Below are 51,176 nucleotides of genomic sequence, written 5' to 3' on the forward strand. Positions count from 1 at the left end.
ATAGTTGACTGGTGTATCAGGTTGCCATGGTGGAACACAGACAGACACAGACAGGTTCATTAGAGAGACAGACAGGTTAATTCTAGACAGAGAGACAGACAGATTCATTCTAAACAGACAAAGACAGACCGGTTAATTAGAGAGAGAGACAGTTTAATTCTAGACAGATAGTAAATTTTATTTTATTTTTTTAACCAGGAAGGGCTCATTAAGATTTGAAATCTCTTTTTCAAGAGCGTCTTGGCCAAGATAGTCCACACCAAGTCATTATACAATTACAGACAGACAACATGAAAAACTACAAGTAATCTAGTAAAAACCATAGAAATCACAAGAGTATAACGAAATCATAAAACAGCAAATGAAAAAACATTGACAGGTCAAGGAATCAGCCTCAAAATCCTTCCATCAATGATTTAAAAACACCAATCGGGGCATGTTCTTCCAGTTTAAAACTATTTTGTAAGGCGTTCCAAGCCGACGGCGCAGCATACATAAAAGCCCTTTTACCAAATTCAGTTCGGACATTTTGAACAGTTAGCAGGATAAAGTACTGTGAACAAAGGGAGCACCCTCCACATTTCTGAAGAATAAAAATACCCAGATAAAATGGTAGTAAACCCAAAATGTAAATAAAAGTATACCAGTGACTGAGCCTACGAGTGGCTAGAGAAGGCCAACCCTGGTATATAAAGGACAGTGGTGCGTAATGGGTTTTGCAGTTTAAAATTGGGCGGCACGTAGCTTAGTGGTTAAGAACGTTGTGCCAGTAACCGAAAGGTCGCTGGTTCTAATCCCTGAGCCGACTAGGTGAAAAATCTGTCGATGTGCCCTTGAGCAAGGCACTTAACCCTAATTGCTCCTGTAAGTCGGTCTGGATAACAGTGTCTGCTAAATGACTTAAATGTAAAATAAATCTCAATGCTCCAGAAAATCACATTGTATGATTTTTAAGTAATTAATTTGCATTTTATTGCATGACATAAGTATTTGATCACCTACCAACCAGTAAGAATTCCGGCTCTCACAGACCTTTTAGTTTTTCTTTAAGAAGCCCTCCTGTTCTCCACTCATTACCTGTATTAACTGCACCTGTTTGAACTCGTTACCTGTATAAAAGACACCTGTCCACACACTCAATCAAACAGACTCCAACCTCTCCACAATGGCCAAGACCAGAGAGCTGTGTAAGGACATCAGGGATAAAATTGTAGACCTGCACAAGGCTGGGATGGGCTACAGGACAATAGGCAAGCAGCTTGGTGAGAAGGCAACAACTGTTGGCGCAATTATTAGAAAATGGAAGAAGTTCAAGATGACGGTCAATCACCCTCGGTCTGGGGCTCCATGCAAAATCTCACCTCGTGGGGCATCAATGATCATGAGGAAGGTGAGGGATCAGCCCAGAACTACACGGCAGGACCTGGTCAATGACCTGAAGAGAGCTGGGACCACAGTCTCAAAGAAAACCATTAGTAACACACTACGCCGTCATAGATTCAAATCCTGCAGCGCACGCAAGGTCCCCCTGCTCAAGCCAGCGCATGTCCAGGCCCGTCTGAAGTTTGCCAATGACCATCTGGATGATCCAGAGGAGGAATGGGAGAAGGTCATGTGGTCTGATGAGACAAAAATAGAGCTTTTTGGTCTAAACTCCACTCGCCGTGTTTGGAGGAAGAAGAAGTATGCGTACAACCCCAAGAACACCATCCCAACCGTGAAGCATGGAGGTGGAAACATCATTCTTTGGGGATGCTTTTCTGCAAAGGGGACAGGACGACTGCACCGTATTGAGGGGAGGATGGATGGGGTCATGTATCGCGAGATCTTGGCCAACAACCTCCTTCCTTCAGTAAGAGCATTGAAGATGGGTCGTGGCTGGGTCTTCCAGCATGACAACGACCCGAAACACACAGCCAGGGCAACTAAGGAGTGGCTCCGTAAGAAGCATCTCAAGGTCCTGGAGTGGCCTAGCCAGTCTCCAGACCTGAACCCAATAGAAAATCTTTGGAGGGAGCTGAAAGTCCGTATTGCCCAGCGACAGCCCCGAAACCTGAAGGATCTGGAGAAGGTCTGTATGGAGGAGTGGGCCAAAATCCCTGCTGCAGTGTGTGCAAACCTGGTCAAGACCTACAGGAAACATATGATCTCTGTAATTGCAAACAAAGGTTTCTGTACCAAATATAAAGTTCTGCTTTTCTGATGTATCAAATACTTATGTCATGCAATAAAATGCAAATTAATTACTTAGAAATCATACAATGTGATTTTCTGGATTTTTGTTTTAGATTCCGTCTCTCAGTTGAAATGTACCTATGATAAAAATTACAGACCTCTACATGCTTTGTAAGTAGGAAAACCTGCAAAATTGGCAGTGTATCAAATACTTGTTCTCCCCAATGTGTGTGTGTATATATATATATATATATATATAAATAATATATATATACTTATTTTATTTATATAAATATTTTATTTTTTTACCCCTTTTTCTCCCCAATTTCGTGGTATCCAATTGGTTGTTACAGTCTTGTCCCATCGCTACAACTCCAGTACGGACACGGGAGAGGCGAAGGTCGAAAGTCGTGCGTCCTCTGAAACACAACCCAACTGAGCCGCACTGCTTCTTGACACAGTGCCCGCTTAACCCGGAAGCCTGCCACACCAATGTGCCGGAGGAAACACTATACACCTGGCGACTGAGTCAGCGTACACTGCGCCCGGCCCGCCACAGGAGTCGCCAGTTTCATTGGGGGGTTTGGAGATGAAAACACCCGCTCTTCTTGGAGATATAAAACCAAAGAGCCATTTCATGCTGATCAAGGATTCTGCTGCTTGCTTGATTTTTCACCCCGCTTCCATGCAGGTCATTTCTTTCTGATGTTTCAGATATTCTGTGCTTCATAATTTTTAACTTGAATAAAATGAATTGGAGTGAGTCACAGAGCTCGTGCATCTCTCTCTGTCTAATGGGGAGACTGCCGAGATTATGGGCCAGATAGCTCTACACATCATTGACCTGACAGGTAGTAATAGGTGAAAGGTTTGTTTTCTTGCTTTAAAAAACATTGTTCGCTTTTCAGCATTGAAGAAAAGCTTCAATTGACAAAGCAATAAAAACAATCAAGCATCCCAGAAAAGTGCTAAAAATAGCCCACATTAACATATGTAGCTTAAGAAACATGGTTCATGAAATGAATAACTTGCTAGTAACAGATGACATTCATATTCTGACAATCTCTGAAACTCACTTAGACAATACCTTTGATGATACAGTGGTAGCAATACAAGGTTATAACATTTACAGAAAAGACAGAAATGCCAACGAGGGCGGTGTTGCGGTCTATATTCAGAACCACATTCCTGTAAAGCTTAGAGATGATCTCATGTTAAATACTGTTGAAGTAATATGGCTACAGGTTCATCTGCCTCACCTAAAGCCCATTCTGGTGGGAAGCTGCTATAGACCACCAAGTGCTAACAGTCAGTATCTGGATAACATGTGTGAAATGCTTGATAACATACACTACCGTTCAAAAGTTTGTGGTCACTTAGAAATGTCCTTCTTTTCGAAAGAAAAGCAATTTTGTTGTCCATTAAAATAACACCAAATTGATCAGAAATAAAGTGTAGACATTGTTAATGTTGTAAATGGCTATTGTAGCTGGAAATGGCTGATTTTTTATGGAATATCTACATAGGCGTACAGAGGCCCATTATCAGCAACCATCAGTCCTGTGTTCCAATGGCACGTTGTGTTTGCTAATCCAAGGTTATCATTTTAAAAGGCTAATTGATCATTAGAAAACCATTTTGCAATTATGTTAGCACAGCTGAAAACTGTTGTGCTGATTAAAGAAGCAATAAAACTGGCCTTCTTGAGACTAGTTGAGTATCTGGAGCATCAGCAATTGTGGGTTCGATTACAGGCTCAAAATGGCAAGAAACAAATAACTTTCTTCTGAAACTCATCAGTCTATTCTTGTTCTGAGAAATGAAGGCTATTCCAATGCGAGAAATTGCCAAGAAACTGAACATCTCGTACAATGCTGTGTACTACTCCCTTCACAGAACAGCGCAAACTGGCTCTAACCAGAATAGAAAGAGGAGTGGGAGGCCCCGGTGCACAACTGAGCAAGAGGACAAATACATTAGTGTCTAGTTTGAGAAACAGACGCCTCACAGGTCCTCAACTGGCAGCTTCATGAAATAGTACCCGCAAAACACCAGTCTCAACGTCAACAGTGAAGATTGGGATGCTGGGATGCTGACCTTCTAGGCAGAGTTGCAAAGAAAAAGGTTAATTCGAGACAGAAAGACAGACAGGTTAATTTGAGACAGAAAGACAGACAGGTTAATTTGAGAGAGACAGGTTAATTCGAGACAAAGAGACAGACAGGTTAATTCGAGACAGAGAGACAGACAGGTTAATTTGAGAGAGAGAGACAGACAGGTTAATTTGAGAGAGAGAGACAGACAGTTTAATTCTAGACAGAGAGACAGACAGGTTATATATAGGAAGAGACAGACAGGCAGACAGACAGACAGACAGGTTAATTCTAGAGAGACAGACAGATTCATTCGAGAGAGAAAGAGAGACAGGTTAATTTGAGAGAGAAAGAGAGACAGGTTAATTCGAGACAGACAGGTTAATTCGAGACAAAGAGACAGACAGGTTAATTCGAGACAGAGAGACATACAGGTTAATTTGAGAGAGAGAGACAGACAGGTTAATTTGAGAGAGAGAGACAGACAGGTTAATTTGAGAGAGAAAGAGAGACAGGTTAATTCGAGACAGACAGGTTAATTCGAGACAAAGAGACATACAGGTTAATTTGAGAGAGAGAGACAGACAGGTTACATCTAGGAAGCGACAGACAGGCAGACAGACAGACAGATAGACAGGTTAATTCCAGACAGAGAGACAGACATTCTAGACAGAGAGACAGGTTAATTCTAGACAGACGGGTTCATTCTAGAGAGACAGACAGGTTAATTATAGGTAGTCTTACTCTCTCTTAGTAAGTCCTGTACATCTCAGAGCTGTGACCCGACAACGCTTGTCTTTTTTAATTTTAATTTTTAATTTTATTTCACCTTTATTTAACCAGGTAAGCCAGTTGAGAACAAGTTCTCATTTACAACTGCGACCTGGCCAAGATAAAGCAAAGCAGTGCGATAAAAACAACAACACAGAGTTACATATGGGGTAAACAAAACATAAAGTCAAAAATACAATAGAAAATATATATACAGTGTGTGCAAATGTAGTAAGTTATGGAGGTAAGGCAATAAATAGGCTATAGTGCAAAATAATTACAATTTGGTATTAACACTGGAGTGATAGATGTGCAGAAGATGATGTGCAGAAGATATTAGAGATACTTGGGTGCAAATTAGCAAAATAAATAACAATATAGGGATGAGGTAGTTGGGTGGGCTAATTACAGATGGGCTGTGTACAGGTGCAGTGATCGGTAAGGTGCTCTGACAACTGATGCTTAAAGTTAGTGAGGGAGATAAGAGTCTCCAGCTTCAGAGATTTTTGCAGTTCGTTCCAGTCATTTGCAGCAGAGAACTGGAAGGAATGGCGGCCAAAGGAGGTGTTGGCTTTGGGGATGACCAGTGAGATATACCTGCTGGAGCGCATACTACGGGTGGGTGTTGCTATGGTGACCAATGAGCTAAGATAAGGCAGGGATTTGCCTAGCAGTGATTTATAGATGACCTGGAGCCAGTGGGTTTGGCAACTAATATGTAGTGAGGGCCAGCCAACGAGAGCGTACAGGTCCCAATGGTGGGTAGTATATGGGGCTTTGGTGACAAAACGGATGGCACTGTGATAGACTACATCCAATTTGCTGAGTAGAGTGTTGGAGGCTATTTTGTAAATGACATCGCCGAAGTCAAGGATCGGTAGGATAGTCAGTTTTACGAGGGCATGTTTGGCAGCATGAGTGAAGGAGGCTTTGTTACGAAATAGGAAGCTGATTCTAGATTTAACTTTGGATTGGAGATGCTTAATGTGAGTCTGGAAGGAGAGTTTACGTTCTAACCAGACACTTAGGTATTTGTAGTTGTCCACATATTCTAAGTCAGACCCGCCGAGAGTAGTGATTCTAGTCAGGCAGGCGGGTGCAAGCAGCGTTCGATTGAAAAGCATGCATTTAGTTTTACTAGTGTTTAAGAGAAGTTGGAGGCTACGGAAGGAGTGCTGTATGGCATTGAAGCTCGTTTGGAGGTTTGTTAACACAGTGTCCAATGAAGGGCCAGATGTATACAAAATGGTGTCGTCTGCGTAGAGGTGGATCTGAGAGTCACCAGCAGCAAGAGCGACATCATTAATATACACAGAGAAAAGAGTCGGCCCAAGAATTGAACCCTGTGGCACCCCCATAGAGACTGCCATAGGTCCAGACAACAGGCCCTCCGATTTGACACATTGAACTCTATCTGAGAAGTAGTTGGTGAACCAGGCGAGGCAGTCATTTGAGAAACCAAGGCTATTTAGTCTGCCAATAAGAATGCGGTGATTGACAGAGTCGAAAGCCTTGGCCAGGTCGATGAAGACGGCTGCGCAGTACTGTCTTTTATCGATCGCGGTTATAATATCGTTTAGGACCTTGAGCGTGGCTGAGGTGCACCCATGACCAGCTCGGAAACCGGATTGCATAGCGGAGAAGGTATGGTGGGATTCGAAATGGTCGGTTATCTGTTTGTTAACTTGGCTTTCAAATACTTTCGAAAGGCAGGGGAGGATGGATATAGGTCTGTAACAGTTTGGATCTAGAGTGTCACCCCCTTTGAAGAGGGGGATGACCGCAGCAGCTTTCCAATCTCTGGGGATCTCAGACGATACGAAAGAGAGGTTGAACAGGCTAGTAATAGGGGTTGCGACAATTTCGGTGGCTAATTTTAGAAAGAAAGGGTCCAGATTGTCTAGCCCAGCTGATTGTTAGGGGTCCAGATTTTTTAGCTGTTTCAGAACAGCAGCTGTCTGAATTTGGGTGAAGGAGAAGCGGGGGGGGCATGGGCAAGTTGCAGCGGAGGGTGCAGAGCTGGTGGCCGGGGTAGGGGTAGGGGTAGCCAGGTGGAAAACATGGTTTAGGGTAGGGGTCTCAATAGTAGATATCACTGCTGGTGGCTGGGGTAGGGGTCTCAATAGTAGATATCACTGCTGGTGGCTGGGGTAGGGGTCTCAATAGTAGATATCACTGCTGGTGGCTGGGGTAGGGGTCTCAATAGTAGATATCACTGCTGGTGGCTGGGGTAGGGGTCTCAATAGTAGATATCACTGCTGGTGGCTGGGGTAGGGGTCTCAATAGTAGATATCACTGCTGGTGGCTGGGGTAGGGGTCTCAATAGTAGATATCACTGCTGCTCTTTTCTAACTACCTTTTATGGGAAAAGTTACATCCCTGCTACACTCTTAAGCTGCCTTTTAACTTCTATTCCTCCAGAATGTATGGGTATGTAACTATAATTGAGTGAATCACAAACAGATGAGTAAATTACGGATTGTGGCTTTAAGGTTTTTCTGAACATCAATGTACATATGTAAATTGATTATATAAAATGTGAAGTACTGAGATCAGTTGAAAATACAAATTGTTTTTCTTTTTTTTTTAACAGTGCATTAAGAGGTGTCTAAAGTAATGAGCATTACATCACATCTCTACTGGTAATGAACAATGTCCGCTCCTGTTGTCTGTCTGTCTGTCACATACAGTTTAATTTACTGAAACGCGTTACTTTCAACATTCTAAACTTGACCCACACTGAAACATCACCGTTTTAGTTGCGTCATGTGACTTAACCCTTTACACTCTGAGGAATTGACCTATATGAAGTAGCCTTCAACTATTAGGTGCTTTTCCTAATCTTTCCTAGCTGTGCCATTTAGGAACTGTGGCCAGCACAAAGCCCTCCATCAACCACAGAGGATGTGCCAGTGTCCAGGATGACGAGCCCTATGAATAATACACAAGGTCGTTGAAGAGAAATGAGGCGCCTGATGAAACCCGGGGTTTATTTGATGTTCACAACAGGTACACTAGAGGTAAGAAGACATTCTCATCTGGCAATATGTATTAAAACCAACAATTTGTTTTTGAATTTGCAGTCAACTATTTGTACTCGTGTATGTTTTGTAAAACTTACAGCACTCTCATAAGAGAACAGTATGTATCTGTAATCTGCAGGCAACAGGTAGCATACATACAGAAAATATTATCTTACAGAAACATATGATGAAGCCCAGCGTATGGTCATCATCATCATCCTCTGTCTTATGGCTGTGGTCCATTATAATCTTCAGACAGAGGAGGATGATGATGACCTCAGCATAGAGGAAGATAAGAGACAGAGGAGGATGATGATGACCTCAGCATAGAGGAAGAGAAAAGGAAGGGAGAACTACCAGTTGTCGAATATGATTTTGAGATCCTTTATGTTCTCAAAACCACATGATAGCCTAAATATCAATCTGCATGAGTTGCTAGATATGTTTGCCAACTGCCTGACTACAATAGCATTTGTTTTGCGTGTAAAAAGCCTGATGTATGTTCAACACCAAAGACACTAATAGCAGATAACCAGTGAGGTTGAAAGTGAGGTTGAAAGTGAGCCAATGGAGAAACCACCAAGGAAGGTCCAAGCCCACAAAGGGACAGAGTTGACCTCCTGCACCAGCCATTAGACCTCCACAGTGTAGCAGAGACACCAGCGAGGGTTGAGCCACTACAGACCATTCAACAGCAGCCTTCGCTGATCGTTAGTGTTACATGAGAGGGAGAAAAATAAATAAAGTTTCCACACTCAAAATATGCTTCTAACAATTCAACTAACGTTTCGGTTGTACCCATTAAATTGTTAGGAGCTTTAGATATTTTAGCAACTTTCTTTATTTGTATATAGTTTACTTTCCGTTAGTTGGCACCTCTACCAACATTTGTGGGTGTGCCCAAGCCTATGCTTTTTACTAGTCATGTGAGGGATAAACCACAACTGGTTGGACATTTAGGGGATTAGGAGAAATGATAACGTGGGGTTAAATGGGTGTTTTTTGCAGCAGCCCTTCATGAGATTTTAACATCATTAGACACACTACAACAACAACAGCTCTTTTATTATTATTATTATTATTATTATTATTTAATTATATATTATTATAATTTTTTACGTATCTATTATTTACTTAACACTTTTTTTTTCTTTCTTAAAACGGCATTGTTGGTTAAGGGCTTGTAAGTAAGCATTTCACTGTAAGGTCTACACCTGTTGTATTCGGCGCATGTGGCCAATACAATTAGATTTGATTTTGCTGCAACTGCAAAGGCTGCAGTTGAATGGTTCAACCCCGTCAGAGGTTCCGGACGTTTCCGGTGACCTTGGGTTTCCGGTGACCTTGCTGGAACACTTGAAGAGAGTGGAGGGAAGGATTGCTGGGCAACCAGACCTAAAATATAACCTGGTATGGGAAGATTTTAAATAATTAAATGCAAATTGTAAAGTAAATCACCCGAAACAAGCCCAGTTCAATCTGACCTGGAACGCCGTTACACCTAAACATGTCCAGCCCCAGGTTCACCATCACCTTGGTGCTTTACCCGTTCTGATGAATAACCCTGTTCTCTAATCAGTATTATCTTCATGACGTACCAGTTTGTTGTCTTTCAGATCACATCTTTTGGACTGGCTGGAGGACTGACCACGAAGGACACTGTGTGGAGAATACTAACAAAACTCCTGACTAATGCCATGAAGAAGAACTGGAAAGGGGCCAATGGGAAGCAGGCTTGCCCTGAAAGGCATAGTTCTCAGTAAGGTTGCTTCAGGGCTACTGCATTGGGAAGACAGGCATAATGTCACAATTTATATGTCTCAATTTATGTCTCTGTCTCTCTGTGTCTCTCTCTGTCTCTGTCTCTCTCTCTCTCTCTCTCTCTCTCTCTCTCTCTCTCTCTCTCTCTCTCTCATTTTTCAAAGGTGCTGTCCGGCAAAACCACCATAGTACTAAAGCTTCTGATGGTGAAATTGAGAAATACATCAAGAGGTGGATGCAGCTCCCCTCTGACCGAGACGGAGGGAGGAAGAAGAGAGGAGAGCAGAAGACCAGAAGACCAGAGGAGAGCAGAAGACCAGAGGAGAGCAGACGACCAATAGAGATGTGATATAATGCTCATTACGTTAGACACCTCTTATTGTTAAAAATGAAGACCAATTGAATTTTTCAACTGTTCTCAGTACTTTACATTTTATATAGCAAATTTTCCCCCAACATCGGACACCCCCTAAATCTAGCTCACCACTGATTTTCAGTGCAATTTATGTAAGTTAAGTTAGGTTTTGAGAGTTTTCAAAAAAGTTATATATGTACACATTTTGTGGGACACGCTGCATATTGTAAAATTAGACTGCGCGACAGACCACACATCATTTAATATCCATCTTTTTACCTCTGAAATATAGCTAACAGATTTTCTAATGTTGCTAGCTTAGTTGCTAAATGTTGATAGAACTGCTAAGACAGCAAAAAGGAAAGAAATTGTAAGCGTTAGATAATACATATCACGAAAACAGCTGCATGTTGTCAAGCTTTACCGTATCAAAATTGGGAGTCCTCTGACGGAGGCGTTTTGCACAATCTGCAAAAATGTATTTGGAACTTTGAACCATGAACTTTTTGACACCTATCACTGTTGGCTATGTTTCATCTTACAACAGCTACATAGAGGCAGTATTTCGTCAAACGTTACAATGTATGCATCAATATTAAACTAATCGGGACACTAATTTTCATTATAGATAACGTCAAACAAAAAACGTGGGTACACTTTCAGTTATTGTGAAAACTTTCATCACCTTTCAATGCCTTAGCTTTGAAATGTAAATGTTTATACATATTCAGGTTGAGTTATCTTTCTAAAATGTGTATAGTATGCCAAGTTATTTAGCTACATGTATTAACACCACAGCATGGAGAAAGTCAAGAGGAAGCAGTGGAGTGAGGTGGACATGTTCCATGCCATGGAGGACTGCGGGGCAGGGATGGCTATCCGCCAGGCTGCCAAGGTTAGGCATCTTTTGTTTTTAGGAGATTACGTGAATGTGAATTTTATCTGCTAGTAACAGTTTTCTTTTCTTATCGACCAAGGTGCATGGTGTACCTCGGCAGACCCTGGCGGACAGGCTGAGCGGCCGGGTGACCCATGGTTGTCGCAGTGGACCGCCCACGTTGCTTGCACCAGAGGATGAAAATTATCTGGTGCAGTACTGTATCTACTGCGCCAGCCATGGGTTCCCCTTCACCAGACAGAGGCTGATGAAATACGCAGACAAAATACGCAGGTATTTGGTGTTCTATGTGTTTATTTATGTAGATTGGTGGACTGACTGTTCGCAATGTGTGTGATGTAAATGTGGATGTGTATGGTGATGCCAAAACAAACATTTTCATCCTGGATGGACAATTATATGTATTCTATTCTATTGTAGGTTTCGGCACCCAGGGGAAACAATCCCGCCACTGGGGAAGCGGTGGGGGGAAATGTACAGGAGGAGCCACAAGAACCTGAGCGTGAGGAGGCCGGACACCCTGGACAGGGGGAGAGCTGAGTGTGCCACACGTCCGACGATGGACACCTTCTTCACTTCTTATGAGAAGCACTTGGAGGAGAGTGGGTTGAGGGAGAAACCAAGACAAATCTATAACTGCGATGAGTCTGGGTTTCGTAGCGACCAGAGCAGGCACAAAGTGCTGGCTCCCCGGGGCGCAAAACACGTGTACCAGCAGGCTCTGGGGACCAAGGAGCACATCACAGTGCTGGCCTGCTTCAACGCAGCTGGGGAGGACGTCCCTCTGTTTATCATCTACCCCAAGTGTTTCCCCGGTGGCCACTACACACTGGGAGGCCCCCCCCCCCCAAGCCTTGGCTAGCGGTGGCTACATTGACGGGGACCTGTTCAGGAAGTGGTTTCTGCACTTCTTTAAGCATGCAGTGAAGGAGCGCCCTCTCCTTCTCCTCTTCGATGGGCACAAGAGCCACATGGACCCGCAGGTGCTCGCGGAGGCACTAAGGGAAGGGGTTATACTTCTTTGTCTTCCACCACACTGCACCCATGTCCTGCAGCCGCTGGACGTGGCATACTTTGGCCCTTTAAAGGCTGAGTTCTCCGAGGTAGCTGGAGACCTTAGCCATTCTGACCACTCCTACATGGTAAACAAATCAGAATTTGCCAGAGTATTCCGCTACCCGTATCAGCGATGCAAGGACATGCGCTATGTGGTGGAAGGGTTTAAGAAGTGTGCCCTCTTCCCTTCTTGACCCTTCAGCCATTGAAGGGTCCTGTTTAATGTTGTCTCGGTCCCTACTGAGTCTCACCACCGCCTCTCCTGGAACCAGCAGCACTGTGCCATCCGTCAGCGCCTCCTCCCCAGTGACCACCTGCTCCAGTCCCAGTCCCTGCTCCAGTCCCAGTCCCTGCTCCAGTCCCTGCTCCAGTCCCAGCCCCTGCTCCAGTCCCTGCTCCAGTCCCAGCCCCTGCTCCAGTCTCAGCCCCTGCTCCAGTCCCAGTCCCTGCTCCAGTCCCAGCCCCTGCTCCAGTCCCAGCCCCTGCTCCAGTCCCTGCTCCAGTCCCAGTCCCTGCTCCAGTCCCAGTCCCTGCTCCAGTCCCAGCCCCTGCTCCAGTCCCAGTCCCTGCTCCAGTCCCAGCCCCTGCTCCAGTCCCTGCTCCAGTCCCTGCTCCAGCCCCAGCCCCTGCTCCAGTCCCAGCCCCTGCTCCAGTCCCAGTCCCTGCTCCAGTCCCAGCCCCTGCTCCAGTCCCAGTCCCTGCTCCAGTCCCAGTCCCTGCTCCAGTCCCAGTCCCTGCTCCAGTCCCAGTCCCTGCTCCAGTCCCAGCCCCTGCTCCAGTCCCAGCCCCTGCTCCAGTCCCTGCTCCAGTCTCAGTCCCTGCTCCAGTCCCTGCTCCAGTCTCAGCCCCTGCTCCAGTCCCAGCCCCTGCTCCAGTCCCAGTCCCTGCTCCAGTCCCAGTCCCTGCTCCAGTCCCAGCCCCTGCTCCAGTCCCTGCTCCAGTCCCAGCCCCTGCTCCAGTCCCAGCCCCTGCTCCAGTCCCTGCTCCAGTCTCAGTCCCTGCTCCAGTCCCAGCCCCTGCTCCAGTCTCAGTCCCTGCTCCAGTCCCAGTCCCTGCTCCAGTCCCAGTCCCTGCTCCAGTCTCAGTCCCTGCTCCAGTCCCTGCTCCAGTCCCAGCCCCTGCTCCAGTCTCAGTCCCTGCTCCAGTCTCAGTCCCTGCTCCAGTCCCATCCCCTGCTCCAGTCCCAGCCTGCTCCAGTCTCAGCCCCTGCTCCAGTCCCAGCCCCTGCTCCAGTCCCAGCCCCTGCTCCAGTCCCAGTCCCTGCTCCAGTCCCAGCCCCTGCTCCAGTCCCAGTCCCTGCTCCAGTCCCAGTCCCTGCTCCAGTCCCTGCTCCAGTCCCAGCCCCTGCTCCAGTCTCAGTCCCTGCTCCAGTCCCAGCCCCTGCTCCAGTCTCAGTCCCTGCTCCAGTCCCAGTCCCTGCTCCAGTCCCAGTCCCTGCTCCAGTCCCAGCCCCTGCTCCAGTCCCTGCTCCAGTCCCAGCCCCTGCTCCAGTCCCAGCCCCTGCTCCAGTCCCTGCTCCAGTCTCAGTCCCTGCTCCAGTCCCAGCCCCTGCTCCAGTCTCAGTCCCTGCTCCAGTCCCAGTCCCTGCTCCAGTCCCAGTCCCTGCTCCAGTCTCAGTCCCTGCTCCAGTCCCTGCTCCAGTCCCAGCCCCTGCTCCAGTCTCAGTCCCTGCTCCAGTCTCAGTCCCTGCTCCAGTCCCATCCCCTGCTCCAGTCCCATCCCCTGCTCCAGTCTCAGCCCCTGCTCCAGTCCCAGCCCCTGCTCCAGTCCCAGCCCCTGCTCCAGTCCCATCCCCTGCTCCAGTCCCAGCCCCTGCTCCAGTCCCATCCCCTGCTCCAGTCCCAGCCCCTGCTCCAGTCCCAGCCCCTGCTCCAGTCCCAGCCCTAGCTCCAGTCCCAGTCCCTGCTCCAGTCCCAGTCCCTGCTCCAGTCCCAGCCCCTGCTCCAGTCCCAGCCCCTGCTCCAGTCCCTGCTCCAGTCCCAGCCCCTGCTCCAGTCCCAGCCCCTGCTCCAGTCCCAGCCCCTGCTCCAGTCCCAGCCCCTGCTCCAGTCCCAGCCCCTGCTCCAGTCCCTGCTCCAGTCCCAGCCCCTGCTCCAGTCCCAGCCCCTGCTCCAGTCCCAGCCCCTGCTCCAGTCCCAGCCCCTGCTCCAGTCCCAGCCCCTGCTCCAGTCCCTGCTCCAGTCCCAGCCCCTGCTCCAGTCCCAGCCCCTGCTCCAGTCCCAGTCCCTGCTCCAGTCCCAGCCCCTGCTCCAGTCCCAGTCCCTGCTCCAGTCCCAGCCCCTGCTCCAGTCCCAGCCCCTGCTCCAGTCCCAGCCCCTGCTCCAGTCCCTGCTCCAGTCCCAGTCCCTGCTCCAGCCCCTGCTCCAGTCCCAGCCCCTGCTCCAGTCCCAGCCCCTGCTCCAGTCCCAGTCCCTGCTCCAGTCCCAGTCCCAGCGCCAGCCCCTGCTCCAGTCCCAGCCCCTGCTCCAGTCCCTGCTCCAGTCCCAGCCCCTGCTCCAGTCCCAGCCCTAGCTCTAGAAAAGTTTACCTCCACAGGTAAACACGTTAAATTACGAAAAAATGACTGTTATCTGTTTTATAAAACAGCAATGTCAAAAAACTAAAATAACTCTCTTTCCATATCTACAGTCCATTGCACCAGCCCTCAAGTCATCTCCACCTCCTCCAAAACCTCTGCAGCTTCCTCCAGAGGTATTGATGTAAACAAGTTGAAAAGGGTTTTCATGCAACATGCTCAGTCTAACACTACTTTTTCTCAAACTGCAGCACAGAAAAGGAAGAGAAAAGCTCCACCGGTCACGTCGGTCACGCCACCCATGGCATTATTTGGTTACAACACTGAATATGTTGGTAAGAACCATTTCTTAAGAGTCCACAGGAGGGCGCACCGGGCTACGCAATGAAAAGTTGACAGGCAAGTCATTATCGGATGGCTGTCGGAAGGCTAGCCAACTAGTCAGTGGTGTCTCTTTTTTCAACAAAAAATTAAACGGATATATCTTGTAATTTAACAAAATAGTAAGGTGGCCAATAACTGGGGACCATATGCCGATAATACGGGATGTATTTATTTGCTAAACCGCTTATCAAAAAGCTGATAATAGTAGTATTTCCACTGAAATGTCAAATAATCGCATAACATTGAAGGCTTGATCACAAGATAACACTGTTGAAGGTAATATATTTCTTAAACGCTGTTGAATATGCCGATAATACGGGGTTCCACGCTACACCACTGGTCAAACGTTTGGACACCCCTTCTCATTCAAGGGTTTTTCTTTATTTTTACTATTTTCTTACATTGTAGAATAATAGTGAAGACATCAAAACACAGATATTACTGCACTGTCGGAGCTAGAAGCACAAGGATTTCGCTACACCCGCAATAACATCTGCTAAACACGTGTATGTGACAAATACAATTTGATTTGATTTGAAAACTATGAAATAACGCATATGGAATCATGTAGTAACCAACAAAGTGTTAAATCTAAATATATTTTATATTTGAGATTCTTCAAATAGCCACCCTTTGAGATTCTTCAAATAGCCACCCTTTGCCTTGATGACAGCTTTGCACACTCTTGGCATTCTCTCAACCAGCTTCACCTGGAATGCTTTTCCAACAGTCTTGAAGGAGTTCCCACATATGCTGAGCACTTGTTGGCTGCTTTTCCTTCACTCTGCGGTCCGACTCATCCCAAACCATCTTAATTTGGTTAGGGTCGGGGGATTGTGGAGGCCAGGTCATCTGATGCAGCACTCCATCACTCTCCTTCTTGGTAAAATAGCCCTTACACAGCCTGGAGGTGTGTTGGGTAATTGTCCTGTTGAAAAACAAATGATAGTCCCATTAAGCCCAAACCAGATGGGATGGCGTATCGCTGCAGAATGCTGTGGTAGCCATGCTGGTTAAGTGTGCCTTGAATTCTAAAGAAATCACAGACAGTGTCACCAGCAAAGCACCCCCACACCAAAACACCTCCTCCTCCATGTTTTACGGTGGGAAATGCACATGCGGAGATCATCCATTCACCCACACTGCGTCTCACAAAGACACGGCGGTTGGAACCAAAAATCTCCAATTTGGACTCCAGGATTGTCGTTTCTCTTTGCTTATTTGAGCTGTTCTTGCCATAATATGGACTTGGTCTTTTACCAAATAGGGCTATCTTCTGTATACCCCCTACCTTGTTACAACACAACTGTTTGGCTCAAACGCATTAAGAAGGAAAGAAATTCCACAAAATTAACTTTTAAGAAAGCACACCTGTTAATTGAAATGCATTCCAGGTGACTACCTCATGAAGCTGGTTGAGAGAATGCCAAGAGTGTGCAAAGCTGTCATCAAGGCAAATATATATATTTGTTTAACACTTTTTTGGTTACTAGATGATTCCATATGTGTTATTTCATAGTTTTGACGTCTGGACATCTGAGCTGTTGTGGAATAGGACCATCATTGTGAGATATTTCCACATGGTCCTTCACCACAGCCATCAGAGGGTCAAACTCTGACATCTGTCTTATAACTTGAAACCATTTTTTAAACCTAAGAAGTTTTGAAAAAGAAACCCTGAGATAATATTCATCACTTAGATGTATAAGGCCATGCACATAATGTCTGTCTTATAACTTGAAACCATTTTTCTCTTTACTATAAAACTGGCCAAAATGCGCTTCAAAAGACATTAGTAAAGTATATATTATTAGTATATTGGCACTAGTAAAGTATATATTATTAGTATATTGGCACTAGTAAAGTATATATTATTAGTATATTGACACTAGTAAAGTATATATTATTAGTATATTGACACTAGTAAAGTATATATTATTAGTATATTGACACTAGTAAAGTATATATTATTAGTATATTGACACTAGTAAAGTATATATTATTAGTATATTGACACTAGTAAAGTATATATTAATAGTATATTGGCACTAGTAAAGTATATATTATTAGTATATTGACACTAGTAAAGTATATATTATTAGTATATTGACACTAGTAAAGTATATACTATTAGTATATTGACACTAGTAAAGTATATACTATTAGTATATTGACACTAGTAAAGTATATACTATTAGTATATTGACACTAGTAAAGTATATACTATTAGTATATTGACACTAGTAAAGTATATACTATTAGTATATTGACACTAGTAAAGTATATATTATTAGTATATTATTGTTATTCTCAGACCATGTTACAATTATATTTCAAAATGGCCCCATGGCAAAGTTGATACTGCAGTGAGATTTCAAAACTTGTAAAACCATGACCAGAGAGAGATTGATGTCAATGGTATTGGTTGTAGTGAAAGGCTAGTTTTTAGTTACAGGCCAGTTTGAGTCACAGGCCATGCTGCAGCTGGTCTGATGTGGGCTCTGATGTCGTGGACGTGGGCTCTGATGTCGTGGATGTGGGCTCTGCTCCCTACTCCCTATGTGATTTTTTGAATGAATTGTAATATCTTTCCTGTTAAAATAATAAAATACAATTCTGAGTAATGAGTATATGTCTACTTGTTCATTATTTAAGGTTGTTATAGCTGTTTGTATTTTGATATAGTGTAATGCAACTGAATTGAAAACTATCTGGGGTGGATGGGTAATATTAATATGAATTTCATCGGCAGTGTCGGTTTAGTTCTGGCAGAAGAAGAAATCAACCCGATGTACTCTGGTCGATTCTGGGCAGTCTTTCAATATGACGTATAATGTCGCACCGAAATATGGTTGGATTGGGCCAAAACCTCTTTGCTAGCTGGGATTTGACCTAACCCAAACTTAATGCAAATGTCACTTAAACATGAATGTTGAGACAATTATTTTTCGTATATCATCAATAAATACACATAATAACACTTTTATACTGTTGTGTATAGGACTTTTATTTTGAACAATACCGAAATTCCGTGACCCGGAAGTCATTTTATAGTGCTGCTGACGAGACGCTGTTGGAGATGCGGAAGTAGACAGTTGTAGCAATTAGCCACCTAATTATTTACTAAACTGAACATTTACTTGATAAAGACAACGATAAATAGGCCCTGAATTTCATGATATACTCGTTGATACATATTTGTTGGTGAAAACTACAGATTTCCTCGCGCAACCAGCTGAGAATTTGAAAACAACCGAACGTAAGTTAGTTTTGCTAAGCTAGCTACTGTTAGAACAGCTGGTAAATCAATCTTGACCCTGCAATTCATGTTTTTCAGTATGGGATGATGGTGAAACATGTCTAGTTAGCATACATCAAGTGTATGGGTAACTTCAAATCGGTCATGTCTAGCTAGCAAGTCGCCCATTGAGGTTAACTTCACATCGGTCACGGCTAGCTAACTAGCTAGTTAGCAGCCCAAACATGATATGGAGAAATCAGGGCCAACTAAACTTGGCTAGCGACAGATTCAGCATGCTCAGACGTTTCTGTTGACTAGCTAGTCCAAAATTGTGGGGGGAAAAAAAGCACTAATGTTTATGCACATAATACTTAATATACATAAGAATACTTAATTGTGGACACTTTATAACAGTGTGTGTCATCAGGGAGAGGCTGTTGTCCGTATGTCGCGCAGGGAGAGTCGAGTGGTGACGAACTGGTTCCTACTGAGCCCTTCCCAGCAGGAGCGTCACCCCAGAAATCTGTGGAGCAACGGATGGCTGGGGGTCGGTCCGGAGGGGTTGGAGAATTTTTCAAACACCTAAAACAACTTTTTCATGAAATCTACCCATACGGAAATATAATATATTTCAATATAAACTGAACAAAAATATAAACACAAAATGCAACAATTTCAAAGATTTTACTGCGTTACAGTTCATATAAAGAAATCAGTCAATTGAGCTCCTGCCCAAGTCAAGCACTGCCAATACATACATCTATCCACATTTGGCGGGTGTTAATTAATAATATATAATTATATAAAATTATTATTATTATTATTAAAATTAACCACCCGCCAAATGTGGATAGATTTAGGTATTGGCAGTGCTTGACTTGGGCAGTTCACTGGAGCGGAGTACCAGCACCTCAAATGTTCTACTGCTTGAGCTCCTGTTCCTCTTATAGAATATTAGCTCAAAAGTATTGTGGAGCTCCTGCACCTAAATATAAAGAGGACCGGCACCCAATATGATTACCTGCGTCTATTTCAGTCAAAATCAAGCACTGGGTATTGGTGGGTAAGAATGTCTATTTTACCAGCCACGTTGGCGGGTGGTCAAATTGCAGTGCTCTACAGTGTGAGCATTACATTTGCGAATGAAAATGGTCAAAAGTCAAGTATGAGCACGTGTGAGTTGAGATTTATTGTAGAAAAATGCAGCAGTAGCTGTTTTTCAATGTATTTCTGCTGTTTTATTTCATAGCTGATAATCACACAAAGAAATACGAATCCTACATCCCACCTCAGGCAACAACATTGACTGGCAGGAGAGCTGTGTGCTCTGAGTGAAGTGCTAATAGATTCATTTTTGAAAGCGGTGAGCACAGGCATAAAGGCTGGTTGAAGCATTTTTACATTTTAGTCATTTAGCAGACGCTCTTATCCAGAGCGACTTACAGGAGCAATTAGGGTTAAGTGCCTTGCTCAAGGGCACATCGACAGATCTTTCACCTAGTCGGCTCGGGGATTAGAACCAGCGACCTTTCGGTTACTGGCACAACGCTCTTACCCACTAAGCTACCTGAGCGGTGTGCACAGGCATAAAGGCTGGTCGAAGCGGTGAATCAGCTCAATATGTAGTGTGATTAGTGACATTTACCATTAAACCAAACAACATTACCACCGCAAAACACAATACAGTGTGTGTTTGGGACTTTTACCATTGAAGACCATTAGATACCATAACATTGAAACCATTTAGAACTGCTGTAACCTAATGGTTTGCTTGTTCACCAGGAATGGTCAGGAACAGTAATGAATCCAGACCTTTTTTGAAGGGAATAAACCACACACAAAGGTGCCGTTTCCTGGACACAGATTAAGCATAAAAGAAGGACAAACGGATTTGCTTTCATGGAGGACTGGCTTGAATAGTGAGGATGACCACACCATGTATTTTCATCATGAACCAAATCTATTGGTTTTCTACCCAAAGTTGCAAAGGAAATGTGATCTATTTGATAAACACAAGAGACCAGCAAAATAGATAAAATAGTAGAGCAGGAACAGCAGCATCTAGTGGTCAAAACCTGGTACTGTCACACTACTTTATGGTAAATAATGCAAGCAACTTCAATTAATATTTCCTCTCAACAGGGGAAAATACATCACCAGATTCACAGGGAATACATTTGATCGTATAGAAGCAAAACTCCAAGCCACAGCTTCATAGAGAACTCATACCACAGCTTCATAGAGAACTCATACCACAGCTTCATAGAGAACTCATACCACAGCTTCATAGAGAACTCATACCACAGCTTCATAGAGAACTCCTACCACAGCTTCATAGAGAACTCCTACCACAGCTTCATAGAGAACTCCTACCACAGCTTCATAGAGAACTCATACCACAGCTTCATAGAGAACTCATACCACAGCTTCATAGAGAACTCATACCACAGCTTCATAGAGAACTCATACCACAGCTTCATAGAGAACTCATACCACAGCTTCATAGAGAACTCATACCACAGCTTCATAGAGAACTCATACCACAGCTTCATAGAGAACTCCAAGCCACAGCTTCATAGAGAACTCATGCCACAGCTTCATAGAGAACTCATACCACAGCTTCATAGAGAACTCATACCACAGCTTCATAGAGAACTCATACCACAGCTTCATAGAGAACTCATACCACAGCTTCATAGAGAACTCCAAGCCACAGCTTCATAGAGAACTCATACCACAGCTTCATAGAGAACTCATACCACAGCTTCATAGAGAACTCATACCACAGCTTCATAGAGAACTCATACCACAGCTTCATAGAGAACTCATACCACAGCTTCATAGAGAACTCATACCACAGCTTCATAGAGAACTCATACCACAGCTTCATAGAGAACTCATACCACAGCTTCATAGAGAACTCCTACCACAGCTTCATAGAGAACTCCTACCACAGCTTCATAGAGAACTCCTACCACAGCTTCATAGAGAACTCCTACCACAGCTTCATAGAGAACTCATACCACAGCTTCATAGAGAACTCATGCCACAGCTTCATAGAGAACTCATACCACAGCTTCATAGAGAACTCATACCACAGCTTCATAGAGAACTCATACCACAGCTTCATAGAGAACTCATACCACAGCTTCATAGAGAACTCCAAGCCACAGCTTCATAGAGAACTCCAAGCCACAGCTTCATAGAGAACTCATACCACAGCTTCATAGAGAACTCATACCACAGCTTCATAGATAACTCATACCACAGCTTCATAGAGAACTCATACCACAGCTTCATAGAGAACTCATACCACAGCTTCATAGAGAACTCATACCACAGCTTCATAGAGAACTCATACCACAGCTTCATAGAGAACTCATACCACAGCTTCATAGAGAACTCATACCACAGCTTCATAGAGAACTCATACCACAGCTTCATAGAGAACTCATACCACAGCTTCATAGAGAACTCATACCACAGCTTCATAGAGAACTCCAAGCCACAGCTTCATAGAGAACTCCAAGCCACAGCTTCATAGAGAACTCATACCACAGCTTCATAGAGAACTCATACCACAGCTTCATAGAGAACTCATACCACAGCTTCATAGAGAACTCATACCACAGCTTCATAGAGAACTCATACCACAGCTTCATAGAGAACTCATACCACAGCTTCATAGAGAACTCCATACCACAGCTTCATAGAGAACTCATACCACAGCTTCATAGAGAACTCATACCACAGCTTCATAGAGAACTCATACCACAGCTTCATAGAGAACTCATACCACAGCTTCATAGAGAACTCATACCACAGCTTCATAGAGAACTCATACCACAGCTTCATAGAGAACTCATACCACAGCTTCATAGAGAACTCATACCACAGCTTCATAGAGAACTCATACCACAGCTTCATAGAGAACTCATACCACAGCTTCATAGAGAACTCATACCACAGCTTCATAGAGAACTCATACCACAGCTTCATAGAGAACTCATACTCTATGCTGATTGTTGGGGTGGGAGTGGGGTGGCTTTAGACATTTTCTGGGGATTCTTCATGTCTTCCTCATTGGTAGGAACAAGTTTGGTCCAAATCGAATGTTTGGTACTATATTGAATATAATCTGAATCCAATCAATTACAATTTGGCAATTTGGGTGCAATCAATTAGCTTATGTTCTCAGATATAAAATTACATTTCAACAAAAATAATGTTTCAGGATGCCAATCTAACTACAGAAACTATTTCAGAACAATCTGAGATGGTGGGTGTCATGGCTGGCTGAAATAACCTGGAACGACTCATAGGCTGCTATCCTGGTCAGAATATAATCTAGTGGGACTAATATGCCAGCAACACAGAAACAGCTGGTGACCAATACTACAAAGTTACTTCTCCCAGGCACATCGAAATAAACAACTTTTCCAGGTTTTATCCAAGCGCTATGCTGCTGTTGCTGCCAGCTAGCCAGCGTACATTAGCTAGCTGGGAAGGGCTCATCAGGACTGAACTCAATCCATTCGTCTCCACGTGACTCGCAGCTGCGCGACATACGTGTGCTGCGCGACATCCTGAGTGGCGCAGTGGTCTAAGGCACTGCATCGCAGTGCTAACTGTGCCACTAGAGATCCTGGTTAGAATCCAGGCTCTGTCGTAGCCGGCCGTGACCGGGAGACTCATGGGCGGTGCACAATTGGCCCAGCGTCGTCCAGGGTAGGGGAGGGAATGGCCGGCAGGGATGTAGCTCAGTTGATAGAGCATGGCGTTTGCAACGCCAGGGTTGTGGGTTTGATTCCCACGGGGGGCCAGTATAAAATAAAAAATGTATTCACTAACTGTAAGTCGCTCTGGATAAGAGCGTCTGCTAAATGACTAAAATGTAAATGTAAATGTAATACGTCATCAATTTGGGCACCAGGAGTGTCCGTATAGCCTGTCCCGTGTCGTCATGCCATGGTTTGTTGTCACCAGGAGAGACTCACTTCTTCACTGACTAATGAACGCTTAATCACGTTACAATTGGGCTGCCTGTGTAAACGCATCCAATGTGATTTTACAGTATCATATTTTAAGTTTTCATTAGTCAGTGAAGAACAAAGTCTCTCCTTTGGGCGCGTTCCGATGCTTAGACTTTGCTGAAACCTAGCAGATCTTACAACGCCTGGATAGATATTTTAAGTATCAGCTAACCACATCACGTTATAGCATTTCGCCAGTCTGACACAGTCGATGACATGGCACGCAACCATTGGTTGTTGCCTCGCCTTAGCTGTGGAACGCGCCCTCCGTGACAAGTGCTAATGGAAACTAGAGCTTAATCAATACATTTGATTGATTAACTGAACTCCCTGTCAGGTCTGTAGGTGAGGTGGGTGGAACCCCAGCGAGCCGACCCGATAGCCAGCTGGTCAAAAATAGTGCACTATATATAGGGTGCAATTTCTGAAGCAGACTAACAATGGTTTGATTTCCTGTCAGGTGTGTAGGGAGAAAGTTCCGGATGGCGGACCACACTGATGTCAGCCTGCCCCCTGAAGACCGTGTCCGTGCCCTGACCAAGAAGGGCAGCTCTGTGGACGTGAACGAGGATGTTCCCCCCCGGAGGTACTTCAGGTCCGGCATGGAGATGATCCGCATGGCCAACATCTACACTGAGGAGGGGAACACCGAGCACGCCTTCGTACTCTACAACAAGTACATCACGTAAGTTGAGTTGGTGAAACGTGTTCCTCTGTAGCTCAGCTGGTAGAGCACGGCGGTTGTAACGCCAGGGTAGTGGGTTCGATCCCCGGGACCACCCATACGTAAAAATGTATGCACACATGACTGTAAGTGGCTTTGGATAAAAGCGTCTGCTAAATGGCATATAATAATTAATATGAAGTTAATATAGGCTACCCACACCTAGGTAGGTAGGTCCGGGACACATCCGGTGAACAGGTCAGGGAGCCGCAGCACAAGCAGGTGGACTGGGGACAATCAATCAATCAATCAATCAAATAATAATCACAGTGGTTGTAGAGGTTGCAACAGGTCAGTACATCAGGAGTAAATGTCACTTGGCTTTTCATAGCCGGCCATTTAGAGGTTGAAATAGCAGGTGCGGTAGAGAGAGGGAGAGTTGAAAACAGCAGGTCTGGGACATGGTAGCACGTCCGGTGAACAGGTCAGGGTTCCATAGCCGCAGGCAGAAGAGTGGAAACTGGAGCAGCAGCACGACCAGGTGGACTGGGGACGGCCAGGAGTCATCAGGCCAGGTAGTCCTGAGGCATGGTCCTAGGGCTCAGGTCCTCCGGGAGGGGAGGGAGAGAGAGAGAGAATTAGAGGGATCATACTTAAATTCACACAGGACACCGGATGAGACAGGAGAATAACACCAGATATAACAGACTGACCCTAGCCCCCCGGCACATAGACTATTGCAGCATAGATAATGGAGGCTGAGACGGGGGGAGGTCGGGGGACACTGTGGCCCCGTCCGACGATACCCCCGGACAGGGCCAACCAGGCAGCATATAACCCCACCCACTTTGCCAAAGCACAGCCCCCACACCACCAGAGGGATATCAACAGACCACCAACCTACTACCCTGAGACAAGGCTGAGTATAGCCCACCAACCTACTACCCTGAGACAAGGCTGAGTATAGCCCACCAACCTACTACCCTGAGACAAGGCTGAGTATAGACCACCAACCTACTACCCTGAGACAAGGCTGAGTATAGCCCACCAACCTACTCTGAGACAAGGCTGAGTATAGCCCACCAACCTACTACCCTGAGACAAGGCTGAGTATAGCCCACCAACCTACTACCCTGAGACAAGGCTGAGTATAGCCCACCAACCTACTACCCTGAGACAAGGCCGAGTATAGCCCACCAACCTACTACCCTGAGACAAGGCTGAGTATAGCCCACCAACCTACTACCCTGAGACAAGGCTGAGTATAGACCACCAACCTACTACCCTGAGACAAGGCTGAGTATAGCCCACCAACCTACTACCCTGAGACAAGGCTGAGTATAGCCCACCAACCTACTACCCTGAGACAAGGCTGAGTATAGACCACCAACCTACTACCCTGAGACAAGGCTGAGTATAGCCCACCAACCTACTACCCTGAGACAAGGCTGAGTATAGCCCACCAACCTACTACCCTGAGACAAGGCTGAGTATAGCCCACCAACCTACTACCCTGAGACAAGGCTGAGTATAGCCCACCAACCTACTACCCTGAGACAAGGCCGAGTATAGCCCACCAACCTACTACCCTGAGACAAGGCTGAGTATAGCCCACCAACCTACTACCCTGAGACAAGGCTGAGTATAGCCCACCAACCTACTACCCTGAGACAAGGCTGAGTATAGCCCACCAACCTACTACCCTGAGACAAGGCTGAGTAAAGCCCACAAAGATCTCCTCCACTGCACGAGCCGAGGAGGAAGATCACGTCAGTGACTCAACCCACTCAAATCGAGTATAGCTCAATAAAGCCTGGCACGACGTGACGCACCCCTCCTAGGGACGGCATGGAAGAGCACTAGTAAGCCAGTGACTCAGCCCCCGTAACAGGGTCAGAGGCAGAGGATCCCAGTGGAGAGAGGGGAGCCGGCCAGACAGAAACAGTCACTCCAGTGCCTTACTGGTCACCTTCGCACCCCTGGGCCAGACTACACTCAATCATAGGACCTACTGAAGAGATGAGTCTTCAGGAAAGACTTAAAGGTCGAGACCGAGTCTGCGTCTCTCACATGGATAGGCAGACCATTCCATGAAAATGGAGCTCTATAGGAGAAAGCCCTGCCTCCAGCTGTTTATATTAGAAATTCTAGGGACAATAAGGAGGCCTGCGTCTTGTGACCGTAGCGTACGGGTAGGTATGTACGGCAGAACCAAATCAGAGAGATAGGTAGGAGCAAGTCCATATAATGCTTTGTAGGTTAGCAGTAAAACCTTGAAATCAGCCCTAGCCTTAACAGGAAGCCAGTGTAGAGAGGCTAGCACTGGAGTAATATGATCAAGTTTTTTGGGTTGTAGTCAAGATTCTAGCAGCTGCGTTTAGCACTAACTGAAGTTTATTCAGTGCTTTATCCGGGTAGCCGGAGAGAAGAGCATTGCAGTAGTCTAATCTAGAAGTGACAAAAGCATGGATTAGCTTTTCTGCATCATTTCTGTACCAAACGTTTCAGATTTCTGCAACGTTACGAAGATGTGTTTCTGTTTGTCATAATGTTTCTATTCAGGCTGTTCATTGAGAAGCTTCCTAAACACAGAGACTACAAAACAGCCAACATTCCAGAGAAGAAGGACACCTTGAAGGTAGGATTCTAGATTCTAATGCGTAGTGTTCTAGGACAGTGTTTCCCAACCCTGGTCCACCAGTACCCCCCCCCCCCAACAACCCAACCCTGGTCCACCAGTACCCCCCAACAACCCAACCCTGGTCCTCCAGTATCCCCCCCCCCCCAACAACCCAACCCTGGTCCACCAGTACCCCCCAACAACCCAACCCTGGTCCACCAGTACCCCCCAACAACCCAACCCTGGTCCACCAGTACCCCCCAACAACCCAACCCTGGTCCTCCAGTATCCCCCCCCCCCCCCCCCCCCCCCCAACAACCCAACCCTGGTCCACCAGTACCCCCCAACAACCCAACCCTGGTCCACCAGTACCCCCCAACAACCCAACCCTGGTCCACCAGTACCCCCCAACAATCCAACCCTGATCCACTAGTATCCCCCCCAACAACCCAACCCTGGTCCTCCAGTATCCCCCCCAACAACCCAACCCTGGTCCTCCAGTACCCCCCAACAACCCAACCCTGGTCCACCAGTACCCCCCAACAACCCAACCCTGGTCCTCCAGTATCCCCCCCCCCCCCCCCCCCCAACAACCCAACCCTGGTCCACCAGTACCCCCCAACAACCCAACCCTGGTCCACCAGTACCCCCCAACAACCCAACCCTGGTCCACCAGTACCCCCCAACAATCCAACCCTGATCCACTAGTATCCCCCCCAACAACCCAACCCTGGTCCTCCAGTATCCCCCCCAACAACCCAACCCTGGTCCTCCAGTATCCCCCCCCAACAACCCAACCCTGGTTCTCCAGTACCCTCCAACAACCCAACCCTGATCCACTAGTATCCCCCCCCAACAATCCAACCCTGGTCCTCCACTACCCCCCCCAACAACCCAACCCTGATCCTCCAGTATCCCCCCCAACAACCCAACCCTGATCCTCCAGTACCCCCCAACAACCCAACCCTGGTCCTCCAGGTCCTCCAGTATCCCCCAACAACCCAACCCTGATCCTCCAGTATCCCCCCCAACAATCCAACCCTGATCCACTAGTATCCCCCCCAACAACCCAACCCTGATCCACTAGTATCCCCCCCAACAACCCAACCCTGATCCTCCAGTATCCCCCCCAACAACCCAACCCTGATCCTCCAGTATCCCCCCCCAACAACCCAACCCTGGTCCTCCAGGTCCTCCAGTATCCCCCAACAACCCAACCCTGATCCACTAGTATCCCCCCCAACAACCCAACCCAACCCTGATCCACTAGTATCCCCCCCAACAACCCAACCCAACCCTGATCCTCCAGTATCCCCCCCAACAACCCAACCCTGATCCACTAGTATCCCCCCCCAACAACCCAACCCTGATCCACTAGTATCCCCCCCCAACAACCCAACCCTGATCCTCCAGTATCCCCCCCCAACATCCCAACCCTGGTCCTCCAGGTCCTCCAGTATCCCCCAACAACCCAACCCTGATCCACTAGTACCCCCCCCAACATCCCAACCCTGGTCCTCCACACTGCTCTAGGACCTCTACGGTTCTCTGTTTTGATGTGACATGCTCTCATCTGTCCCAACAGAGACTGAAGGAGGTGGCCTTCCCTCAAGCAGAGGTGCTGAAGAAGGCTCTTCTCAAGATATATGAGCAGGAGCATGCACAGTATCTCATCAAAAAGGTAAGAAGGCTCCTGCCCACCCAACTATATACCCCCAGTAGAGCCCTCTGTCCACCCCTGTAGACCTTCCTGCCCACCCAACTATATACCCCCAGTAGAGCCCTCTGTCCACCCCTGTAGACCTTCCTGCCCACCCAACTATATACCCCCAGTAGAGCCCTCTGTCCACCCCTGTAGACCTTCCTGCCCATTTTACAACTATATACCCCCAGTAGAGCCCTCTGTCCACCCCTGTATACCTTCCTGCCCACCCAACTATATACCCCCAGTAGAGCCCTCTGTCCACCCCTGTAGACCTTCCTGCCCACCCAACTATATACCCCCAGTAGAGCCCTCTGTCCACCCCTGTAGACCTTCCTGCCCATTTTACAACTATATACCCCCAGTAGAGCCCTCTGTCCACCCCTGTAGACCTTCCTGCCCACCCAACTATATACCCCCAGTAGAGCCCTCTGTCCACCCCTGTAGACCTTCCTGCCCATTTTACAACTATATACCCCCAGTAGAGCCCTCTGTCCACCCCTGTAGACCTTCCTGCCCACCCAACTATATACCCCCAGTAGAGCCCTCTGCCCACCTGATTTGGTTGATTATAATACTGTGTGTGTAGAAAGCGGAGGAGGCCACCCTGGCGCAGCAGCAGTCGAAGCAGCAGGCGGTGCAAGCAGAGCGGGACCGTGTTATGGAGCTACAGCGCCGCCAACGGGAACAAGAGCAGTTCAGCGCCTTCGAGGAGATGATCAGGTATGGAGTAACCTTACTGCCAACAGAAACTTCATATGAATGTAATCCTTTTTTTTCATTTGCATTTAAGAAATGTAATTTGAATTCATAAATTCAACTTGTCGGCTATTTCATGATTTGAAACTGGATTGGATGAATATTGCATTAATTTTCCAGTGCAGTCAAAAACGTGATTTTCCTGTTTTATATACACTATGTTGGAATAATACTGTGACATTTTGAAAATGTTGAGAATGCCTTTTTAGTGTAAGAGCAGTTTTGTTTTGGTGGGATGGAGTTTTGGCCTGCATGGTGACATCACCTGTTTTCCCCTTCCCACTCAGACCACTCCCAGACAGTCCTGGCAAAATTCTTGCTTGAGAAATGGCTCTTTGCTAAGAAGTTATTTTTGTTTCTTTTTGACCAATTGAAAACAATCACAGTAAGGTACTTAGTTGTTACCCAGAAATTATTGGATATTGAGATAAAAACGGCTGCACTGGACCTTTTAAAAAAATATTCAAATATGAATCAATATTGACCCTAACGTGACTCCATAATCAGACGTCAGGAGCTGGAGAAGGAGAGACTGCGTATCCTTCAGGAGTTTCATGCTCCTGGGGCCCCTCCCCCCGACGCACCCCTCCTCCCAGGGATCCAGGGCCCCTCCCTGCCCCTGGCCCCCACCCCCCCTCTGAGCCCGGGGGACAGCACCATCCAGAGAAGACCCCCTGGCGGAAGCACCGGGCCCACAGCACTCCCCACCTTCGACCGGACGCTCAAACCTGGGGGTCTGGTCAGCCCTAGTGGGAACAACAGTGAGTACACACACACACATACGCTGAGTGGACAAAACATTAGGAACACCTGCTTTTTCCCTGACATAGACTGACCAGGTGAATCCAGGTGAAAGCTATGATCCCTTATTGATGTCACCTGTTAAATCCACTTCAGTCAGTGTAGATGAAGGGGAGGAGACCGGTTAAAGAAGGATTTTTAAGCCTTGAGACAATTGAGACATAGATTGTGTATGTGTGCCATTCAGAGGGTGAATGGGCAAGACAAAAGATTTAAGTGCCTTTGAACAGGGTATGGTAGTAGGTGCCAGGCGCACCGGTTTGAGTCAAGAACTGCAATGCTGCTGGGTTTTTCACGCTCAACAGTTTCCTATGTGAATCAAGAATGGTCCACCACCCAAAGGACATCCAGCCAACTTGACACAACTGTGGGAAGCATTGGGGTCAACATGGGCCAGCATCCCTGTGGAACGCTTTCGACACCTTGTAGAGTCCGTGCCCCGACGAATTGAGGCTGTTCTGAGGGCAAAAGGGGGCGCAACTCAATATTTGGAAGATGTTCCTAATGTTTTGTGCACTCAGTGTACATAGAACGATTCAAAGGCTGATCAACTTCTTCTACTCTGAACTACTTTTCTCCACGGATGTTTCATCTGGCTCCACAACATAGAATAGAATATCATTTTATTTTGGCTTTGCAAATAAAACATACAAATTAAATTAAACACATGATTCACATTTGAATGAGAGGATAACACATTTATTAAATCACTTCTTTCTGAAGTGGTCCTCAACATGATCATTCATGATGGTGTATTGTCCCTCCTGTGTCCAGACACCATGGATGGCATGGTGGATGGCATCCGGCAGCTGGCAGTGCCCTCAGAGCTGTGCAGCAGCTTCCTCAGACTAGCTGATTCCAACACCAGACGAGCTGTGGAGACCTGTGGCATCCTCTGTGGCAAACTGGTAAGACCTAACTCTGTGTGTCTGTCTCTGTGTGTCTGTCTCTGTGTGTCTGTCTCTGTGTGTCTGTCTCTGTGTGTCTGTCTCTGTGTGTCTGTCTCTGTGTGTCTGTCTCTGTGTGTCTGTCTCTGTGTGTCTGTCTGTCTCTGTGTGTCTGTCTCTGTGTGTGTCTGTCTCTGTGTGTCTGTCTCTGTCTGTCTGTCTCTGTGTGTCTGTCTCTGTGTGTGTGTGTGTCTGTCTCTGTGTGTCTGTCTCTGTGTGTCTGTCTCTGTGTGTCTGTCTCTGTGTGTCTGTCTGTCTCTGTGTGTCTGTCTCTGTGTGTCTGTCTCTGTGTGTCTGTGTCTGTCTGTCTGTCTCTGTCTCTGTGTGTCTGTCTCTGTCTGTCTGTCTCTGTCTGTCTGTCTGTCTCTGTCTGTCTGTCTCTGTCTGTCTGTCTGTCTGTCTCTGTCTGTCTGTCTCTGTCTGTCTGTCTCTGTGTGTCTGTCTCTGTCTGACTCTGTCTCTGTGTGTCTGTCTCTGTGTGTCTGTCTCTGTCTGTCTGACTCTGTCTCTGTGTGTCTGTCTCTGTGTGTCTGTCTCTGTGTGTCTGTCTCTGTGTGTCTGTCTCTGTGTGTCTGTCTCTGTGTGTCTGTCTCTGTGTGTCTGTCTCTGTGTGTGTCTGTCTCTGTGTGTCTGTCTGTCTCTGTCTGTCTGTCTCTGTCTGTCTGTCTGTCTCTGTCTGTCTGTCTCTGTCTGTCTGTCTGTCTCTGTGTGTCTGTCTCTGTCTGTCTGACTCTGTCTCTGTGTGTCTGTCTCTGTGTGTCTGTCTCTGTGTGTCTGTCTCTGTCTGTCTGACTCTGTCTCTGTGTGTCTGTCTCTGTGTGTCTGTCTCTGTGTGTCTGTCTCTGTGTGTCTGTCTCTGTGTGTGTCTGTCTCTGTGTGTCTGTCTCTGTGTGTCTGACCCTGTGTGTGTTCCAGCTGAGGAATGCGTTCACGGTGACCCATGTGATCGTGCCGAAGCAGAACGGCGGACCAGACTACTGCGACACGGAGAACGAGGAGGAGCTGTTTCTGATCCAGGACCAGTATGACCTCATCACCCTGGGGTGGATACATGTGAGTTACACCAGAGACACTTCTAGGAGTGCTGATCTAGGACCAGTTAAACATGTTCCTCAGCGAGTTAAGCCTGCTTTATGTTTTCAAACTGCTATTGTGATAACCCTACCAGAGATACACCATATATACAGCAGTATGTGGACACCCCTTCAAATTAGTGGATACGGCTATTTCAGCCACACCAGTTGCTGACAGGTGTATAAAATCGAGCACACAGCCATGCAATCTCCATAGACAAACATTGGCAGTAGAATGGCCTTACTAAAGAGTTCAGTGACTTCCAACGTGGCACCGTCATAGGATGCCACCTTTCCAACAAGTCAGTTCGTTGAATATCTGCCCTGCTAGAGCTGCCCCGGTCAACTGTAAGTGCTGTTATTGTGAAGTGGGAACTTCTAGGAGCAACAACGGCTCAGCCGCGAAGTGGTAGGCCACACAAGCTCACAGAACGGGACCGCCGAGTGCTGAAGCGCGTAAAAATCGTCTGTCCTCGGTTGCAACACTCTACCGAGTTCCAAACTGCCTCTGGAAGCAACGTCAGCACAATAACTGTTCGTCGGGAGCTCCATGAAATGTGTTTCCAGTCATTTAGCAGACGCTCTTATCCAGAGCGACTTACAGTTAGTGAGTGCATACATTTTCATACTGGCCCCCCGTGGGAAACGAACCCACAACCCTGGCGTTGCAAGCGCCATGCTCTACCAACTGAGCTACAGGGGACACTCTCAATGGTGCATCTGTAAAAGTTTGTGAGGGTCTTAGGGCCTAGCCAAATATCTTTAGCCTCCTGAGGTTGAAGAGGCTCTGTTGCGCCTTCTTCACTACACTGTCTGTGTGGGTGGACCACTTCTGATTGTCAGTGATGTGTATGCCGAGGAACTCGAAGCTTTTCACAGTCGAGCTGGATGGGGGCGCGCTCCCTCTGCTGTCTCCTGAAGTCCACGATCGGCTCCTTCGTTTTGTTGAGGGAGAGGTTATTTTCCTGGCACCACTCTGCCAGGGCCCTCACCTCCTCCCTGTTGGTGGTCTCGTCATTGTTTGTAATCAGGCCTACTACTGTTGTGTCGTCTGCAAACTTGTGATTGCAGTCATGGGTGAACAGGGAGTACAGGAGGGGGCTGAGGACGCACCCTTGTGGGGCCCCTGTGTTGAGGATCAGCGTAGTGGAGGTGTTGTTGCCTACCTTCACCACCTGGGGGCGGCCCGTCAGGAAGTCCAGGACTCAGTTGCACAGGGCGGGGTTCAGACCCAGGGCCCCGAGCTTAATGAGGGTACTATGGTGTAGAAGGCTGAGCTGTAGTCAATCAACAGCCTTCTTACATAGGTAGTCCTCTTGTCCAGATGGGATAGGGCAGTGGGCAGTGTGATGGCGATGGCATCATCCCTGGATCTATTGGGGCGGTAAGCAAATTGCAGTGGGTCTAGGGTGACAGGTAAGGTGGAGGTGATATGATCCTTAACTAGCTTCTCAAAGCACTTCATGATGACAGAAGTGAGTGCTTCAGGGGCAATAGTAATTTACTTCAGTTACCTTCGCTTTCTTGGGTACAGAAACAATGGTGGCCATCTTGAAGCATGTTGAGACAGCAGACTGGGATAGGGAGAGATTGAATATGTCCGTAAACACTCCAGCCAGCTGGTCTGCGCATGCTCTGAGGACGCGGCTAGGGATGCCATCTGGGCCGGCAGCCTTGCGAGGGTTAACACACTTAAACGTCTTACTCACATCAGCCACGGAGAACGAGAACTCGGGAGCGGCCCGTGTCGGCAGCACTGTGTTATCCTCAAAGTGGGTGAAGAAGGTGTTTAGCTTGTCTGGGAGCAAGACGTAGGAGTCTGTGACGTGGCTGGTTTTCCCTTTATAAATCCGTGACTGTCTGGAGTCCCTGCCACATACGTTTCGTGTCTGAGCCATTGAATTGTGTCACTCTGTCTTTGTACTGGCGTTTTGCCTGTTTAATTGCCTTACGGAGGGCATAACTACACTGTTTGTATTCTGCCATATTCCCAGTCACCTTTGCAGTGGTTAAATGCGGTGGTTCGCGCTTTGTTTTTTGCGCGAATGCTGCCGTCTATCCACGTTTTTTGGTTAGGTTTTAATCATCACAGTGGGAACAACATCCCCTATAAACTTCCTGATGAACTCAGTCACCGTGTCAGTGTATACGTCAATGTTATTCTCAGAGCTAACCTGGAACATGTCCCAGTCCGTGTGATCAAAACTACATGCGATGTGTTGATAGAACTTCGGTAGGGTTTTTTCAGATTTGCTTTATTAAAGTACCCAGCTTTAATAAATGCAGCCTCAGGATATGCAGTTTCCAGTTTGCACAAGGTCCAGTGTAGTTCCTTGAAAGCTGTCGTGGTGTTGGTTTTAGGGGGAATATACACGGCTGTGACGATAACCGAAGAAAATTCTCTAGGGAGGTAATGCGGTCGGCATTTGATTGTGAGGTATTCTAGGTCGGGTGGTATTTTTTATATTTTATTAGGATCCCCATTGGCTGTTGCAAAGCAGCAGCTACTCTTCCTGGGGTCCACACAAAACATGACATAATACAGAACATTAATAGACAAGAACAGCTCAAGGACAGAACTACATCAATTTAAATAAAGGCACACGGAAATCAAATCGAATGTTATTTGCCACATGCGCCGAATACAACAGGTGTAGACATTACCGTGAAATGCTTACTTACAGCCCTTAACCAACAAATGCATTTTTATTTATTTATATATATTATTATTTGTATATATATTTTTGCCTTCATATCAATACATACAAACTATCTAGGTCAAATATGGGAGAGGCATTGTGCCGTGAGGTGTTGCTTTATTTGTTTTTTGAAGCCAGGTTTGCTGTTCATTTGAGCAATATTGGGATTTACTGGGATTTTGTTCCACTCCTCTTTGCAGATCTTTTCCAAGTCATTAAGGTTTCGAGGCTGACGTTTGGCAACTCGAACCTTCAGCTCCCTCCACAGATTTTCTATGGGATTAAGGTCTGGAGACTGGCTAGGCCACTCCAGGACCTTAATGTGCTTCTTCTTGAGCCACTCCTTTGTTGCCTTGGCCGTGTGTTTTGGGTCATTGTCATGCTGGAATACCCATCCACAACCCATTTTCAATGCTATGGCTGAGGGAAGGAGGTTCTCACCCAAGATTTGATGGTACATGGCCCCGTCCATCGTCCCTTTGATGCGGTGAAGTTGTCCTGTCCCCTTAGCAGAAAAACACCCCCAAAGCATAATGTTTCCACCTCCATGTTTGACGTGGTGATGGTGTTCTTGGGGTCATAGGCATCATTCCTCCTCCTCCAAACACGGCGAGTTGAGTTGTATTCATCAAAGAGCTCGATTTTGGTCGCATCTGACCACAACACTTTCACCCAGTTCTCCTCTGAATCATTCAGATGTTCATTGGCAAACTTCAGACGGCCCTGTATATGTGCTTTCTTGAGCAGGGGACCTTGCGGGCGCTGCAGGATTTCAGTCCTTCACGGCGTAGTGTGTTACCAATTGTTTTCTTGGTGACTATGGTCCCAGCTGCCTTGAGATCATTGACAAGATCCTCCCGTGTAGTTCTGGGCTGATTCCTCACCATTCTCATGATCATTGCAACTCCACGAGGTGAGATCTTGCATGGAGCCCCAGGCCGAGGGAGATTGACAGTTATTTTGTGTTTCTTCAATTGGCGAATAATCGCACCAACTGCTGTCACCTTCTCACCAAGCTGCTTGGTGATGGCCTTGTAGCCCATTCCAGCCTTGTGTAGGTCTACAATCTTGTCCCTGACATCCTTGGAGAGCTCTTTGGTCTTGGCCATGGCGGAGAGTTTGGAATCTGATTGATTGATTTCTTCTGTGGACAGGTGTCTTTTATACAGGTAACAAAATGAGATTAGGAGCACTCCCTTTAAAAGTGTGCTCCTAATCTCAGCTCGTTCCCTGTATAAAAGACACCTGGGAGCCAGAAATCTTTCTGATTGAGAGGGGGTCAAATACTTATTTCCCTCATTAAAATGCAAATCAATTTATAACATTTTTGACATGCGTATTTCAGGATTTTTTTGTTGTTATTCTGTCTCTCACTGTTCAAATAAACCTACCATTAAAATTATAGACTGATCATGTCTTTGTCAGTGGGCAAACGTACAAAATCAGCAGGGGATCAAATACTTTTTTCCCTCACTGTACATACATACATACTACCATTCAAAAGTTTGGGGTCACTTAGAAATGTCCTTGTTTTCGAAAGAAAAGCCTCTTTTTTTTGTCCATTAAAATAACATCAAATTGATCAGAAATACAGTGTAGACATTGTTAATGTTGTAAATGGCTATTGTAGCTGGAAACGGCTGATTTTTAATGGAATATCTACATAGGCGTACAGAGGCTGATGAATATTTTTTTTAGTATAACCAAAGTTAATTACACACATGACAAACAAGGAGTCTGCTAAATGGCATATTATTATTATATTATTAAACATTGGTACATTGCTGTTGCTAGGCAAGGACTTAGTGAATTCCTCTCACTAGGTTTGTGTGTGTGTAAAATGGGCATCTGCCCTGTCATTGGGTCAAATTCTACAGTAGTCTTATGTTATCTGTGACTGGAACCAGACTATGACCCTGTGGCTCTCCTTGGGCATATCCCTGGAGCGAACCAGACTATGACCCTGTGGCTCTCCTTGGGCAGATCCCTGGAGCGAACCAGACTATGACCCTGTGGCTCTCCTTGGGCATATCCCTGGAGCGAACCAGACTATGACCCTGTGGCTCTCCTTGGGCATATCCCTGGAGCGAACCAGACTATGACCCTGTGGCTCTCCTTGGGCATATCCCTGGAGCGAACCAGACTATGACCCTGTGGCTCTCCTTGGGCATATCCCTGGAGCGAACCAGACTATGACCCTGTGGCTCTCCTTGGGCAGATCCCTGGAGCGAACCAGGGTGGCTCTCCTTGGGCAGATCCCTGGAGCGAGCCAGACTATGACCCTGTGGCTCTCCTTGGGCAGATCCCTGGAGCGAACCAGGGTTGAACCCTGTGGCTCTCCTTGGGCAGATCCCTGGAGCAAGCCAGGGTTGAACCCTGTGGCTCTCCTTGGGCAGATCCCTGGAGCGAACCAGGGTTGAACCCTGTGGCTCTCCTTGGGCAGATCCCTGGAGCGAACCAGGGTTGAACCCTGTGGCTCTTCTTGGGCAGATCCCTGGAGTGAACCAGGGTTGAACCCTGTGGCTCTCCTTGGGCAGATCCCTGGAGCGAACCAGGGTTGAACCCTGTGGCTCTCCTTGGGCAGATCCCTGGAGCGAGCCAGGATTGAACCCTGTGGCTCTCCTTGGGCAGATCCCTGGAGCGAACCAGGGTTGAACCCTGTGGCTCTCCTTAGGCAGATCCCTGGAGCGAGCCAGGGTTGAACCCTGTGGCTCTCCTTGGGCAGATCCCTGGAGCGAGCCGGGGTTGAACAGAGTTCAGGCTAAACCCATTGTCTCTCCTTGGGCGTCTTCTTGATTGATTACAGCATGATGGGGTGGGGTTTGTGTATGTTTGAAAGATTAAGGATGGACCTGTCATGTCCAACAATCAGTCTTCAGGTCAAGCCCGGGAGAGCCGGGGTTGAACAGAGTTTAAACTGAACATTAGTGTTTTTGCAAGATGAGGGATTGGTTGATTGTATTACTATTGATTCTGAACTGAATAAAAGTCAAATTTAGCCGCTTTCAAAGACTAAGGGAGTGGGAGGAGCGGTAGAGAGACTAAAGGAGCGGTAGAGAGACTAAGGGAGCGGTAGAGAGACTAAGGGAGCGGGCGGAGCGGTAGAGAGACTAAGGGAGTGGGCGGAGCGGTAGAGAGACTAAGGGAGCGGTAGAGAGACTAAGGGAGCGGTAGAGAGACTAAGGGAGCGGGCAGAGCGGTAGAGAGACTAAGGGAGCGGGCAGAGCGGTAGAGAGACTAAGGGAGCGGGCGGAGCGGTAGAGAGACTAAGGGAGCGGGCGGAGCGGTAGAGAGACTAAGGGAGCGGGTGGAGCGGTAGAGAGACTAAGGGAGCGGGCGGAGCGGTAGAGAGACTAAGGGAGCGGGCAGAGCGGTAGAGAGACTAAGGGAGCGGGCGGAGCGGTAGAGAGACTAAAGGAGCGGTAGAGAGACTAAGGGAGCGGTAGAGAGACTAAGGGAGCGGGCGGAGCGGTAGAGAGACTAAGGGAGCGGGCGGAGCGGTAGAGAGACTAAGGGAGCGGGCGGAGCGGTAGAGAGACTAAGGGAGCGGACGGAGCGGTAGAGAGACTAAGGGGGCGGGCGGAGCGGTAGAGAGACTAAGGGAACGGGTGGAGCGGTAGAGAGACTAAGGGAGCGGGAGGAGTGGTAGAGAGACTGAGGGAACGGGCGGAGCGGTAGAGAGACTAAGGGAGCGGGCGGAGCGGTAGAGAGACTAAGGGAGCGGTAGAGAGACTAAGGGAGTGGGCGGAGCGGTAGAGAGACTAAGGGAGCGGTAGAGAGACTAAGGGAGCGGGCGGAGCGGTAGAGAGACTAAGGGAGTGGGCGGAGCGGTAGAGCGACTAAGGGAGCGGGCGGAGCGGTAGAGAGACTAAGGGAGCGGGTGGAGCGGTAGAGAGACTAAGGGAGCGGGCGGAGCGGTAGAGAGACTAAGGGAGCGGGCAGAGCGGTAGAGAGACTAAGGGAGCGGGCGGAGCGGTAGAGAGACTAAAGGAGCGGTAGAGAGACTAAGGGAGCGGTAGAGAGACTAAGGGAGCGGGCGGAGCGGTAGAGAGACTAAGGGAGTGGGCGGAGCGGTAGAGAGACTAAGGGAGCGGGCGGAGCGGTAGAGAGACTAAGGGAGCGGACGGAGCGGTAGAGAGACTAAGGGGGCGGGCGGAGCGGTAGAGAGACTAAGGGAACGGGTGGAGCGGTAGAGAGACTAAGGGAGCGGGAGGAGTGGTAGAGAGACTGAGGGAACGGGCGGAGCGGTAGAGAGACTAAGGGAGCGGGCGGAGCGGTAGAGAGACTAAGGGAGCGGTAGAGAGACTAAGGGAGCGGGCGGAGCGGTAGAGAGACTAAGGGAGCGGTAGAGAGACTAAGGGAGCGGGCGGAGCGGTAGAGAGACTAAGGGAGCGGTAGAGACTAAGGGAGTGGGCGGAGCGGTAGAGAGACTAGGGGGGCGGGCGGAGCGGTAGAGAGACTAAGGGAACGGACGGAGCGGTAGAGAGACTAAGGGAACGGGCGGAGCGGTAGAGAGACTAAGGGAGCGGGCGGAGTGGTAGAGAGACAGGGAACGGGCGGAGCGGTAGAGAGACTAAGGGAGCGGGCGGAGCGGTAGAGAGACTAAGGGAGCGGTAGAGAGACTAAGGGAGCGGTAGAGAGACTAAGGGAGCGATAGAGAGACTAAGGGAACGGGTGGAGCGGTAGAGACTAAGGGAGTGGTAGAGAGACTAAGGGAGCGGGTGGAGCGGTAGAGAGACTAAGGGGGCGGGCGGAGCGATAGAGAGACTAAGGGAACGGGCGGAGCGGTAGAGAGACTAAGGGAGCGGGCGGAGTGGTAGAGAGACAGGGAACGGGCGGAGCGGTAGAGAGACTAAGGGAGCGGGCGGAGCGGTACAGAGACTAAGGGAGCGGGCGGAGCGGTAGAGAGACTAAGGGGGCGGGCGGAGCGGTAGAGAGACTAAGGGGGCGGGCGGAGCGGTAGAGAGACTAAGGGAACGGGCGGAGCGGTAGAGAGACTAAGGGAGTGGGCGGAGTGGTAGAGAGACAGGGAACGGGCGGAGCGGTAGAGAGACTAAGGGAGTGGGCGGAGCGGTAGAGAGACTAAGGGAGCGGTAGAGAGACTAAGGGAGCGGTAGAGAGACTAAGGGAGCGGGAGGAGCGGTAGAGAGACTAAGGTAGATAGACTAAGGGAGCGATAGAGAGACTAAGGGAGCGGGCGGAGCGGTAGAGAGACTAAGGGAGCGGTAGAGAGACTAAGGGAGTGGGCGGAGCGGTAGAGAGACTAAGGGAGCGGGCGGAGCGGTAGAGAGACTAAGGGAGCGGGCGGAGCGGTAGAGAGACTAAGGGAGTGGGCGGAGCGGTAGAGAGACTAAGGGAGCGGGCGGAGCGGTAGAGAGACTAAGGGAGCGGGCGGAGCGGTAGAGAGACTAAGGGAGCGGGCGGAGCGGTAGAGAGACTAAGGGAACGGACGGAGCGGTAGAGAGACTAAGGGAACGGGCGGAGCGGTAGAGAGACTAAGGGAGCGGGCGGAGCGGTAGAGAGACAGGGAACGGGCGGAGCGGTAGAGAGACTAAGGGAGCGGGCGGAGCGGTAGAGAGACTAAGGGAGCGATAGAGAGACTAAGGGAACGGGTGGAGCGGTAGAGACTAAGGGAGTGGTAGAGAGACTAAGGGAGCGGGTGGAGCGGTAGAGAGACTAAGGGGGCGGGCGGAGCGGTAGAGAGACTAAGGGGGCGGGCGGAGCGGTAGAGAGACTAAGGGAACGGGCGGAGCGGTAGAGAGACTAAGGGAGCGGGCGGAGTGGTAGAGAGACAGGGAACGGGCGGAGCGGTAGAGAGACTAAGGGAGTGGGCGGAGCGGTAGAGAGACTAAGGGAGCGGTAGAGAGACTAAGGGAGCGGGCGGAGCGGTAGAGAGACTAAGGGAGCGGGCGGAGCGGTAGAGAGACTAAGGGAGCGGGCGGAGCGGTAGAGAGACTAAGGGAGTGGGCGGAGCGGTAGAGAGACTAAGGGGGCGGGCGGAGCGGTAGAGAGACTAAGGGAGCGGTAGAGAGACTAAGGGAGCGGTAGAGAGACTAAGGGAGCGGGCGGAGCGGTAGAGAGACTAAGGGAGCGGTAGAGAGACTAAGGGAGCGATAGAGAGACTAAGGGAGCGGGTAGAGCGGTAGAGAGACTAAGGGAGCGGTAGAGAGACTAAGGGAGCAGTAGAGAGACTAAGGGAGCGGTAGAGAGACTAAGGGAACGGGCGGAGCGGTAGAGAGACTAAGGGAGCGGGCGGAGTGGTAGAGAGACTAAGGGAGCGGGCGGAGTGGTAGAGAGACAGGGAACGGGTGGAGCGGTAGAGACTAAGGGAGTGGGCGGAGCGGTAGAGAGACTAAGGGAGCGGTAGAGAGACTAAGGGAGTGGGCGGAGCGGTAGAGAGACTAAGGGAGCGGGCGGAGTGGTAGAGAGACTAAGGGAGCGATAGAGAGACTAAGGGAGCGGGTAGAGCGGTAGAGAGACTAAGGGAGCGGTAGAGAGACTAAGGGAGCAGTAGAGAGACTAAGGGAGCGGTAGAGAGACTAAGGGAACGGGCGGAGCGGTAGAGAGACTAAGGGAGCGGGCGGAGTGGTAGAGAGACTAAGGGAGCGGGCGGAGTGGTAGAGAGACAGGGAACGGGTGGAGCGGTAGAGACTAAGGGAGTGGGCGGAGCGGTAGAGAGACTAAGGGAGCGGTAGAGAGACTAAGGGAGTGGGCGGAGCGGTAGAGAGACTAAGGGAGCGGGCGGAGTGGTAGAGAGACTAAGGGAGCGGTAGAGAGACTAAGGGAGCGGGCGGAGCGGTAGAGAGACTAAGGGTGTGGGCGGAGCGGTAGAGAGACTAAGGGAGCGGTAGAGAGACTAAGGGAGCGGGCGGAGCGGTAGAGAGACTAAGGGAGCGGGCGGAGTGGTAGAGAGACTAAGGGAGCGGTAGAGAGACTAAGGGAGCGGGCGGAGCGGTAGAGAGACTAAAGGAGCGGTAGAGAGACTAAGGGAGCGGTAGAGAGACTAAGGGAGCGGGCGGAGCGGTAGAGAGACTAAGGGAGCGGGCGGAGCGGTAGAGAGACTAAGGGAACGGACGGAGCGGTAGAGAGACTAAGGGAACGGGCGGAGCGGTAGAGAGACTAAGGGAGCGGGCGGAGCGGTAGAGAGACAGGGAACGGGCGGAGCGGTAGAGAGACTAAGGGAGCGGGCGGAGCGGTAGAGAGACTAAGGGGGCGGGCGGAGCGGTAGAGAGACTAAGGGGGCGGGCGGAGCGGTAGAGAGACTAAGGGGGCGGGCGGAGCGGTAGAGAGACTAAGGGAACGGGCGGAGCGGTAGAGAGACTAAGGGAGCGGGCGGAGTGGTAGAGAGACAGGGAACGGGCGGAGCGGTAGAGAGACTAAGGGAGTGGGCGGAGCGGTAGAGAGACTAAGGGAGCGGTAGAGAGACTAAGGGAGCGGGCGGAGCGGTAGAGAGACTAAGGGAGCGGGCGGAGCGGTAGAGAGACTAAGGGAGCGGGCGGAGCGGTAGAGAGACTAAGGGAGCGGGCGGAGCGGTAGAGAGACTAAGGGAGCGGGCGGAGCGGTAGAGAGACTAAGGGGGCGGGCGGAGCGGTAGAGAGACTAAGGGAGCGGTAGAGAGACTAAGGGAGCGGTAGAGAGACTAAGGGAGCGGTAGAGAGACTAAGGGAGCGGTAGAGAGACTAAGGGAGCAGTAGAGAGACTAAGGGAGCGGTAGAGAGACTAAGGGAACGGGCGGAGCGGTAGAGAGACTAAGGGAGCGGGCGGAGTGGTAGAGAGACTAAGGGAGCGGGCGGAGTGGTAGAGAGACAGGGAACGGGTGGAGCGGTAGAGACTAAGGGAGTGGGCGGAGCGGTAGAGAGACTAAGGGAGCGGTAGAGAGACTAAGGGAGCGGGCGGAGCGGTAGAGAGACTAAGGGAGCGGGCGGAGCGGTAGAGAGACTAAGGGAGCGGGCGGAGTGGTAGAGAGACTAAGGGAGCGGTAGAGAGACTAAGGGAGCGGGCGGAGCGGTAGAGAGACTAAGGGTGTGGGCGGAGCGGTAGAGAGACTAAGGGAGCGGTAGAGAGACTAAGGGAGCGGGCGGAGCGGTAGAGAGACTAAGGGAGCGGGCGGAGTGGTAGAGAGACTAAGGGAGCGGTAGAGAGACTAAGGGAGCGGGCGGAGCGGTAGAGAGACTAAAGGAGCGGTAGAGAGACTAAGGGAGCGGTAGAGAGACTAAGGGAGCGGGCGGAGCGGTAGAGAGACTAAAGGAGCGGTAGAGAGACTAAGGGAGCGGTAGAGAGACTAAGGGAGCGGGCGGAGCGGTAGAGAGACTAAGGGAGCGGGCGGAGCGGTAGAGAGAGGGATACCAAGATGGAGGGGCTTTAAGCTAGGATGTGTGTGAATATAACTATATAGACGGAGAGCCAAGGGCGAGAGGGAAGGTGCTCTGCAGGACCATCACATACCCTGTGGACGGCGTTTGATTGGAGCCAATTTCCTCCTACAACATGACAATGACCCAAAGCACAGCCCCAAACTATGCAAGAACTATTTAGGGAAGAAGCAGTCAGCTGGTATTCTGTCTATAATGGAGTGGCCAGCACAGTCACCGGATCTCAACCCTATTGAGCTGTTGTGGGAGCAGCTTGACTGTATGGTACGTAAGAAGTGCCCATCAAGCCAATCCAACTTGCGGGAGGTGCTTCAGGAAGCATGGGGTGAAATCTCTTCAGATTACCTCAACAAATTGACAACTAGAATGCCAAAGGTCTGCAAGGCTGTAATTGCTGCAAATGGAGGCTTCTTTGACGAAAGCAAAGTTTGAAGGACACAATTATTATTTCAATAAAAAATAATTATTTCTAACCTTGTCAATGATGACATTTCCTATTCATTTTACTATATTTCCTATTCAAACTCATTTAAGAATGTTTTGACGGAAAACAAGGACATTTCTAAGTGACCCCAAACTTTTGAACGGTAGTGTGTGTGTATAATATATATATATATATATATATATATATATATATATATATATATATATATATATATATATATATATATATATATATATATATATATATATATATATATATATATATAATATACACACACACACACATTGGAAGTGATGCAGACAATTACATTGATGGAAGTTCCAATCCTATCTGCAATATTAAAGCTGATCCACCCCCTTTATATTTTTGTTGAGTGTATATATGTTTGTATTGTTTCAGACCCACCCCACACAGACAGCCGAGTGTATATATGTTTGTATTGTTTCAGACCCACCCCACTAGACAGCCGAGTGTATATATGTTTGTATTGTTTCAGACCCACACAGACAGCCGAGTGTATATATGTTTGTATTGTTTCAGACCCACCCAGACAGCCGAGTGTATATATGTTTGTATTGTTTCAGACCCACACAGACAGCCGAGTGTATATATGTTTGTATTGTTTCAGACCCACCCCACTAGACAGCCGAGTGTATATATGTTTGTATTGTTTCAGACCCACCCCACTAGACAGCCGAGTGTATATATGTTTGTATTGTTTCAGACCCACCCCACTCAGACAGCCGAGTGTATATATGTTTGTATTGTTTCAGACCCACCCCACTAGACAGCCGAGTGTATATATGTTTGTATTGTTTCAGACCCACCCCACTAGACAGCCGAGTGTATATATGTTTGTATTGTTTCAGACCCACCCCACACAGACAGCCGAGTGTATATATGTTTGTATTGTTTCAGACCCACCCCACTAGACAGCCGAGTGTATATATGTTTGTATTGTTTCAGACCCACCCCACTAGACAGCCGAGTGTATATATGTTTGTATTGTTTCAGACCCACACAGACAGCCGAGTGTATATATGTTTGTATTGTTTCAGACCCACCCCACTCAGACAGCCTTCCTGTCCAGTGTGGATCTCCACACACACTGTTCCTACCAGCTGATGATGCCAGAGGCTATCGCTATCGTCTGCTCACCCAAGTTCAACGAGTGAGTCTAGACACACTGCCTTCGTCACCATTTAAAGCCACAGTCTGTAATGCAGTGTTCAGCCCAATAATGGATGTTGTTATTATAGACGGGCTGCTTCAGACTAACAGACTGTGTGTGTGTAGGACGGGATACTTCAGGATAACAGACTGTGTGTGTGTGTGTAGGACGGGATACTTCAGGATAACAGACTGTGTGTGTGTGTGTAGGACGGGATACTTCAGGATAACAGACTGTGTGTGTGTAGGACGGGATACTTCAGGATAACAGACTGTGTGTGTAGGACGGGATACTTCAGGATAACAGACTGTGTGTGTGTAGGACGGGATACTTCAGGATAACAGACTGTGTGTGTGTAGGACGGGATACTTCAGGATAACAGACTGTGTGTGTAGGACGGGATACTTCAGGATAACAGACTGTGTGTGTGTAGGACGGGATACTTCAGGATAACAGACTGTGTGTGTGTAGGACGGGATACTTCAGGATAACAGACTGTGTGTGTGTGTGTAGGACGGGATACTTCAGGATAACAGACTGTGTGTGTGTGTGTGTGTAGGACGGGATACTTCAGGATAACAGACTGTGTGTGTGTGTGTAGGACGGGATACTTCAGGATAACAGACTGTGTGTGTGTAGGACGGGATACTTCAGGATAACAGACTGTGTGTGTGTAGGACGGGATACTTCAGGATAACAGACTGTGTGTGTGTAGGACGGGATACTTCAGGATAACAGACTGTGTGTGTGTAGGACGGGATACTTCAGGATAACAGACTGTGTGTGTGTAGGACGGGATACTTCAGGATAACAGACTGTGTGTGTGTAGGACGGGATACTTCAGGATAACAGACTGTGTGTGTGTGTGTGTGTAGGACGGGATACTTCAGGATAACAGACTGTGTGTGTGTGTAGGACGGGATACTTCAGGATAACAGACTGTGTGTGTGTGTGTAGGACGGGATACTTCAGGATAACAGACTGTGTGTGTGTAGGACGGGATACTTCAGGATAACAGACTGTGTGTGTGTGTGTGTAGGACGGGATACTTCAGGATAACAGACTGTGTGTGTGTAGGACGGGATACTTCAGGATAACAGACTGTGTGTGTGTGTGTGTGTAGGACGGGATACTTCAGGATAACAGACTGTGTGTGTGTGTGTGTGTGTGTGTAGGACGGGATACTTCAGGATAACAGACTGTGTGTGTGTGTGTGTAGGACGGGATACTTCAGACTAACAGACTGTGTGTGTGTAGGACGGGATACTTCAGGATAACAGACTGTGTGTGTGTGTGTGTGTAGGACGGGATACTTCAGGATAACAGACTGTGTGTGTGTGTGTAGGACGGGATACTTCAGGATAACAGACTGTGTGTGTGTAGGACGGGATACTTCAGGATAACAGACTGTGTGTGTGTAGGATGGGATACTTCAGGATAACAGACTGTGTGTGTGTAGGACGGGATACTTCAGGATAACAGACTGTGTGTGTGTGTGTGTGTAGGACGGGATACTTCAGGATAACAGACTGTGTGTGTGTGTGTGTGTAGGACGGGATACTTCAGGATAACAGACTGTGTGTGTGTGTGTGTAGGACGGGATACTTCAGACTAACAGACTGTGTGTGTGTAGGACGGGATACTTCAGGATAACAGACTGTGTGTGTGTGTGTAGGACGGGATACTTCAGGATAACAGACTGTGTGTGTGTGTGTAGGACGGGATACTTCAGGATAACAGACTGTGTGTGTGTAGGACGGGATACTTCAGGATAACAGACTGTGTGTGTAGGACGGGATACTTCAGGATAACAGACTGTGTGTGTGTAGGACGGGATACTTCAGGATAACAGACTGTGTGTGTGTAGGACGGGATACTTCAGGATAACAGACTGTGTGTGTAGGACGGGATACTTCAGGATAACAGACTGTGTGTGTGTAGGACGGGATACTTCAGGATAACAGACTGTGTGTGTGTGTAGGACGGGATACTTCAGGATAACAGACTGTGTGTGTGTGTGTAGGACGGGATACTTCAGGATAACAGACTGTGTGTGTGTGTGTGTGTAGGACGGGATACTTCAGGATAACAGACTGTGTGTGTGTGTGTAGGACGGGATACTTCAGGATAACAGACTGTGTGTGTGTGTGTGTGTAGGACGGGATACTTCAGGATAACAGACTGTGTGTGTGTAGGACGGGATACTTCAGGATAACAGACTGTGTGTGTGTAGGACGGGATACTTCAGGATAACAGACTGTGTGTGTGTAGGACGGGATACTTCAGGATAACAGACTGTGTGTGTGTAGGACGGGATACTTCAGGATAACAGACTGTGTGTGTGTAGGACGGGATACTTCAGGATAACAGACTGTGTGTGTGTAGGACGGGATACTTCAGGATAACAGACTGTGTGTGTGTAGGACGGGATACTTCAGGATAACAGACTGTGTGTGTGTGTGTAGGACGGGATACTTCAGGATAACAGACTGTGTGTGTGTGTGTGTGTAGGACGGGATACTTCAGGATAACAGACTGTGTGTGTGTGTGTAGGACGGGATACTTCAGGATAACAGACTGTGTGTGTGTAGGACGGGATACTTCAGGATAACAGACTGTGTGTGTGTAGGATGGTATACTTCAGGATAACAGACTGTGTGTGTGTAGGACGGGATACTTCAGGATAACAGACTGTGTGTGTGTGTGTGTGTGTAGGACGGGATACTTCAGGATAACAGACTGTGTGTGTGTGTGTGTGTAGGACGGGATACTTCAGGATAACAGACTGTGTGTGTGTGTGTGTAGGACGGGATACTTCAGGATAACAGACTGTGTGTGTGTGTGTGTAGGACGGGATACTTCAGGATAACAGACTGTGTGTGTGTGTGTGTGTAGGACGGGATACTTCAGGATAACAGACTGTGTGTGTGTGTGTGTAGGACGGGATACTTCAGGATAACAGATCGTGGGATGGATGAGATCTCAACGTGTAAACAGAAAGGCTTCCACCCTCACAGCAAAGACCCTCCACTCTTCACTGTGAGTACACCTCTTTACCACCTCTTTACCACCTCTTTACCACCTCTTTACCACCTCTTTACCACCTCTTTACCACCTCTTTACCACCTCTTTACCACCTCTTTACCCACTTCCCTTTTGAAGCGGCCTGATCAGTGCACTGTATAGGGTTCCATCTAGAAAGATATCAACATTTTGAGGATCCCAAAAGTCACGTTCTCCTCTGTGTTCACCTCCAGGGAGCAGGACACATCACCATCACCGATGACAGAGTCATCATGTTGGACCTGCGGTGATGGCTGCCTCTGGACTGGGGATCTGCACACCAAACACTGGCTGGCTGTCTGGTTGACTGACTGGATTTGTTTATCTGGATCCCCATTAGCTTTTGAAGAAGCAGCAGCTACTCTTCCTGGGGTCCACAAAAAACACACAAAATTTACATTTACATTTTAGTCATTGAGCAGACGCTGTTATCCAGAGCGACTTACAGTTAGTGAGTGCATACATATTTCATACTGGCCCCCCGTGGGAAACGAACCCACAACCCTGGCGTTGCAAGCGCCATGCTCTACCAACTGAGCTGCACGGGGACATGACAAGTAACATAACACTGACACACTTGGCCGGCTGACTGGCCGGCTGGCTGGCTGACATCTTGCTGAAAATTCTGGTAATTTATGGATGAGTGAGTGAGGTGAGTGAGGTGAGTGAGGTGAGTGAGAGCTGTTGTACCAATCAGGACATGCCCGCTTTTCTGTCTTAGTCTTTCCTTAAAAAATAAAAAGTTATTTCTTTCCAGAGGTGACTATCACTCCATAAAGCTCCGCTAGGCCTGCTGCCAATAGTCTGTTTATGATGTCATATCCTTTTTGCCGGTTTTGTGCTTTTTTGCTCTGAGCATATCTGGTTAAAAAACTGTCTCACAGACTGACTAACTGTCTCCAACTGGCTGTCTCACATCAGAGAGGAACTACAGACAATGTGAGAGGATCTATCCTACAGAACTGTCTCGTGTAGCCAGGGGAGGACGGGCTCGTGGCTGGAGCTGAATAAATGGAATTGTTTCAAACTCAAACATGGTTTCCATTTCATTGGTTATTATGAGCCGTCCTCTTCCTCCCCTCACCATCCTCTTCCTCTGGTGGTGTATATGGTCTGACAGAGAGCATGCAGAGATAGCTGTCCTCCCCTCACCATCCTCTGGTGGTGTATATGGTCTGACAGAGAGCATGCAGAGATAACAGTCTAAGTAAAGTGCCAAGGAGAGTAGAGACGGTGACTCAGTACATCTGTTGTTGCTCATTGATTTCTCCCAGTTTGTGGTCATCATAATAATATGGCTACCAGATCCACTGTCTCTCGGAGAGTTGCAACGCAGCAGATAGAAAGACAATGAACTGAGCTGACGGGAGAGGCATTCCTTTTCAATACTATCTATTTTTATCTGGATGTTCTGGATGTTCTCCGAAGTTGCCCCTAGATGCTGGTCTTGGATTTGGCATTTCCCCCCACTAACGGTTAAGGTCAGGTTTGGGGGAGGGAAGCTGATTCTAGATCTGTACCGAGGGGAAACTGGAGCCATTCCACGACGTTGTGCCCTGTTGAACGCAGCAGATGACATGGTTTGTAATACTATCTAAAGAATGTCTAGTGCTTTATTAAAGGAGTTATATACTTTATGTCTGTTTAGACAGCAGTTGAAGAAATGAATGTGTACAACTGTTGTACTAATGCTGTAACATACCATATGATTAATAACTATTATTTGTATGTCCATACTTCCTTCTATGTCCCATTAATAACTTGTCAGGCTGCTTTTGATGGTTCTCAATGTCTTCAACTGTAATTAAATGGCCAGACTAGTATTCTGTCTCTGCTCTGTTTCAGTATAACTTGCCATGTTCAATGGGTGTGGAAGCACTTCACTGTGTTTTAAGAAAGAGGAACTTCCCCATCTGACGATTGCTTCTTTTGCTTTCCCAAATATATCCAGTAGGGGGAGACAAATAATAGAACATGTTTTGAGGTATGCTCTTCTATTACCCTCTCTCTCTATCCTCCACCCTCTCTCTATCCTTCCACCCCGTCTCTATCCTCCTCCACCCTCTCTCTCTCCCTCCACCCTCTCTCTCTCCCTCCACCCTCTCTCTCTCCCTCCACCCCCTCTCTATCCTCCTCCACCCTCTCTCTCTCCCTCCACCCTCTCTCTCTCCCTCCACCCTCTCTCTCTCCCTCCACCCTCTCTCTATCCTCCTCCACCCTCTCTCTCTCCCTCCACCCCCTCTCTATCCTCCTCCACCCTCTCTCTCTCCCTCCACCCTCTCTCTATCCTCCTCCACCCCCTCTCTATCCTCCTCCACCCCCTCTCTATCCTCCTCCACCCTCTCTCTATCCTTCCACCCTCTCTCTATCCTTCCACCCCGTCTCTATCCTCCTCCACCCTCTCTCTCTCCCTCCACCCTCTCTCTCTCCCTCCACCCTCTCTCTATCCTCCTCCACCCTCTCTCTCCCTCCACCCTCTCTCTCTCCCTCCACCCTCTCTCTATCCCTCCACCCTCTCTCTATCCCTCCACCCTCTCTCTCTCCCTCCACCCCCTCTCTATCCTCCTCCACCCTCTCTCTCTCCCTCCACCCTCTCTCTCTCCCTCCACCCTCTCTCTATCCCTCCACCCTCTCTCTATCCTCCTCCACCCTCTCTCTCTCTCCACCCTCTCTCTCTCCCTCCACCCTCTCTCTATCCTCCACCCTCTCTCTATCCTTCCACCCCCTCTCTATCCTCCTCCACCCTCTCTATCCTCCTCCACCCTCTCTCTATCCTTCCACCCCGTCTCTATCCCCCTCCACCCTCTCTCTCTCCCTCCACCCTCTCTCTATCCTTCCACCCCGTCTCTATCCTCCTCCACCCTCCCTCTCTATCCCCCTCCACCCTCTCTCTTCTCCCTCCACCCTCTCTCTATCCCCCTCCACCCTCCCTCTCTATCCTCCTCCACCCTCCCTCTCTATCCTCCTCCACCCTCCCTCTCTATCCTCCTCCACCCTCCCTCTCTATCCTCCTCCACCCTCTCTCTATCCTCCTCCACCCTCCCTCTCTATCCTCCTCCACCCTCCCTCTCTATCCTCCTCCACCCTCTCTATCCTCCTCCACCCTCTCTCTATGCTCCACCCTCCCTCTCTATCCCCCCACTCATCTCTCTCCCTCCACCCTCTCTGTATCCCCCTCCACCCTCTCTCTACCCCCTCCACCCTCTCTCTATCCTCCCCACCCTCTCTCTATCCTCCCCACCCTCTCTCTTCCCCCTCCACCCTCTCTCTATCTTCCTCCACCCTCCCTCTATCCCCTCCACCCTCTCTCTATCCCCCTCCACCCTCTCTCTATCCCCCTCCACCCTCTCTCTAACCCCCTCCACCCTCTCACTATCCCCCTCCACCCTCTCTCTATCCCCCTCCACCCTCTCTCTAACCCCCTCCACCCTCTCACTATCCCCCTCCTCCCTCTCTGTATCCCCCTCCACCCTCTCTCTAACCCCCTCCACCCTCTCTCTATCCCCCTCCACCCTCTCTCCTCCACCCTCCCCCTCTATCCTCCTCCACCCACTC

The 51,176-nt window shown here is 48.4% G+C and overlaps 1 protein-coding gene across 2 annotated transcripts; it reads left to right on the forward strand.

The window, feature by feature from the left end:
* Window positions 1-18,081: 18,081 nt before the first annotated feature.
* On the forward strand, window positions 18,082-49,443 carry LOC311123784 (STAM-binding protein-like A). 2 transcript variants are annotated; one of them, XM_084198015.1, is made up of 11 exons: window positions 18,082-18,290; window positions 23,766-23,990; window positions 26,532-26,607; window positions 28,175-28,270; window positions 28,881-29,014; window positions 29,558-29,811; window positions 30,626-30,759; window positions 31,714-31,851; window positions 44,446-44,558; window positions 47,498-47,597; window positions 47,816-49,443. In XM_084198015.1, the coding sequence occupies exons 2-11, from the start codon at window positions 23,788-23,790 to the stop codon at window positions 47,870-47,872; spliced, it is 1,305 nt and encodes a 434-aa protein (XP_084054141.1). In that variant the 5' UTR covers window positions 18,082-18,290; window positions 23,766-23,787; the 3' UTR covers window positions 47,873-49,443. The 2 variants fall into 2 exon arrangements, with proteins under 2 accessions (XP_084054141.1, XP_084054142.1); XM_084198016.1 differs by lacking the exons at window positions 44,446-44,558; window positions 47,498-47,597; window positions 47,816-49,443 and adding an exon at window positions 44,112-44,254 and having other exon boundaries at window positions 18,084-18,290.
* Window positions 49,444-51,176: the final 1,733 nt, after the last annotated feature.

This window comes from Coregonus lavaretus, assembly GCF_964263955.1.
Source record: "Coregonus lavaretus genome assembly, contig: HAP1_SCAFFOLD_4355, whole genome shotgun sequence".
Classification (NCBI taxonomy): domain Eukaryota; kingdom Metazoa; phylum Chordata; class Actinopteri; order Salmoniformes; family Salmonidae; genus Coregonus; species Coregonus lavaretus.

What these genes read in the sequence shown, in the direction of transcription:
- LOC311123784 (XM_084198015.1), top strand. Translation starts at nt 23,788, where the DNA reads ATGGCGGACCACACTGATGTCAGCCTGCCCCCTGAAGACCGTGTCCGT. An exon ending in GCCTTCGAGGAGATGATCAG is followed by an intron (nt 29,015 to 29,557) that starts GTATGGAGTAAC and finishes CTCCATAATCAG; the next exon opens with ACGTCAGGAGCTGGAGAAGG. An exon ending in CAGCCCTAGTGGGAACAACA is followed by an intron (nt 29,812 to 30,625) that starts GTGAGTACACAC and finishes TCCTGTGTCCAG; the next exon opens with ACACCATGGATGGCATGGTG.